The 72,089-nt window shown below is 46.4% G+C and overlaps 3 long non-coding RNA genes across 3 annotated transcripts; all 3 read left to right on the top strand.

The window, feature by feature from the left end:
- Window positions 1–18,395: 18,395 nt before the first annotated feature.
- Window positions 18,396–19,252, top strand: LOC120980555. Its single transcript, XR_005774547.1, has 3 exons — window positions 18,396–18,491; window positions 19,003–19,065; window positions 19,195–19,252. It is a non-coding gene; the product is annotated as an uncharacterized LOC120980555 (long non-coding RNA).
- A 321-nt stretch (window positions 19,253–19,573) lies between these two features.
- Window positions 19,574–20,116, top strand: LOC120980554. The gene is made up of 3 exons (XR_005774546.1): window positions 19,574–19,749; window positions 19,836–19,879; window positions 20,036–20,116. It is a non-coding gene; the product is annotated as an uncharacterized LOC120980554 (long non-coding RNA).
- A 33,467-nt stretch (window positions 20,117–53,583) lies between these two features.
- LOC120980556 lies at window positions 53,584–54,035 on the top strand. Its single transcript, XR_005774548.1, has 3 exons — window positions 53,584–53,680; window positions 53,804–53,895; window positions 54,021–54,035. It is a non-coding gene; the product is annotated as an uncharacterized LOC120980556 (long non-coding RNA).
- The last annotated feature ends 18,054 nt before the right edge of the window (window positions 54,036–72,089 follow it).

Here is a 72,089-nt window from a genome sequence, read left to right on the forward strand (position 1 = left end):
CTCCTCCCACAGCCAGCAGCGCGATGTGGGGTAAGCAGGGGGAGCTCCTGAGCTCTGAAGATCAGTGAAGCAGGGAGCAGAGAGGTTTCCGTGCTTCACTATGGAAACGGAACTGCCTGGCCAGCTGTGAGTGAGTGCGCGCTCCCCCCCCCATATTATACATGTAATGGAGGCATGGAGCACTCTGATGGGGCCCGAAATTGCCACTGTACTTCATGCTGGGCCCCATCAGAGCTCTCCATTACATGTGAGTACAGTGGGGCCCCTGCCAGCGGCCTAGGGGGGTGTACACAGGCAGCCGGGCCCCCTGGAGTGCGACCCCTGTAAGTACGCCAGTGAGTGACCAAAAGAAAACACTGAGACGAGGATATTCTGCCACAGATTCTGGATCACCAGCCCTATGACCAGAGAACCGGCCGGACGACTGAGCCAAAAACCCTGGGCCACCAGCTTTTGGCCAGGGAGCCAGCTTTCTGAATGAGAGAGAGAAAAAGAGAGGGAGGGACAGCTAGCTCAAGCCTCAGACTGAAGAAGTCAGTTCCGTGCTTTGCCTGTGTTGACTTGTACTTGAGTTCCTCTAGTAAAGAAGCAAACTGGTTTACTGCAAACATTGACTCTCTGGAGTTATTTCCCATTGGGGTGCACCATGCCTTACCAGCAGCAACATATGGTGACACCTCGGCAGTGTTTGGAGGACCCAGCGTAGCATTGGGCCCACCCCAAAACCCGGCTATGACATACTGCCTAGAAAAGAAAAAAAACACAAGTTGTTTCTATGGCTTTTTACAGTAAAAAAAACACCAGAACAAATCTATATGTAGAGAGGCCGGGTCTCATGGATTTCAGATAGCTTTTGCTACATATTTGCCACGGATATCATCCTATATGGATGAAATCTGCGGAGAACCTTATGTTCTCTTCTGGGTGGAAATCTGTTTTGCAGCGTGTGGATTTGATTAAATCTCATCCACTTTGTTTTTATTGTACGTTCACATCCACACCTGCCAGTAATTGGAGCAGGCAGTTCTGTCTAAAAAAAAATGCAACAAAGCGAGCAACAAAAACTAGACTAGACTAGACTAGAAGACTAGAAACAGATTGGATTGGAAATCTGCAGCATGTCAGTTAATGCTGCAGTTTTTCCCAGCGAATTTCAGCCTTTGCAATGGAGAGGGAAAAGTCCTCTGGCTTTTCCATGGCAAAAGCGCCCACCGTACACTGGTGGGCGCTTTTGCCATGAAAAAGCCTGAGGACTTTTCCCTCTCCATTGCAAAGGATGAAATTCGCTGGGAAAAACTGCAGCATTAACTGACATGCTGCAGATTTCCAATCCAATCTCTTTCTAGTCTTCACCAATCAACTGAAAGAGGGGACCCTGTGTCCCCTTCATTGTTTACCCAGGAACAGCACCAATTTGTTTCTGGTTCCGTAACATACTGTAGCTCACAGAGCTCAATCTCTTTCAAGTGCATGGGACTGATCTGCAGTACCATACACAGCCGCAACCATATGTATGGTGCTGTCCCTGGGTAAATAAAGCCACCCGGTGGTCCAGCTGGAGGGCCCTGCACTTTTGAATAGGAGTCGGATAGGCCATCAATATCGCAGTTTGCGTAAACGACATAAGACTAATGGATGGCTGCGAGGCATTCTAAAGGATACAATGTGTCATTGCCCCTGACAAGAAGCGTGACTACACTTGAATTGTCTTCTGTTGCATTGTTAAGGTGACTGTATTAAGGAAAGTTTTTACTTTGGTGATAGATTGTTTCCAATGGGATTAAAATGATAGAGAGAATAGGTAAATAGCAAAAAAGCATGGAACTTTATAGCTGCTGATAAATGCAGGCCTGTCAGCCTGGCTGATGATGCCACAGGTCCCTCTGTCATGTGACCTTTAGAATATGATGATGTCACAGGGCCCTTTGTGACATCATGCAACAGTTAGGTTTAGAACTCTGCAACCTGAATGGCAGCCATATTTCTTCATCGTTTGACTGGTGAAGGCGACTTTTGCTAGTGCTTGGCAAATCTTTAATTTTTTTCCAAATATAAGATCAGAAAAGAAGGCCTGTTAGCCAAGCCGTTCCAAGTGTCACCCCGGAACGTGCTGAAGGCAGACAGGACCTTCCTCAGCCCAGCATAACATCTAGGGGCTGAATATGGAGACTTCCAGGAATCTTCCAAAGAAAAGGAAGAGGAAGAGAAAGAGAAGAGTTCAGCCGCCAAATAAGAGGAGGAGAATAGTAACACCTGAGAGGGCAAATGATGGCGGCAAAGAAAAAATGATCAAGGCTTCAAAAAGACTTGGAAGCCCTATACAGGAGAGTATCCAGAGAAAGAGGAAGAGGGGAGAAGAGATGGGGGGAAAAGCTGATGACAGACCCAGCACGTCCTACAATACTGACGTGGAACAGCTGTCAGGTGAGTGCAGATCTAAGTTTCCTAGAGCCAATACCCCTTAATGTACGAATTCATGGGATTCTCAACTTTTGCAGAACCCTATTTATGACCAAGATTATGAATTCCTTTCTTTGCTACCCCCTAATGTAGTTACATTGTATTGTAATGGCAAAAATATAGAAATATTAAATCTTACGGTATCTCTCCTGTCTCCATCAGGGACAATCCCAGCAGACACCCCCATCCTTGTGACTGGACTGGAAAGCTTCACCTTCCATAAAATCCTTGGAGAGGGTGGTTATGGTAAAGTGAGTATTAGGAATTCTTGGGACTTCTTCCTCATGTGTGTCATGTGTGTCGCAGTAATATCACTCTAGAGATGTCAACGCTTCATGTCTTCTCATCAGGTCTCATGGCAGGACAGGCCTTTCTTCCAGTTCTAATGCTCTGTCTCCTACAGGTCATGCTGGCCACACATCCCGCCTGCCAACAACAACTGGCAGTGAAGCTGGTGAAGAAGAGGGTCCTGCTTCAGGACTTTAAAGACAATGTCCTGATTGAGCGACAGGTCCTGGAGGTGACTGGGAAGAGTCCATTGTTTACCCATGCTTATGCCACCTTCCAGACCAAGGTAAGAGTCTGATCCATTATCGAGGCTTGATCAGTGGGTTAGCTCTACCCGACCCCAACTGAGGAGGCTGCAGGACCTTTACTATAATATTTTAGAAACCTGGATCATATTTTCTGTCTTTTATCATAGGACTATGCCTTCTACATCATGGAGTTTCTTAGCGGAGGAGACCTAAGTGGTCTCATGAGAGCCAACACCCCATTCACCATTCCAGTCACTAGGTAAGACAGAACATGGATATATTAGATAAAGCTGACGATTGCTGTCAGGAACATGCAGCTTTGTGTCATTATTAGTCTGGTAGTTTAATGGGTGAAATGTTAATATTTTTTCTTTTTGCCATCAGATTTATGGCAGCTGAGATCATCTGTGGGCTGCAGTTTCTCCACACCAGAGGCATCATACACAGGGACATAAAACCAGCCAATATCTTAATAAACAGCGCCGGTCACTTGAAGATCGCCGATTTTGGTCTTGCCGTGATGAACATCTTTGGGGATAAGAAGATCTCAGAATATGCCGGAACTCTTAGATACATGGCTCCTGAGGTGAGGAATCATCGACTGCACATGCTATTGAGCTGTTTCTTTCTACAGGGCTGGACAGCTCCATGACTTCTGCTGGCCTGGACGATGTTCTAACTCTTATTGTCTGCTGGATGTTTTCACAGATTCTTCTACGGAAGCCCTACAACACGGCAGTGGACTGGTTCTCAGCTGGTGTGATGATATATGAGATGGCTACTGGCAAATATCCATTCTATGCCGGTATACTTCCTGGAACTATCGAAAAGTCACTGATCAATGATGTTCCCACCTACCCAAAAGGACTCAATCCCCAAGCCAGAGACCTTATAGTGGGGGTGAGTAGAAAGACACATAGCAGTAATACAGCGGCTAAATATTATGAAAATGAGGACATTGAAAATCAGGGATAGCATTGCAACGTTTGATGGAATGAACGTCTTTATTCTACATTTTTCCAGCTCGTAAACAAGTCACCAGAGAGTCGCCAGGTAGTGGTAGATAACATCAGGAAACATCCGTTTTTCATGGAAATCCACTGGACAGATATAGAGGGAGCAGGAGCTCGTCCACCATTCCAACTAGGACCAGTAAGTAAATGATCCAGAGAAGATGTGGCTAGTAGTACAGTTCCATTGTGTTCCTTCTTTATCAACACCGCTTTTGGTATCTTCTCATAGCCACCAGTGATGACATTGACAAAAATCGATGACATCCTGTCCTCCACCGAAGCCAATAAGTCACCAATGGCTGAAAGAGATCAAACACTGTTCTGTGGATTCACATTTGCCAATGAGAACTGGCAGGTCGTAAAGCCAATTAAAGAACCTTTCATACGACCACGCAGGTGAGTCATTGTAGCTGAGAGGGGAATACAGATGGGGATTATTGGAGATTTCCTGTGAATCTGTGCAGTGTGGATTTCATTCACTGGCTTATAGTCTGCTCATGGGTGGACAGAGCAAACTTGAAGGTGGTTACCATTTTGCAAGGCTATTTCATTTCATTTCCAACCTGTTTTAATTTTTTCTTCGTAGAACGTTTGGCAGATTTGTGAGAGAGACCATCCGCAGGATCTGGAGGAAGATGAAAAACTGGAAGTAAAGAGCTCCACTCTGTATACAGATGTCCCCAATAGATCAGTGGCTGAAAAACATCATGTTCCAGCAGAGCCTCTTGCTGACATCATAAACAGCAGAAAAACCAACCAACACTTGCTGTCCTTGTATGAGCCTCAGATTCCAAACTCTGACCTCTATCTGCTCTCCTGACTACTCATCGGTACTGTGCCATACCAGTCCTTGTTCCTCAGCTTCATTTCCAGCTGCCACTAGAAGTAACCTGAGGGCTGTGACCTGCAGTCTAGCATGCAGCCAAGAAGCTATAGAGTCAATGAAGATTCTTCCAAGAGTCAATGACTTGACCGCCAGCGCTTCTAGTCGACAAGTTGCCTCTTGTGCCCAAGGGAAGGGTGGTCCTTAGGCCATGGTTCCCTAGAGGTTTCCTCCACAGGGGGTTTTTCCTTTCCTGCGTGCCAATGGATCATAACATCGACAAGAAAATGGCGACTTGTTAGACTTTGCCCTCAGTGGAGATCACACCATCCACTAGTGGTACAGAGGGACAGAAAAGGACATCTACCACCAATAAACAGTACCATTCACCATCATGTGGTTGTAGATTATTTATGTTTTATCCAACAAGTCCCACATGCATATTAGGGCAAGAGCCATCTATGTACTATGGATTGCTATTTATCCTGTAGTTGGGGGAAATATGAAGGCACTTTCATTGGATGTTGTCTTTTTTAGGTGGTACTCCCCAGTTGCATGCGTTGAACTGTATTCTGTTACTGATGTTCAGTGTAGAAGCTACATGGAAAAAATCTGCTACAAATCTGTCTTGTTTGCCAAGAGTCCAAAACAGGCTGTAAGGCCCAGACTCCCTGCCCACATATTCAAGCCATTTCTTGATATCCATGTCAAGACATGGCATGATGAACTGTGTACTTATAGTAAAATGAATTGGAAAACCATCTGAGAAATAAAACCCCTAGAGAGGAGGTTATAGAATCCATTCCCATATTAAAATCAGCCATGGGGTTTTTTAGCAAATGTTTATGCTCAGTCCGTCCGTTTTATAGCCCATGATAAAGCATTGAAATCAGAGCATTAAATAAAAAGCGTAAAAACTTTCAGAAACCGGCAGACAAAAAGAAACGTTTAGGTTAGATAGGCTTCGCCACCTAACCTCTGCCTGATCCCTGTTCTGTCTGCCCTGGTCTGTAAACAGTCAAAGTACAGTGTACAGGTAGTCATATAAAAGATTACACTTTCACTGGTTACTAGAGACTAGAAAACCTAGAAAGCCGGAAGAGGCCTGCATCGCTACCAGCATGGAGGTAAGTATTAGTGTGTTTTTTTTATTTTATGCGGCGCGCTATGGGGGCATCAACTGCGGGAATTACTGGCACATGATGGGGGACATTATGGGGGCATTACTGGCACATCATGGGGGACACTATGGGGGCATCTACTGGCACATCATGGGGGACACTATGGGAGCATTATTGGCACATCATGGGGGACACTATAAGGGCATCTACTGGGGACAATACTGGCACATCATGGGGGACACTATGGGGGTATCTACTGGGGGCATGGCTGGCACAAGGTAGCAAAATGGAAAGATTAACTCTAGCAGTGCTGAAAGGAATTTTTCTGAGTACTAGACCCAATATACAAAGGGAGAGCAGAGCGACGCCCGCACCTGCTCGGGAGAGCAGAGCGACGCCCGCACCTGCTCGGGAGAGCAGAACAGCGGTGGACTCAGACCACCAGCCTAACAGGTTTCTTGACTGAAAAATTAAAATGCAAACAGTTCAGGACAGGTCATACTTGCAATAGACCAGCTGATGTTACACAGAAATCTAGTATCCTCAGATGATACAGTTTTCACAGCTGCACAGGTAAACACACGCCAAAAGGTGTCTCATTAAAATTGTTGAAGCAAACTTTCCTACTCTGCACTTTGCTAGTTGACTTGTACTTTAGCATTCCAGTGTGTGGTGTAATACGTTACCATAAGCAATATCTCCCAACCTTCTGCTACATTATTTGAACAGGCTGCTAATCCATTCTTCCACCTTGCAATATGGAAATCTACACAGGTGGTCCAAACTTTGTGGCATGTGCTATGGCACTGAAGGCTTCTCCTGAACACGGGTGCCTTAGAGTCCATAAAGTCATTTTTAAGACTGATCACCTCTACAGCTCTTTCGCTATACCTCTCTTGCATCGGGTTCGCTTTCTGGAGATGTTATGGCTGTATCCTGATTAGTACAAGGTTCTGGAAGAGCTGGCCTGTCAGCTTCACATATGCTTCCTTCTCCTAGACCTTGGCTGGAGTAGGCTACAACAGACTAACTGGAATAGATCGACTCTAGAATGTTTTGCCCTCTCTTATATACAGGCTGACACCAGCCAAATCTAGTGGTGGCTAAAGACACGGCCTGTGATTACCATACACTGCGTGCAGAATTATTAGGCAAATTAGTATTTTGACCACATCATCCTCTTTATGCATGTTGTCTTACTCCAAGCTGTATAGGCTTGAAAGCCTACTACCAATTAAGCATATTAGGTGATGTGCATCCCTGTAATGAGAAGGGTTGTGGTCTAATGACATCAACACCCTATATTAGGTGTGCATAATTATTAGGCAACTTCCTTTCCTTTGGCAAAATGGGTCAAAAGAAGGACTTGACAGGCTCAGAAAAGTCAAAAATAGTGAGATATCTTGCAGAGGGATGCAGCACTCTCAAAATTGCAAAGCTTCTGAAGCGTGATCATCGAACAATCAAGCGTTTCATTCAAAATAGTCAACAGGGTCGCAAGAAGCGTGTGGAAAAACCAAGGCGCAAAATAACTGCCCATGAACTGAGAAAAGTCAAGCGTGCAGCTGCCAAGATGCCACTTGCCACCAGTTTGGCCATATTTCAGAGCTGCAACATCACTGGAGGGCCCAAAAGCACAAGGTGTGCAATACTCAGAGACATGGCCAAGGTAAGAAAGGCTGAAAGACGACCACCACTGAACAAGACACACAAGCTGAAACGTCAAGACTGGGCCAAGAAATATCTCAAGACTAAGGTTTTATGGACTGATGAAATGAGAGTGAGTCTTGATGGGCCAGATGGATGGGCCCGTGGCTGGATTGGTAAAGGGCAGAGAGCTCCAGTCCGACTCAGACGCCAGCAAGGTGGAGGTGGAGTACTGGTTTGGGCTGGTATCATCAAAGATGAGCTTGTGGGGCCTTTTCGGGTTGAGGATGGAGTCAAGCTCAACTCCCAGTCCTACTGCCAGTTTCTGGAAGACACCTTCTTCAAGCAGTGGTACAGGAAGAAGTCTGCATCCTTCAAGAAAAACATGATTTTCATGCAGGACAATGCTCCATCACACGCGTCCAAGTACTCCACAGCGTGGCTGGCAAGAAAGGGTATAAAAGAAGAAAATCTAATGACATGGCCTCCTTGTTCACCTGATCTGAACCCCATTGAGAACCTGTGGTCCATCATCAAATGTGAGATTTACAAGGAGGGAAAACAGTACACCTCTCTGAACAGTGTCTGGGAGGCTGTGGTTGCTGCTGCACGCAATGTTGATGGTGAACAGATCAAAACACTGACAGAATCCATGGATGGCAGGCTTTTGAGTGTCCTTGCAAAGAAAGGTGGCTATATTGGTCACTGATTTGTTTTTGTTTTGTTTTTGAATGTCAGAAATGTATATTTGTGAATGTTGAGATGTTATATTGGTTTCACTGGTAAAAATAAATAATTGAAATGGGTATATATTTGTTTTTTGTTAAGTTGCCTAATAATTATGCACAGTAATAGTCACCTGCACACACAGATATCCCCCTAAAATAGCTAAAACTAAAAACAAACTAAAAACTACTTCCAAAAATATTCAGCTTTGATATTAATGAGTTTTTTGGGTTCATTGAGAACATGGTTGTTGTTCAATAATAAAATGAATCCTCAAAAATACAACTTGCCTAATAATTCTGCACTCCCTGTATATTTACTTCAGGCCTACAATGATTCAGGGCGTGTGTAATCCCCCCTATACATACAGGGGTTTGAATCAGGCATTTGAAATACAGCCATTTTGTGCAAAGATATATTTAGTTCAGGCCTACACTGGTTCAGACCGTGTGAGATACCCCACTACATACAGGGGTTTGAATCAGGCATTTGAAATACAGCTATTTGAAATACAGCCATTTTGTGCAAAGATATATTTACTTCAGGCCTACAGTGGTTCAGGCCCTGTGAGATACCGCCTCTACATACAGGGGTTTGAATCAGGCATTTGAAATACAGCCATTTGAAATACAGCCATTTGAAATACAGCCATTTTGACCAAAGATATATTTACTTCAGGCCTACAGTGGTTCAGACGAAGTTAGATACTCCCTCTACATACAGGGGTTTGATTCAGAGATTTGAAATACAGCCATTTGAAATACAGCCATTTTGTGCAAAGAAATATTTACTTCAGGCCTATAGTGGTTCAGACCGTGTGAGAAACCCCCTCTACATACAGGGGTTTGAATCAGGCATTTGAAATACAGCCATTTAAAATACAGCCATTTTGGGCAAATAAATATTTACTTACGGCCTACAGTGGTTCAGACCGTGTTAGATAACAACCTACATACAGGGGTTTGAATCGGGCATTAGAAATACAGCCATTTTGTGCAAAGATATATTTACTTCAGGCTTACACTGGTTCAGACCGTGTGAGATACCCCCCTACATACAGGGGTTTGAATCTGGCACTTGAAATACAGCCATTTGAAATACAGCCGTTTTGTGCAAAGATATATTTACTTCAGGCCTACAATGATTCAGGGCGTGTGTGATCCCCCCTATACATACAGGGGTTTGAATCAGGCATTTGAAATACAGCCATTTTGTGCAAAGATATATTTAGTTCAGGCCTACACTGGTTCAGACCGTGTGAGATACCCCACTACATACAGGGGTTTGAATCAGGCATTTGAAATACAGCTATTTGAAATACAGCCATTTTGTGCAAAGATATATTTACTTCAGGCCTACACTGATTCAGGGCATGTGAGATCCCCTCTATACATACAGGGGTTTGGTTCAGCCATTTGAAATACAGCCATTTTGTGCAAAGATATATTTACTTCAGGCCTACAGTGGTTCAGGCCCTGTGAGTTACCCACTCTACATACAGGGGTTTGAATCAGGCATTTGAAAAATACAGTCTTTTGAAATACAGCCATATTGTGCAAAGATATATTTACTTCAGGCCTACACTGGTTCAGACCGTGTGAGATAACCCCCTACATACAGGGGTTTGAATCAGGCATTTGAAATACAGCCATTTAAAATACAGCCATTGTGGGCAAAAAAATATTTACTTCAGGCCTACAGTGGTTCAGGCCCTGTGAGATACCGCCTCTACATACAGGGGTTTGAATCAGGCATTTTAAATACAGCCAAATGAAATACAGCCATTTTGTGCAAAGATATATTTACTTCAGGCCTACACTGGTTCAGGCCGTGTGAGATACACCATCTAAATACAGGGGTTTGATTCAGGCATTTAAAATACAGCCATTTTGGGCAAAAATATATTTTATTGAGGATTAGTCTGGTTCAGGCCGTGTGAGATACACCCTTTACATACTGTCGTTCTATTCTACTATTAATTAAACACCCATTTAGGGCAAGATCCTAAATTCTCAAAATATGAGGGGAGCGTCAAATAAGGGACGTGGCCCAGGTCGTGGTGCTGCTGGTGGAGCTCCTGTTGCAGGGAGAGGATGTGATCGATCTGTGCCAGCTACACGCACAAGTGAAACCCCTTCCTCAGATGTAAGTAGGCGACAAAACCTGCAGCGGTATTTGGTCGGGCCTAATGCTGCTCTACGAATGGTGAGGCCTGAACAAGTACAGGCGATAGTAGATTGGGTTGCTGACAGTGGATCCAGTTCCTTCACATTGTCTCCCACCCAGTCTCCTGCTGAAAGACCACAGTTGGCACCTGAAGCTGATGTCCAACAGTCTTTCACCTCACCCCCTTGCAAATCAGCCAAGCAGTCTGAACCCCAAGTCATGCAGCAGTCTCTTCTGCTTTTTAATGACTCTGTTAGCAGGGTTTCCAGGGCCATCCACCTAGCCCTGCCCCAGAAGTGGAAGAGATTGAGTGCACCAATGCCCAACCACTTATCTTTCAAGATGAGTACATGGGAGGACCATCGCAGCACGAAACACAGGTGCCAACTGCTGGGGTTTTCGGAAGTGTGCAGACCAACAAGGAGGGCAGGGGTGAAGACTGGGTAGAAGATGATGTGGAGGACGATGAGGTCCTCGACCCCACATGGAATCAAGGTCATGCGAGTGACCTATGTAGTTCGGAGGAAGAGGCGGTGGTCGCACAGAGCCACCAGCACAGCAGAAAAAGGAGCAGGGTACAAAAGTGGAGCGGCCGTCCTTTAGACAGTACGCCTACTACTGCCCACCGCAGCAAGGGACCGAGCACACCAAAGCCAGCTCCAAGGAATTCCCTGGCGTGGCAGTTCTTCATACAATGTGCTGACGACAAGAAACGAGTGGTTTCCATGCTGTGAGCCTGAAGCGAGGCATAAACGTTCTCAACCTGAGCACAACCTGCATGACCAGGAATTTAAGTGCTGTATATAGGAGTTCATGTTATGTTTCCATACATACTGATGTGTTGATGTCTATATTGGTGTTGAGCAAAATTTTTTATAGATTGCTCAACATCCGCAGGGAGACTGCAGTAGAAATAGCATATACCTTTATGTTGGGGGTGGGGGAGATCCAAGCCAGTTGGCGGCTAAAGCCTGCTCCACATCCAACAATGGGAAAGCTCCTGATGTCTAGGTCTGCATTATGGCAGTTGCTGTTGAAGTAACGAAAAGAAGCACCTGCAGCAGGAGCAGTGACATCTCCAGGACCAAAGAGGAGGAGGCACCTCTTCCAGACCTGTGACTGGAGGGATATATCAACAGGTATTGGCAGCAAGAGGGACGAGCAACAACAACTTTCCCAGGCTAAATAATAGTGGGCTGCATATGGACACTTATCCCAGTGTGAATGCAAATGGAAGAGAACGGGGAGCACAAATTCTCTAAGATGTTCTCTGATTATACCCACAACTAAGTCACGAGCCACAGAGCTCAGGTCGAAGTAATGCCCTGTGTGCTGCCAACTGCCGCCGTCCTGCCTACTTGTTACAGCAGTGGGTGTGGAACCACTGTGTCAACCGTACAGATTTGACTTGGGGCTAATCCTAAGGGCGTTATCCTGGCATTCCCCTGGTTTTCACCCCCTATACATGTATCTAAACTTCTCTGCAGGGGAATCACCAGGCCGCTACCTCCTAGAGTAGTCTCTGTTTGGATAACTGCTGACCCACGGGGGTCAAGAGGCACTGAGGCAATGCACAGAGGGATCAGGCAAGACTGTATATAGACACAGGCCAAGGTCAAGGCAGGCACAGGGTGTGTAATCCGATAAAACAGACTGAGGTCAGGACGGGCAGCTCAGGGTCAATATGGAGATCAGAAAGAGAAGGGTAAAATACAGAAAACAGACAGAGGTTGGTAACAGGCAAGAAACCAAACTATGGCACCATTGCAGTGAATTTGCAACTAGACAACCGATTGTTTGGGCACCGGAGAAGTTGCCTTAGGCAACCCAAGATGACCAGCCATTGGCTGGTGTGAATTAAGCTGCATTCACTGGCTCTTCCAAGAACTGGAAGGAGCACATGCCCTACTGCCAAAGAAGCGAGACTTTGCTGGCAAGAGGCAGGCTGCAGAGTGTAGGGAGGAACAGCCATTTGGCTCCAGCCACCGGGCCCACCAAGAGGGGGCAGAGTAAACATGACGGGTCTGCTCGGAGGGCACTGGATGTTTATTTAATACCACTGTTCCTAGACACATGAGGAAGTGAATGGTAACTTTCCTAGCAGCTTCTAATGAGAAAGACAATGCTAATGATGTTAAAAGTCAGACCCGTTGGTAAGAATTTTTAGATATTTCCATGAAAGTGTTAAGGCTGTATTACACAGCCCTCCTGGCAATGGCCTGCTCACTAGCGGTGGAGGCCACTGCTATTACATCACTATACCATCGCTCTACCCCATGCTGTGTAGTGGTTTGCAGGAGGCAAAAGATTTGAATTGCCCGATGAATGAGCGTTTGCTTGTTCATCGGACAATCGGCGTCAGTATTACACTGCATGATGATCGCTAATGAGTGGTCATACGAACACTCGTTAGTAGAGGTGGGACGAATCCAATTTTTTTCGAATCCGAATCCGAAAAGGTTCTCGAATATATCGAATCTTTCGAATCTTGAATCCTACGAATCCTGTACATAATTGTGTGAACGGTGTAAGAAACAAAGTCAGACGGCGTCAGTTTGTCTGAACCTCCACCTCCCAGTCACGGTCGCACACTATATGACCGCGATGACCCCTGCTATGACCCCTGCTCCTATCACTACAGAACATACAGGGTAATACAGCCCCATACCTCTTACATTCAGTGACGTCTCTTTGATGTAGATGTTCTCTTTCCTCATCTTCTCCTTTCAGACCTTCAGACCAGACCACCATTTTTCAGCGATTTTTCGTCTCTGCAGCTTGACAAAAAAAAAATCTTAGTTTACTACTTTTCCATCATCCTCCCATCTTCTGGACAAAACATCCTACCACCCCCAATACTGTGCCGCTGTGCTCCCCAATACTATACTGCAGAAACAGATAATACCCCTGATAATACTAGTACCACACAGAGCCCCCCATATAAAATACCCCTTCTTTGTGGCCTCAGTAGATGCCCCCATAGTGCCCCCCAATAATGTGCCAATAAGAAGTGGCCCCACAGTGCCACCCAATAATGTGCCAGTAAGTGTCCCCATAGATGCCCCCCTAATCATGTGCCAGTATCAAGTGCGGAGTGCCTCTCTACTCCCCCCATGTGCCGGTATCATAGTGCCCTCTCCCCCATAATGTGCCAGTATCATAGTGCCACCTCCCCCCATAATGTGCCCGTATCATAGTGCCATCTCCCCCCATAATGTGCCAGTATCATAGTGCCTCCCCCCAATGTGGCAGTAGTATCATAGTGCCTCTCACCTCTCCCCCTGGCATCCACAGATCCCCCATCCTATAACAGTGCCATCCACAGACCCCCCCATCCTATAACAGTGCCATCCACAGACCCCCCCCAACCCATAACAGTGCCATCCACAGACCCCCCCACCCCATAACACTGCCATCCACAGACCCCCCCCAACCCATAACAGTGCCATCCACAGACCCCCTACCAGATAATAGTGCCATCCACAGACCCCCCCCATCCTATAACAGTGCCATCCACAGACCCCCCCATCCTATAACAGTGCCATCCACAGACCCCCCCCAACCCATAACAGTGCCATCCACAGACCCCCCCACCCCATAACACTGCCATCCACAGACCCCCCCCCAACCCATAACAGTGCCATCCACAGACCCCCTACCAGATAATAGTGCCATCCACAGACCCCCCCATCCTATAACAGTGCCATCCACAGACCCCCCCTTCCTATAACAGTGCCTTCCACAGACCCCCCCCACCCCATAACAGTGCCATCCACAGACCCCCCCCATCCTATAACAGTGCCATCCACAGACCCCCCCACCCCATAACAGTGCCATCCACAGACCCCCCACCCCATAACAGTGCCATCCACAGACCCCCCCACCCCATAACAGTGCCATCCACAGACCCCCCCCCACCCCGTAACAGTGCCATCCACAGACTTCCCCACCCCATAACAGTGCCATCCACAGACTGCCCCACCCCATAACAGTGCCATCCACAGACCGCCCCACCCCATAACAGTGCCATCCACAGACCCCCCCACCCCATAACAGTGCCATCCACAGACCCCCCACCCCATAACAGTGCCATCCACAGACCCCCCCCCACCCCATAACAGTGCCATCCACAGACCCCCCCATTGCCGCTCCAGTAGTTTTAAAATGTGTAATTCTGATTAATAATCATGCTGCCCCCTCTGTAGTATAACATTCAATGAATCTTACTCACAGGGCTACTGCTATCGTAATGCAGGCAGGCCGGCCGGCAGACGAGCGGCAGAGTGACTGACGTCACCTGCCTGCGCCGCCTGCTTTATGATGAAGCAGGCGGCGCAAGCAGGTGACGTCAGTCAGTGACGCTGCGGCTTGTCTGCCCGTCCGGCCTGCATTACGATAGCATTAGCCCTGTGAGTAAGATTCATTGAATGTTATACTACAGACAGAGGGGGCAGCATGATTATTAATCAGAATTACACATTTTATAACTGTACTGGAGCGGAGGGGCCGGAGCACAGTGAACGCACCGGCCCCCAGCTCCGCCTCCCAGTCCCTCCCACCGGGATTCGTATCATGTAAATTACGTCGGGATTCGAGTCCACGAATCCCACGAATCCAGCAAGATTCGAGGGATTCGTGGATTCGACGAATCCCCCGTCCCATCTCTACTCGTTAGCAATCATCTGCCGAAACATTAGCAGGTGTAATACAGGCTTTACTGTTTAGCAGCGTTGGTCTCATCTACTAGTGACGTGCCTCTCTTGCTTGGGCACAGACTGGTACCTACTGTACCTACCTACTGTAGAAGCTGTGCCTACCACAGCATTATTGGCCCCAACTACCACCAACGTGGCTACTTGCTTACCCCGCCTACCACATATGACCACTTGTAGATGTGTTTCCCGGGCCACTTTATAATCCAATCTGCTCCTATATATTCAGAGATAAGCGGCGATGAATAGACACTGCTTGGGGTCTACGAACATCAGTGCATTCTGACATCTGCATGTGCCGAGTAGACATAATTTACAGACATGTCAAAACCCAGGAACATTTATCACCTAAATATTTCCATTCACATTATCAGAAGAACTCCACTATTTATAATGAGATAGATAGATAAGGCTATGTTCACATCAGAGATACTGCTGTATGGTTTTGAAATCTGGCATGGGATCTCAAAACCACAGCAAAACCCTTCCATTGTAATAATACAACCGGCTGCATTCGTTCAGAACGGATCCAATTCCATTATAATTGAAAATGAAGAAACCGAATCCGGCACCATGGACATTGTTTTTGGGGCCAGATCCCACTTGTTCATTTCAGTTTCCCTTGCCACACACAATGACGCTGCTTGCATGGGAACCCAACAAACCAGAACGGAATGCATTCTGGTGCACTTCATTCCGGGTTGTTCGGTTTTAAGAGCCTGTTCCACATCTCAAAACTGGACAGCGCAACGCAGATGTGAAAGTAGCCTAAACCAGCAGCACCGTCACAGTAAGAGGTGGTGCAATCCCTCTGGAATCTCAGGAGAAAGACGAGCAATTAGATAAAACAAGCTCGACAAATGCCTCATTGTGCTGAAACGTGGCATGGGTGAATAAAGCGGGTCCACCACACTTATCACTTATCTGGAGTGCTGCCTCTATAGTCAAATACTATGATATTATAAAATATATATAATAAAAATATTAAAGTATTTTTCATCAGACCTCAGACTGGAGCCCCAATCTTCATCACACCTCCCATCAGACTAAGCTTGGGCGATATATCAGTATGTATGGTATACCGCAGAAATGGTGATATGGCGACATAGATATGTATATAGATGTATATTGACAGCTTTGGCTGCTTCCAAAACATGCCCGGCGCGTACTGATGGGTCCAGGATACAGTGTGGGATATAAGGGCGCATTTACACCAGCAGATTATCTGCCCAATATCTGTCTAATCCAATAGCAGGTGTGTATAACTAAAGATCTGTGTGTGTAATTGGCCATCTGACGAATGACTGGTTAGAAAATCTGTCAGATAATCTGCTGGTGTTACCTTCTTGAAGTAGAACCAAAACCATGCTGCTCTACGCTGTGCTGCTAACCTACTCCCTGCGCTACATGGTTCCCACCACAGTCATGCTGGGCACTGCGCCAACCTACCTGCTGTCATGGGGCTGCTGGAAGGTACTGTGCTGCCTGAAAACTTATACCATCGGGGGATGCGATCAGCAGTTCTACAACATCTACCAGAGCATGGTGCTCTTCTTCTTCCAGCACTACACTGGGGTGCAGGTCAGGACTCGCTGCAGGAGGTCAAATGTGTGGACTCGGGGTGGTGGTGGAGACTGAGGTGCCAGGTGATCGGGGCATGTGTTTAGAAGCTGGACATCACCTGCATGTGCTCTGATGCCCACTGTAATATTACCAGGGAGTGTTACAGAGGACACTGATACACTGCACATTACCAGGAAGTGTTATAGTACCCACTGTGATATACTGTACATTACCAGGAAGTGTTATAGAGGCCACTGTGATATATTGTACATCGACAGTGTGTTCTCTAGCGCCCACCGTAAAATTACCATGGGTGCAACAAGGAGACAATCCTGTAGCCTCCATACTGTATAATGTCTCCTTGTTGCCCCCACACACTAATGTCTCCTTGTAGCCCCCATACTATGGGATAAATGGGTATTTATTACAATATATATATATATACACGCCAATAAATGAATTTGCAGAACTCCCAAATAAGTCCAATAAAAAAAGTTGATTTATTCTTCCCTGTACAGCGACGTTTCTGTCCTATCACAGGACTTTTCTCGGACAGGACAGAAATGTCGCTGTCTGTACGTGGAAGAATAAATCCTCTTTTTTGATTGGACTTTTTGGGAGCGCTGCGACTTCTTCACTGGTGTACATCTGAGGGCTGTGGATCCAGGCCCTGGTCGCTGGCACTCTGTATACTATTTTTCCTGGAAGTGCTGCTTTGTGCATTACATATAATGAATTTCCACACAACTGATCTTATAACAACATGCCAGTACAGTGTGTGATGAACTATGGGCACCACTGCCACCCCTCATACACCAGTCACATCACCTGCCCCCATCCACTAATAACATGGCACTAGAAAATGCCGCCATGTAGTTCTCTCTCATTCCTCTGGACACTGGACTGCCACTCAAGATGCCCACCTCACAGCAAACATGGCAGAGCATGTCCATGGTCCACTGCCAGCAGATGCCACCTGAGGATTCCATCGTGACCTCTGACCCCCTGCACACGACCAACTGCCGTTCAGATTCAACTGTCGACGGCAGCGAGCAGAGTCGGTCTACAGATTGGAAGATTTTTGGAGATTTTCGACAATGGCGTCCACTGGACAGACAGAAGACAGCGAGGAGGAGAAGAGGGAAGAAAAGAGGAAGAGGGAAGAGGAGAGCATCGCTGGATCCAGCGCCTCAAGGAAGAGGAGAGCAACCGAGGAGAGCGGATCGGAGGATGAGGGGCTGACATCAGACAGCAGCCAAGACAGTGACACGTCCAGCCCCTATGCCAGGCTTACCATCAGCCGCTTCACCATCCACCAGGTGTTGGGCAGGGGCAGCTTTGGCAAAGTAAGTTTTAGTTTTTTATAAATTCATTTTTAATATAATATTTCCATTTTATCCCCATCTATTGCTTTCTGTTATCAGCTATTTCATGATGGGTAAATGAGTATTCTCCATTTCTTTTCCTCAGGTGGTCCTGGCATCAGTCCCTGGCCGAAATATCAACACGGCCGTCAAAATGATCGACAAAAAGTGGGACAATGCGGACACCATCACGAGAGAGCGGAGGATACTCCTGGCCACCAGAGCCTGCCCGTTCCTATGCCACCTGTATGCCGCACATCAGACTCAGGAGCGGGCATATTTCATCACGGAGTATCTCTCCGGTGGCAGCCTGGAGGCTTTGATCAATATGTGCGGCTACCTGAATACTGACAGCGTAAGGTAAGAGAATGGGGAATAAAAACTGAGGTCAGAGGTACAGTTAGGAGAGGGATGGAGGGCGTGTCCCAAGGTGCAAGGTGGCGGTGTAATTCTTGGTAACTTCTTGTTCAGGGTATTTACATGCAGATCTATGGCACCAAACTAAATGTAGTGGTAGTAGTATCTATTACTCTGTAGTGGTCGGTCAGGTGGATAAACAAAGCAGTGAATGGAAAGAATACAGGCTGCCATAAAACAGCACTTCTTCTCTGCTAGTGACCTCCCAGGATCCTTCATAACATGATATTAGGGAAATTCTAGGGAAGGATTTGATTATATTAGACCAGGGATCAGAAACCTTCGGCACTCCAGCTGTTGTGAAACTACAACTCCCAGCATGCTCCTTTCACTTCTATGGGAGTTCAGAAAACAGCCAAGCAAGTTTACATGATGGGAGACGTAGTTTCACAACACCTGGAGTGCCAGAGGTTGCTTATCCCTACATTAGACTATTCTCTGTTCTCCCCATCAGATTCTACACAGCAGAGCTGGTATGTGGCCTCCAGTTCCTCCATGGACACAACATCGTCCACCGGTGAGCAGAACTTTCCCCCTTCTCTCTGTTCCCTTTACAGGCTGGAGATCATGCATCCAGCTTTACTAGAGTCCTACATTTCTATTTGCACGGTCAAATTTGTAATTTTCTTGTATTATTTCACTACAGAGATCTGAAGCCGCTTAACATCATGTTGGATGCAGATGGCCACATCCGTATAATTGACCTCGGACTAGCCCAAGATGGTGTCACCGCCTCCAATAAGATCCGTGGAGTGACGGGAAGCCTTTATTACATGGCCCCCGAGATACTTCTTAGGAAAAGTTACAGCACAGCAGTTGACTGGTGGAGTCTGGGGATTGTGGTGTCCAGGATGGCATCAGGACACCACCCATTTCACTATGGCCCCTTCCGGAAGACGGCTCGCACAGCCATTACCACCCATGAGCCAAACATTCCATCTTGGCTTCATGCTGATGTGCAAAATCTTGTTGCAAAACTGCTGTGCAAAAAACCTAAGAAGCGTCTCGGTGTGCGTGGCAACATACGGATGCATCCACTGTTTTCCACCATCGGCTGGAAGGAACTGGAGGAGAGGAGGGCACAGCCGCCATTTACACCATTTCAGCGGGTTCTGGAGAAGCAACATCTGTGTTGGCCGAAGGATAAGAAAGCCCATCACCCCGTGGCCGAATTTAGCTACATGTCACCTAGCTGGGCCCGGTAAGATTCTCATCCTCTGAGGATAACTCATTAGTTGTGGTCATCATTGCCCTTCTGTGTATGACTATGTCTCTGCTTCTTCTTAGGTGGATGAGAAGATCTGGGCTGTGAGGGAGTCCACGACCATCTGGTGAGAGATCACTATATAAACAGAACACTTAACATTAAATCACAACATTATATTTGATGTTACATGGCTAAATGCTTTATTATATGACCATTCCTTAAGATAACAGAATCTACAGTAAATAGATTTATTTGAGTGTCCTCCTGTAATGTCTTCCAGGATGAAATCCTGCCAACTTCCCAGAACTTTGTGCCTCCTCCTGACCAATGCCTCTATGCTGTTCTGTCACCTCGGCTGCCACATCTCTCTCCATACCATCCTGATGCCTCATCACTGTCATGGCTGCCCCAGGCCCCTGACCTGACATCCTCCGATCCCGGGCTGGCATCTGACATCACTCCAGCCTGAAGATGCTCTAAGACCCCAGGAGCGGCCTGTGCTTAGTTTCCATCTGGTGAGTTCAGGGACAATAGCCGCATGTTGTAGTCCTGGGGCTGCTAAGCGGCTATTACCCCTGAACTCCCCGCAGCACAGGCCGGGTAAGTAATACATACACCGCACATCACTAACACTACATGATAGGTATAGGAACACTACAGGACAGGTATAGGAACACTACAGGACAGGTATAGGAACACTACAGCACAGGTATAGGAACACTACAGCACAGGTATAGGAACACTACAGGACAGGTATAGGAACACTACAGGACAGGTATAGGAACACTACAGGACAGGTATAGGAACACTGCAGGACAGGTATAGACACCCACACATAGCAGACAGAGATATCGGCTTTGATCCTGGGATTTATTCTGATCGCCATATTTGGGGTCAGGAAGGAATTTTCCCCCTAGTATTCCTCACAGGGGTTTTCGCCTTCCTCGGGATCTACACGGCCTTAAATAGGTTTAGTATGAACATTAGTCCACACATTAGTATAGTAATAGAAATGTAGAAAACATAAATGTAGAAAAAATAGTTTAAAAACATTTAATATTTAATAAACCTAAACATAAAATTAGCAGAAGTCTCTAAATTGAATATAATACACTTCTTACATTTATCCCCATATCCCGCAGGTCAGGAATCAGCCTTTGATCCTGGGATTTAGGGCTCATTCATAAGACCATATGAATGGGTCCGCATCCATTCCTCAATTTTGCGGAATGGGTGCGGACCATTCAATAGGGCCACAAAAGATGAGGACAGCACACGGTATGCTGTCTACATCCGTTGTTCTGTCCCGTGTCCCCACAACAAATACAGTGCATGTCCTATTTTTGTCCACCATCGCTGACAAGAATGGGCATTTTCTATATAGCGCCGGCCCTGTGCGTTCTGCAGAACACACACGGCCGGTATAAGTGTTTTGCGGATCTGCAATTTGCTGTTGTGTGAATGGACCCTTATTCTGATCGCCATATTTGGGGTCAGGAATAAAGATTTCCCCCTGTTAGGTGGATTGTCCATTCCTCAGGGGAGGTTTCACCTTCCTCTGGATCAACATGGCCCATAAATAGGATTTAATAAGACAAATAAACAATTGGCACATACCCAGTAAGAGTCGTAGAGGCTTCTGTCATCAGACACATGCTTAGTAACCTGGCTGACGTTAGACACGTGCTGATGTCAGCAGAAGATAACAGTGTTACTCTCTTATTTCTAGGTGCTTCCCTTTTAGAGAAAAAATAACTTTTACGCAAATGAGCCCCTAGGAGCAATGGGGGCGTTGTCGTTACTCCTAGAGGCTCCATTCTCCTGCCGCGCCTGCTCATTTTGACAGGGTCAGGGAGTGTTCACGTCATCCTGCCCTGCCCAGACTTCAGTAAAATCTCATGCCTGCGCCGTTCATTTCGGTGCATACATGGTAAAGGATGGCTGCTCGCCAGCTGCGGACTTCCCTACTGCGCCTGCGCCGCATACGTCACAGTATACCTAGAAAACGTCCACTAAGGAAGTCCGCAGCTGGAACGCATCATTCCTTTACTACACGTGTACCGCACGGCGCAGGCGTGAGGTTTTCACCTGAAGTCAGGGCCACGCAGGATGATGTGAACAATGCCTGGCCCCATCAATTAAAATGAGCAGGGCACGGCCTGGGGGAGGGAGAACGGAGCCTCTAGGAGTAATGGCAACGCCCCCATTGCTCCTAGAGGCTCATTTGCATAAAATAAAAGTAGTTTTTTTCTCTAAAACAGAGGCACCTAGAGATAAGAGAGTAACACTTATCTTCAGCTGAGATCAGCACGTGTCTAACGTCAGCCAGGTTACTAAGCATGTGTCTGATGACAGAAGCCCTTCAACGCTGTTTTAATACATTTCCCAATACTAAAATGAACCCCCATTTACCTAAATAAAATTGGCTTCTTACCCCCTATACCATTGTACTTGTCTTTATTCCTATTAGATATCCATGTAGTAAATGCTTTTAAATTTCTTATTTTGGCTTGTAAAAAATGAAATGATCTCATGTTTCTGTACAATTATTATTATTTATTTTTTTAAACACCACACAATAAAAAACTCGGAGGAGATTCATAGAGAGTGGAGTTTGTGATGGCTCTTAAAAAGGATCAGGGCTCTTAAAAATGTTGGTGCATCTTGGCCGGTGTGTTTGCTGGAATCTGAAAGCGACACCAGCTAGGACCCGGCATATGTTTCGGGTATTTTTTGCGCCAGAAAAGTGCCGTATGTGTTGGGATGTATCGGATCGCTAAGCCTCAACCCTCCTTCCCATGCCCCCACCCACCTTTAGCAAAAGAGGTGAACATGGCAGAAAAGGGCAAAGGGTTGCACAATTCGCCTCCGGAGGCTTAATAAATGTCACCCAATGTGTGAACGTATATTCATCTGTGGTGGATAACATCGACATCCGCACCGCAGGTGAATTTACACTGCAGATTTTCTTCTGTAACACATGGATGAGACTGGCTAAAATCTCATCCACTTTGCTAGTACTGTTTCTTCACCACAGGTCAATTACATTTGCTTAACTACTTACCTACCGCCGCATGATTGTAGGCTCCTCTCTGTAACCAGACGTATAAAAGTGTTGGATTACATCGCGATCTGCCGGCAGCCTGTTCCGCTGCGGTGTCAGCAAGATGTGCCGTGACTAGTGGGAGCAGTCAGGCAGTAATAGATGCTTGAAGCTCCTTGCTACAAGCGTCTATCACTTTGTAAAATCTGTAAGATCACCACCTACCGGCTGTAAAATTAACAAAAAAATTGTCAGTCTGCAGGCCGGGAATTAACCTTTTCCTGCCTTGACTGAGGCAGGAAGGGTTTAATACACTTTAAAAAAAAAAAAAAGTAAATAAAAAGTAAATAGATAATGAATAAAAAAATGGAATAAAGAGAAATACCGAAAAAATATATATATATTTATAGCAATAGTTACTAGTATTAGCAATAGTACAGCAGACTACGTACACACCCATAAAAACATCACATCCCTTTTTCGTTCATAAAAATATACGGTATATATTTACTTATTCGTTTTAGCTGCAGATATTCTGCATAAAATTTCACAGTAAACACGCACAGTATTTATAGCAAGCCTAACTGTACCCTTAAAGGGGTTGGCCCATCTTGTACTTTGGGGGTATATCGCTAGGATATGCCCCCAATGACTGATTGACCAGAGGTGGGACTTGCACCTATCCTGAAAACAGAGCCCGCAAAGTTACGGAGGGCACACCACGTGTGCGTGGCCGGCCTCCATTCATTTATGTAGGAGTGCCGAAGATAGCCAAGCAGTGTGCTGCGAGCGGCTATGCTAATTTCGGCACACACATAGAAATGAATAGAGGGCGGCCACACATGCATGATGCACCCTCAGTGACTTTGCGGGCTTCATTCTAAGGATAGGTGCAGGACCCACAGGTGGGACCCGTGCTTATCAGACATTGGAGGCATATTGTCACGGCTGAGGATGGGGAAAACCCTCAGCCGTGCGATGCCAGAAGATGTAAGTGGCTGCTCGGCCAGGACGACAGAATTAGTGAGCAGGTCACCTCCTATCGCGTCCCTAATCTGACCCTGACTCCTAACCATATGAGCCAACCCTGATGGTGGGAGGGCTCATACACCGGAACCTAATAATCCCTGCTAGCCCTCAGGATTGCCCTGGAACAAGGAGCAGGGTAAGACGACCTGTTCCTCCTAGGCACGGAGGAACAGGAGTCTCACTGGCCAAGCTGCAAGGAAAAGGGGTACCAAAAACAGACCTATGGATATGGCAAGTGAACTGCACTAGTTCCACCTACCTGCCACAGCCTTGCTGACTGGATCCCTGTGCTGACACGCTGATGTCCACACCATACTTAAATGGACACAGCCAACACACATACACACACACAGGAACCCAGATCCATAGCTGCATTAAATAACAAAAGGAATACAACATCAACTTAACGTATAAACATCTATGACCACAAGGGTGGCCCTCACTGGCAGATGGTATAAAGTAGGAGGACGACTCCAGCAGACCATGGCTGAAGTACCCCTCTGACTACTGCTCTCAGCAGAGGCTAAATAGCCCATGTAGCCACACCACACAGACACACCCAGTGTTCACACACACAGAAGGGAGTTAACCCTTCCTACACCAGGCAAGGGAAAACAGCCACATACAGGGGAAGTGTACAAACACTTATCACACTGCAGCTGTTACCGCAGGCAACGACATGCGTGGCAACCGTGTCCTGGGAGTCAGCCAGAAGGCCGAGACACTGCCACCACATGTACACAATACAACACGTTGCCTCGGGCAGCCACAAGTGAAGGGAAAATGGCACAGTGCACACACCCAAACCTCGTGCACACCAAACATATAAAAAGGCACACCTACAAAGACAGGTTGCCAGGTGCAACCGCATGAACTTTACAGCAAGCTGCCTAGCACCAGCTCAGGCTGCAATACTGCCACATACATTATGTTGCCAGCGGCAACCACAGGTGAGGCAACATACTACAGCCTTCACCTGTGATTAACAACAAGACAAGACCGCAGGCAACTGCTTGCGGTTCCAGGAGTCACGGCCATGACCATGGTCGTGACACATATCCTAGTAATATGCTACCAAGATGGGCCAACCCCTTTAATCCAGATCATGTCAATCTATGCTGCAGATTCCCACCAGGGATTTTACTCCGCAATTCATAATTCTCATTTAGCAAATAACACTATGGAGAATATGCCCCTTGTGGCCTTAGGAAATTCACTGAAAGCAAGATACTAAGGTATTATGTTTCAATATCAAATGTGCTCACGGTACTGAGAAAAGTTGAAAGGAAGTAAAACTTCAAACTTTTATTAGATATACATTAAAAGAGGAAAGACCTCTATATCACCAAATAAAACTTAGAAAACGTACTTAATTACGTGTACATGGGCCTTCATGAATAAATGAATGGTGACTGAAATGCTGGTCCTCACCGCACTGATTAAATGCACTATGATAGTCCAGCAATCACCAATCTATAGCAGCGTATAATGACGCTGCACTAGAGGTCCATACAATTCACATGGACCTCCCACTTATACGACGTATGAAATTCACAGCACTGTATCATGAGGTCCCATAGCAACCAGCTGCTTTCTCTATATTGTATCATAAATGTATCAGAAAACAGCAGTGGTTGACAAGTAATCAGGCTAATTAAAGGATAGGAGCACAATCACAACACCACAGACCTAAAGAGGGCTGCCACTGAGGGTGTGAGTGTCTCTACTCCTTACTTTATTTACCCCTGGTGAAGGTTCACATAGGGTGGGTATTGCCTGGTAGTAGGTCGGCTAGTTGCCCTAGTGTACATAACAGTATGTCTATAATAGCGTCCCTGCCCTATCTACCGCTCAACACGTTTCGCCTATCGTTCATCAGGAGCATTGGGTGCAAGCAGGACAAACACATAAATCGCCATCCGCCTTGTGTCTCAAGGTGACGGCATTGGCCATAGGTACGGCCGCCGCAAACAGCTGTTTAAATGGGGGTTGTCCCTCCCCAACCAGGGGTGTGACCAGCCGCTGTGAGCGAACAGGAAGGCGGTGGGCGTGTCTGAAAGACGAGAAGTGTCCCCGCCCACCATGTCCGCCCTCTGCAGCGGAGTGCCGATGTGAATGACTTCATTTGTTGACACACAGGGACTAATCGGCGGTACATAATGGTATGAAGGCAGCATAAGCACATATAGGTAGGGATGAGGGGCACAGAATTAAGGGGGGGGGGATGGGTGAAGGAGAAAGTGACGGCCCCTCTCTTACAAACGGTCAATTTCCCATATTTTCTATATTTAGAGGGAGATCGAGGGGCAGGGGAGGCAGAGGTAGAAGATCTCGACAACGTGTTGTTTTTTTAGGGACAGCGCCCACAACGTATGCACTCAGGCACAGAAAAAATCAATAGGCATGTCTCAAAATGAAAGCTTTAGAGACCTGACACCAAGGGATCGAATGAAATGACATTCTCAAATGATCTTCAGATCATCAATCTATCAGATAGATCCCTCAGTTCCCTAGAGATGCAGGTTTTAAATAAAGGCCTGTCATTTGTTCCAACCTGCATATTCAGTCTTTTTAAGTGGATCAAGTACCTAACGCTTTTTATAACGAAGTTGAAATGGAAGAAATTCTTTATAACACACGATAAACAACAGTGTGCAGATCTAGGCATTGATTGTGACGAGTTGCAGGATGTACGTCTATTGGTGGATCTAATGGAAGAGGGGGAGAGAGGTTTGGGTGAGGGTCCCTTCACTCCCCTAAAACTCCCATCCACAAGAAATCCACCTATTGGGGACAGCACAACAATGGACATGTTCCTCAAAATAACCACTCACCAATTGCGTTCGTTAGAAGGTCAGAGAAATGGTCGGCCTAATCTATCTAAGAGAGAGATGGAGGCCGTAAGATCCCTTGAATGCGACCACTGCTGAATAAACGCACATTCCTTTAAAGTGGAGCTGGATTTTTCTCAACTTCTTTCTGCATTTGCTGCCCGCACCTGACACGGGCCATCCGTGCTCACAACTAAAGGAAGGGCAGGTGAGAGCTGCTACATTTCTCTTTTCCTATTAATCACAAGTCAGGACTGCGTGCACTCCCTGCCTCAGCTTTATCAAGCGGTTTTTATAAGGGTGCTCTTGTCATGGCACATGTTTCGCTGCGTCCCTTAGAGGACGATGAAAATAGACTACAGCGAATGAATGCTATATATGATGCACCCAATAAATCCATCCAGGAGAACTTACAACTTACTATGTCAATGTCTTCACTTGAAAATCTTATGTCTAGAGAGCTCCGTACATGGTGGGATCTTACTTCCTTGAAAAAATATACAGATAAAGGAATGATCCCTAGAGGGCTCAGACTAAAGAAAAAACCTACCACCATATATTCGGATACCTTTTTGCAGGAATGGGAAATCATTTTGTCAGAGTGCTCTCTGAAATTAATGGACTTAATCATTACCAATGAAAGTCAGGCTCTTGTGGATTACAGGGCAAACATCAAAAAAACACAAGAAACCCTATGCACACAGATTAATAACCCTGAATTTATTAACCTGGATAACAAACTAAAGGATGATCTTCAAAAAATGGAGGACGATCTCATTAAATTTAAGCAAAGGAAATTTAACCGTGATCTGCTAGACTATCAGTCCAACCAGGTGTATACATGGACAGACTCCAAACAGAACACACCTCGTTCAATCCTTAAAAAGTTGCGCAATAAAAATAAACAGAAAAGAAACAATCAACAAAGGGTCTCATTCAGCTCAACAGATTTGGATTCTGCTGATTCCGAACAGGATTTCATCTCGCCATTGACGCAGGCCGCACAAAGTCAAAAGACTGTTTCACATAAAGCGGCTTCAAAAAACGGAGAGCAGGCCGAAAACATGGCAAACCGCCGATATCCGACAAGATACAAAAAGGACAGGATGAACTGGAAGTAATCAATCTATCTGCTTCCATATTGTCAGCTGATGATATCAGCATACTCAAAAGAGGTTTAACTTTTTCTCCTACATGTCAATTTGACCTATACAGGACGCTCTTGGATGTCAACAGGCTGGCCCGCGCCCTCACTCTCCGCCGGCATTTTCAGGTGGGTGGTAATGATGTTAGTGCTGCGGAGGCTGGGGACGCCGATCACCCTGTTGCCACCAATAGTGATCCCACCGTCTGTGTTGATGCGATTACTTTAGAAAATAGACATATGAGTTTCCATGAAATGATGCATATTTGTGAATTACAAGAGTCTAATACAGTTCTGGAGGATCTGGATTTACATAACAGGTCTATGCATTTTCATACTAAAAATCAGGATTTTTATCCGATTCAGTCCAGATCTCCAGCACTGGATAGAAACCAGGATTTGGTGGAACGTGATCTAGTTTTGCTGCATGATCAGATCAACCATGACAGTGGGGGTTGCAGTAATATTTCCAAAAAAGAAAAAAAGGCACTCCAGGATCTTAAAACAAGAGCTGATGTTGTAATTAAACAATCTGATAAGGGGGGCGGGGTTGTCGTGCTGGACAGTGGTCTATACAGGACCCTGATAGAATCCATGCTCAGTGACACATCAGTTTATGTCACTCTCAGCGACAACCCCCTCCCCTCTTTTCAGAAGGAACTTAGGGCCATCTTGGATTTAGGGATCCAATCAGGCTTCCTAACCAAAAAAGAATCTGAGTATATTTACCATGTCCCCAGTCATCCCAGTGTTCCATGCACTTCCCAAAACACATAAAAATGTTTTTCCACCTCCCCTTAGGTCAATTGTAGCAGGCATTGGCTCCTTTTCGGAGAGAATGTCACAATGGGTTGATTCCATACGTCAGCCACTCATACCACTCATACCGGGTTATCTCAGGGACACCACGTCTGTTCTACAAACAATCAATAACATTGAATGGTCCTCAAATTATGTTTGGATCACAGCAGACGTGGTGTCCCTGTATACTAATATTCCCCATGAATTGGCCATTAAATCCCTAACCTGGTTCCTACAGATATATGGCAACATTACTGCAGGCTTGCAGGAATATGTCCTGATGGTGGTGGACTTCCTCCTCAGGCGCAATTTCTTCATGTTCAACAATACATTTTATCTCCAGACATCGGGGGTGTCGATGGGGGCTAAATTCTCTCCCTCCATCGCCAATATTTTTATGGCATGGTGGGAGAGGTGTTTTCTCTTCATCGACACCCACCCTTTTTGGCACCACATCAGGTGGTATGGCCGTTACATCGATGACCTGATCCTGATTTGGACGGGCGATGTGGCGGCCATACCATCCTTTTGTGGTTACATCAATTCCTGTGTGGATACCATCTCCTTCAGTGTCCTTCATGACACGCTGGAGGTGGCCTTTTTAGATTTGCGCCTGAGGGGGGACCCCGCCACCAGTCAGGTATCCACCTGCACATATAGGAAACCTATGGCAGGTGATACCACATTACATGCGACATCATGTCATCCAAAACATGTAACTGCCAATATACCCCGGGGGGGAAATCATCCGTGCAAAAAGGAATTGCACTGAAGAAATTAGCTTTATGGAGGAAGCTCGACACATTTGCCATAGACTGGGTAAAAGAGGCTATAACATTAAACATGTAAAAGATGCTATAGCTCAGGTCTCAACCATTGAAAGGGGATCTCTCCTTTATCCTAAACAGCAAAATCCTTTGCATAGGGAGGTTCCACTACTGGATATAGGCACCAATAGTGAAAACAAAAATAGAAACACAAACAACATTATCAAGGACAAGGACAGAAGGAATCTGTTTGTAACACAATATAGTACAGAGTACCAACACATATGTCATATTATAAAAAAACATTTTCCTGTCCTGTCTTATGACAGAGAATGGACTGACATAGTTGCAGATGGGGTTAAATGCGCAGCCAGACGGGCGCCCACAATTGCAAACTATGTCAGCCCTAGCCTATACCAAGAAGACAAAAAGTCGCAACCTGTGTGGCTTAGGACCAAGGGGAGTTATAGGTGTGGACACCACAGATGCATTTGCTGCACACATATGATGAAATCCAAAACCTTTTCCTCAACTGCAAACAACAGAGTTTTCCCAATGAAAGCGTATCTTAACTGCAATACAACCCACGCTGTATACTTGATCACCTGCACAAAGTGCAAACTGCAATACGTGGGCTGTACTATCAATGCAATAAAATCCAGGATACGCAAACGCATCTCTGATGTGCCCCACCATGGCAGTCGCAATGTGTCTGCAGCTAGTCTGCATTTTGCTGTCTGCCATGGTGGGGACACATCAGATATGATAGTACAAGGCATAGAAAAAGTTTTCCTGCCTAAACGTGGAGGAGACCATAGAAGAAAATTATTAAACAGGGAATCCTTTTGGATTTCTTCACTGAACACACGCCAACCTGAGGGGCTTAATAAACGCCTAGATCTGATTTTGCAGCAATAATCCACATACTAACAAATTTGGCATGTGAATTTCTTCCTTTTTTGAGAATGCTACAGTAAATTTCTGATGATCTGATTTCCATCACATTCCACCATAGTTTGCTAAAATATTGCTACATATCCGGCTCATACCCCATGTATCCTCTTTATATGTATACCCTTGTATGACATAGTTTTTTTCATGGTTATTACACTTTTATTTTCTCTATGCATACATATGGTTATATTTTTGTTTTTTCTTTCACTTAATTTTTATGAGAAGAGTTAACTGAAGGTGTAGCACCCTTTCCTGGGGGCGGTTACAGGCCTGTGGAGACAATCAGTGAACACAGGTGCACCCTCCCCTTTAAAAGGTCTCACTTTTAATGTCTTTCTGTGTCATGAAGAAGGGCTGGAAATGTCTCTGGTAGCCCGAAACATGTAGACAAGACTGCTAAATTTTGCATTTCATGGATGAGTTTTTAACCGCAAGCTGAATAAATGCACATTCCTTTAAAGTGGAGCTGGATTTTTCTCAGCTTCTTTCTGAACCTGCTCCTTCAGTCTTTTTAAGTGGGTCAAGTACCTAACGCTTTTTATAACGAAGTTGAAATGGAAGAAATTCTTTATAACACACGATAAATAACAGTGTGCAGATCTAGGCATTGATTCTGACGAGTTGCAGGATGTACGTCTATTGGTGGATCTAATGTAAGAGGGGGAGAGAGGTTTGGGTGAGGGTCCCTTCACTCCCCTAAAACTCCCATCCACAAGAAATCCACCTATTGGGGACAGCACACCAATGGACATGTTCCTCAAAATAACCACTCACCAATTACGTTCGTTGGAAGCTCAGAGAATTGGTCGGCCTAATCTATCTAAGAGAGAGATGGAGGCCGTAAGATCCCTTGAATGCGACCACTCCATTGTTATAAAACCGGCAGACAAGGGGGGTAATATTGGTATAATGGGATGTGAACAATACAGAGCAATGTGCCTCAATATTCTTAAAGATAGCCATTGCTACAGAATCTTGGATTCCAACCCTACTGACATTTTTCAAAAGGAACTGAGAAACATCCTAGTCAGAGCCCGAGAGGATAAGCTCATCAGTGAGGCTGAATTCTCGTATCTACTTCCTAAACATCCTGCGGTCCCTTGTTTTTACAGTCTCCCCAAAATACATAAAGGTCTAACCCCCCTTAAGGGAAGACAATTGTCTCAGGGGTAGGGAGCCTCACACAGGGTATCAGCACATATGTGGATGAAATCTTGAGACCCTTTGTGTGGGCGCTCCCATCATATATCAGAGACACTATGGATGTGATTAAAAAGCTTGAAGGGATTCAAATTGATGACCATACTATGCTAGCCAGCCTAGATGTTGAGGCTCTCTAGAGCTCCATACCCCAGGAAAAGGGGTGTGGGGCTGTGGCGGCCTTTTTACAGCAACGTGGCATACATATGTGGCGACATAATGAATTTGTTTTGGAATTGCTGCAATTCACTTTGGAACATAATATATTCCTGTTTGACTTTAGAGTTTACTACCAGCTCATGGGGGTGGCCATGGGAAGCCCATGTGCCCCAACCTTTGCCAACCTTTACCTTTGCAGACAATGCCAATAAGTGGGCAGAACACATTAGTCTTTGGCTACGGAAAGTCCAGTGGAATTTAAGAGCTTTGTGGAGGATCTAAATAACAACGAGCTAGGTCTACATTTCACATAAGAAATCCATAAAAATAAAATTACATTCCTGGACGTGACGATCTGTTGGGCGATTGCCATTCATGCACGGGTCATTATATATATATATACCTTAACATCCCCCTTTAACCCACATGCATTCTTCCGAATTCATTCTTTTCTTCATTCATGCGATAGATCCACCATATATACAGCTATACAGTAAGATGTGCATTATTGTGAAATATTTCAAGTTACATCTAGCATGATCTATGGGGTTATTCATTTTTATTTATTTTTTCTTAGTTCTGTGCCCCTCATCCCTACCTATATGTGCTTATGCTGCCTTCATACCGTTATTTACCGCCGATTAGTCCCTGTGTATCAACGAATGAAGTCATTCACATTGGCACTCCGCTGCAGAGGGCGGATATGGTGGGCGAGGACGCTTCTCGTCTTTCAGACACGCCCACCGCCTTCCTGTTCGCTCACAGCGGCTGGCCACACCCCTGGTTGGGGAGGGGCAATCCCCATTTAAACAGCTGTTTGCGGCGGCCGTACCTACGGCCACCCTAGCGCCGATGCCGTCGCCTTGAGACACGAGGCAGACAGCGTTTTATGTGTTTGTTTGTCCTGCTTGCACCCAATGCTCCTGATGAGCCATAGGCGAAACGCGTTGAGCTGTAGATAGGGCAGGGACGCTATTACAACCATACTGTTATGTACACTAGGCCAACTAGCCGACCTAATACCAGGCAAAACCCACTGGTGTGAACCTTTACCAGGGGTAAATAGAGTAAGGAGTAGAGACACTCACACCCTCAGTGGCAGCCCTCTTTAGGTCTGTGGTGTTGTGATTGTGCTCCTATCCTTTAATTAGCCTGATTACTTGTCAACCACTGCTGTTTTCTGATACATTTATGATACAATATAGAGAAAGCAGCTGGTTGCTATGGGACCTCATGATACAGCGCTGTGAATTTCATACGTTGTATAAGTGGGAGCAGGGGCGTCGCTAGGTTAAAACATTCGGGGCCTGGGCCCCGGATTTTTTCTTCCCATGCCCCGAATGTCCTGCCTGCCTGCTAGATACAACTGTATTGCCGTACACAGAACGGCAATACAATTGAATCTAATACACTGGGAAGAGATGAAGGTCCTGTGGTGACATCACAGGTCATGTGATCAGCAGAACAGGCTGTGATAGGATGACCTGGATGATGTCACCATCATGTGACCAGTGCAGGATTGGACCGGAGTGAAGAGGAGAAGGAGCCTAATGGTGATGTCTGTACATGAGGAGAGGTAAGTGAAGGGAGATACAGAGCAATGCTGGGAGTTGTAGCTATTTAACTGGGATGTATGTTAGGGCTGAAGGGAGGGATGTTATTGACATGGAACTGTGTGCTTGAGGTGGCTGGGGAAGGGAGTAATGTTATTTACATGGGACTGTATGTTGAAAGTGGATGGTGGTGGAAATGATGTTTATGTACATGGGACTTAATGTTTAGGCTACGTTCACACTTGCGTTTGGGGATCCGCTTGTGAGATCCGTTTCAAGGCTCTCACAAGCAGCCCCAAATGCATTAGTTTAACCCCAATGCATTCTGAATGGATGCGGATCCATTCAGAATGCATTCGTTCGGCTCCGTACGGCCCCCCGTTCCGTTTTGGAGGCGGACCCCAAAATGCTGCAAGCAGCGTTTTTGTGTCCGCATGGCCTTGCCGAGCCAAACGGATCCGTCCTGACTTACAATGTAAGTCAATGGGGACGGATCCCTTTGCATTGACACAAAATGGTGCAATTGTAAACGGATCCGTCCCCCATTGACTTTCAATGTAAGTCAGGACGGATCCGTATTGGGACTTAGAAATTCTAATCTAATACAAAAGAATCGGTCCTGAACAGATGCATTTGTTTGTATTATCAGTGCGGATCCGTCCTGTACAAGTACAGGACAGATCCGCACGAACGCAAGTGTGAAAGTAGCCTTAGGGGGTGATGTTTACATGGGATTGTGCGTTGGAGGCGGCTGGGGAGGAGGTGATGTTATTTACATGGGACTGTATGGTGGAGGGAGGATTTTAACTGCAGGGGGCACTGCAGATCCAGGGGACATTATAGGTGGTCTTATTACTACTGGGGGCTCTATAGGAGGGTCTTATAGATCCGCCTTATTTCTACTAAGCGCACTATGGGGGCCTTATTACTACTGAGGGGTCTGTAGGGAGCTTTATTACCACTGGGGGAACAATAGGGTCCTTATTTCTACTAGGGAATCTGTGAGGGTATTATTAATATGGGAGGGCTCTTGTAATAATGGGGGCATTGTTGAGGAGCATTATCACGGTTGGGGCAGTGTTACTAATGAGGGCATTCTAGAAGGGAATTACTATTGGTGGGACTATGAGGAGCACTATTACTATGGGGGGCAGTAATGTTTCTTCAGGATAATATTTGGGGGTATTGGGGGGGGGGGGCACAGCAAGCAGCAGGATAACACTGTGGGGACTCCAGTTGGGGGATAATGATAGAATGTGAGGAAGCTAAGATGTCTGTGTGTCACACTCTGCAGAGACGAGGCGGCTGAGAGAAGTTGTCCAGACCGAGTGGAGAAGATGATGACAGAGATCTACAGAGAAGATGATGACAGAGAGGAGACATCACCTGGAGGCCCTGGATCTGACAGGTAAGCAGTGTCGGACTGGGGTACCTAGGGCCCACCAGTAAAATATATTTTGGGGGCCCACCATACAGATACATTCGAATATCATAAATAGTTTAACAAGTTTTATATATAAACACCGGCTGGTTGAGGTGCTGTACATTGAATATATGTATGTAGTGCAGTAAGTCTACTGTGTTATGTGCCACTTGTACAGGGGGAGGGAGACTAGGGGCCCACCTTGCTCAGAGGCCCACCAGGGGATTCACCTATACCCCTGTGGGCCAGTCCGAGTCTGACTATGATCAGTGACTGCAGCTTAGCTGCATTGTGTATAGGAGGTCCTGTACATTGAATATATGTATGTAGTGCAGTAAGTCTACTGTGTTATATGCCACTTGTGGAGGGGTTTCAGACTAGGGGCCCACCTGGCTCAGGGGCCCACTGGGGGATTCCCCTGTACCCCTGTGGGCCAGTTCGAGCCTGCAGGTAAGTGCTGCTGTATAGCAAGTACAGCAAAGTGCGGGAAGGGGGGGGGGGCAACATATTTATTGGGGCTTTTGCCCCGAATCTTTTGAGACTCTCTTCGGTGGGTAACCCCGATCTAGAAGTCGGTTACTAAGCTCTCTAGCTTGCTTGTGGAACCCAGCATCGGTGTCATTAATCCTCTTCAGACGGACAAATTGTCTGTATGGGACGGACTTTCTCAACGACGGCGGGTGGAAGCTGGTCTGGTGAAGCAGCGAGTTAGTTGCGGTGGGCTTGCGAAAGCCCATGGTGTGTAATACACCATCCTTAACTGAAACACGCACATCCAGGAAGTCAAGCGACTCACCCCCGTAATTGAGGGTGAATCGCATGTTCATCCTGTTGTGCGCGTTAAGGTAGTCCACAAAATTGCGGCATGACTCCTCGCAGCCTGACCAGACCAGAAAAATATCATCCACATAGCGTAAAAATAAATATGTGTACCACAGAAAGGGGTTACCCACCGAAAATATATACGTCTCTTCGAATACCGCCAGGTACAGGTTCGCAAATGTGCACGACACGGGCGTGCCGATTGCGGTACCTAGTACCTGGCGGTACCACTGACCATTGAACTGAAACACATTGCTGTTGAGGACAAGATCCAATGCCTAAAGAATGAAGCTATTGAACATAACATCTTTATTGCTCCTATTGAGCACTGAGTTAACGGCCCGGAGCCCTAAATCGTGGAGGATCCTGGTGTAAAGACTCTCGACGTCCAAGGACACCAGGCAAAACTCCCTCCGCCACTCAAAGAATTGGAGTGCTCGGAGGAAGTCCCGGTGTCCTTAAGGTACGTCGGAGTGCCCACAATTAATGGCCTAAGGAGCCAGTCTACATAGGCAGATAGAGGTTCTGTCACTGACCCGACATGTATCTATGCCCTCTTATACCCTGCATTTTGCCCCTTATCATACCCTGCACAGCACCCCAGTCATACCCTGTACTTTGCCCCTTTATTATACACTGTATTCTGCACCCTAATCATATTCTGTACTGTGCCACCTTAAACCCTAAACTGTGTCTCCTTATACCCTGTTATCCAGTCATTGTATGGCGGTGTTAGGCATTCATCGAATGGCAGTGTTATCCAGTCACAGTATGGTGGTATCATTCAGTCATGGTATGGAGATTTTGTCCAGTCATGGTATGGGGCTATGAGAATACAATGTTTGTTATCTAATCATGGTATGAGCTATTATCCAGGAGTCTTATTTAGCCCTGAGCAAATGAGCCTTGGAGAACCCAGTCACACCACCGATTTCCAGGACCTGGCTGTGCGCTATGTAACAATGAGTGGCGCTAACACTGGAGAGTGTCGCGCTCATCCACAGGAAGCCAGGAGCCCGGACCTCGCCCTGAACTTTAGGCGCACAAGACTTGAGGCTTTATTTGATCCCGTGCAGATAAAAACCAACATACAGCAATGCAAAAAATCAACCGGTTTCGGATCTCTATAGATACGGATCCTTAGTCATGATGTGCATCAATGGGAGGTGAAGTCGAGACTAAATAGTAGACCACCAGAAACAGGTGATCGCAATCAGGTACAGGACACACCTCCTGATGACATCCTCCACAGATAAAGTACATAACAATTACAACATGCCAAAAGACATAGAAAAATAAGATAAAATCTACAGATTACAATAATAAAAAGAAGTTAAAATAATAGTAATGTAGAATAGTATCATGACGCCGATTCATAGATAGCGTTTTATATATATTATTAGTTCTTTTTATTAACCTATTTTTTTGGGGGGTTTATAAGGTTTCTTGCTACTGGAAAAAGCCTTACATCATTACACTACCAATATCGTATTGGAATTTCGACACTGTGTGGAATAGTAAAGGATACTTGTCGTGCATTGTGGGCAATATTGCATGAAGACTTTATCCCGCATCCAACAACTGAACGTTGGCTTCAAATAGCGGACAAGTTTATGGAAACCTGCCAATTCCCTAATTGTGTAGGAGCCGTGGATGGCAAACATATACGGATTGTCAAGCCTTCAGGAAGTGGATCAGAATTTTAGAATTATAAAAAATATTTCTCAATAATCTTAATGGCGATTGCGGATGCGGAATATCATTTTGTTGCAGTAGACATTGGAGCGTATGGACGGACAAATGACTCCATCGCTTTCAAAACCTTCTCTATGGGACGCCTCCTGTATTCCAAGCAATTTGGATTACCACCTCCAAGACCGTTGCCAGGTACAGATGGACCTCCCATGCCATTTGTTGTAGTAGGGGACGAGCCGTTCCAAATGTGTGAAAACCTCATAAAGCCATACTCCAGCCGTGACTTGAACTCAACAAAACGGATTTATAACTATAGACTCACAAGAGCTAGACGACTGGTGGAGTGCGCCTTTGGGATTATAGTTGCAAAATGGCGTATTCTCAACAAAGCCATTAACCTCAAAGTAGAAACCATAAACTATGTTGTTTTATTAGTTTACCAACACAGGTCCAGTCATTATGGATAAAGACGTACTGTGTTCATCCATAGTGCTACCAGGCTCTGGCCTACGTCTATTTGTGATTGCGGTGCGATTCCCGCATTATTTTGCCTGCTGTAGCCCTGCCATTGCCGGTCATACAGCTATGACATGGCTGCAGCTAGGCGTCCACCGAATTTTTGGCTAGGTCTAGACGACGACATTTGTCGCGTGACATTGTGTTACAACGTCGCGCAACAATTTTTATAATGATAGTCTATGCTGTCGCACTACTACATGCTGAGATTGCAACTCAACAGTGTCAAAAAATCCATTCAAGATGGATTTTTAACCCCTTAAGGACTCAGCCCTATTTCACCTTAAGGACTTGGCCATTTTTTTAATATCTGACCAGTGTCACTTTGTGTGAATAACTTTAAAACGCCTTTACTTACCCAGGCCGTTCTGAGATAGTTTTTTCGTCACATATTGTACTTCATGACACTGCTAAAATTGGGTCAAAAAAGTTAATTTTTTTGCATAAAAAAAATACAAAATTTACCAGAAATTTGGAAAAATTAGCAAATTTAAAAGTTTCAGTTTCTCTACTTCTGTAATACATAGTAATACCCCCAAAACTTGTGATGACTTTACATTCCCCATATGTCTACTTCGTGTTTGTATCATTTTGGGAATGCCATTTTATTTTTTGGGGATGTTACATAGCTTAGAAGTTTAGAAATAAATTTTGACATTTTTCAGAAATTTTCCAAATCTCACTTTTTATGGACCAGTCCAGGTCTGAAGTCACTTTGTGAGGCTTACGTAATAGAAACCACCCAAAAATGACCCCATTTTAGAAATAACACCCCTCAAGGTATTCAAAACTGATTTTACAAACTTTGTTCCACAAGAGTTAATGGCAGATGGAGAAACAATTTTGGAATTTCTATTTTTTGGAAAATTTTCCATTTTAATCCATTTTTTCCAGTAATAAAGTAAGGGTTAACTGCCAATCAAAACTCAATATGGCTTGCCCTGATTCTTTAGTTTGCAGAAACACCCCATATGTGGTCCTAAATTACTGTTTGGCCAAACGGGAGGACATAGAAGGAGGGGAACGCCATATGGGTTTTGGAAGGCAGATTTTGCAGGACTGGTTTTGTTTATACCATGTCCCATTTCAAGCCCCCCGTTGCACCCCTAGAATAGAAATTCCAAAAAAGTGACTCCATCTAAGAAAGTACACCCCTCAAGGTATTCAAAACTTTGTTTACAAACTTTGTTAACCCTTTAGGTGTTCCACAAGAGTTAATGGCAGATGTAGAAACAATTTTGGAATTTCTATTTTTTGGAAAATTTTCCATTTTAACCCTTACTTTATTAATGGAAAATTGGGTTAGCAGCCAAACAAAACTCAATATGGGTTGCCCTGATTCTGTAGTTTGCAGAAACACCCCATATGTGGACTTAAACTACTATTTGGCTAAACGGCAGGACATAGAAGAAGGGGAACGCCATATGGTTTTTGGAAGGCAGATTTTGCTGTACTGGTTTATTTACACCATGTACCCTTTCAAGCCCCCTGCTGCACCCCTAGAGTAGAAACTCCATAAAAGTGACCCCATCTAGCAAACTACGGGATAAGGTGGTTGTTGTTTTGGGACTATTTTAGGGTAAATATGATTTTTGGTTGCTCTATATTACACTTTTTTGAGGCAAGGTAACAAACAATTTTAATTCTAAAATTGTTTCTACATTCGCCATTAAGTTTTGTGGAACACCTAAAGGGTTAACAAAGTTTGTAAAGTAACTTTTGAATACCTTGAGGGGTGTAGTTTCTTAGATGGGGTCACTTTTTTGGAGTTTCTAGTCTAGGCTACATCAGGGGGGCTTCTAATGGGACATGGTGTAAATAAACCAGTCCATCAAAATCTGCCTTCCAGAAACCATATGGCGTTCACTTCGTTCTATGCTCTGCCGTGTGGCTATATAGCCATTTACGACCACATATGGGGTGTTTCTGCAAACTACAGAATCTGGGCAATAAATATTAGTTTTGTTTGGCTGTTAACCCTTGTTTTATTACCGGCATCGTTTTTATTTTATATTTTTAACGCTGTTCATCCGAGGGGTTTGGTGAAATGTTATTTTTATAGGGCAGATTCTTACGGACGCGGCGATACCTAATATGTCTACATTTTAAAATTAATTTAGATTTTACACTATATTATTATTTTAGGAACAAAAAGAAATTATTTTAGCATCTCCATAGCCTGGGAGCTACAGTTTTTTTTTTTTTTTGTTGGGCGACTATCTAATGTAGGGGCTCATTTTTTGCGGGATGAGATGGCGGTTTTATTGGCATTAATTGGGGGTGCATATGACATTTTGATTGCTCGCGATTACACTTTTTGTGGTGTTAGGTGACAAAAATGGCTTTTTTTTTTACAGTTTTTTTTTTTTTTTAACGCTGTTCATCCGGGGGGGTTGGGATAAATGTTATTTTTATAGGGCAGATTCTTACGGATGCGGAGATACCTAATATGTCTTTTTTTTATTTATTTAGATTTTACACTATATTATCATTTGAGGAACAAAAATAGATATTTTAGTATCTCCATAGCCTGGTAGCTACAGTTTTTTATTTTATTTGGGCGAATATCTAATGTAGGGGCTCATTTTTTGCAGGATGAGATGGCGGTTTGATTGGCACTATTTGGGGGTGCATATGATTTTTAAATGGCTTGTTATTACACTTTTTGGGATCCAAGGTAACAATAAAAATGGGTTTTTGACATAGTTTTTATTTGTTTTTTAGACTGCATTAATCGAGGGGGCTAGTTTATGGGGTATTTTTATAGAGACGATTTTTACGGATGCGACGATGCCCAATATGTATGGCTCTCAGACTTTAGAGACACTAAGCAGGCATCCTAAAACTGTGGCCCTCCAGATGTTGTAAAACTACAATTCCCACCATGCCCTGCTGATGGCTGTAGGTTGTCTGGGCATGCTGTGAGATATAGTTTTACAACATCTGGAGGGCCGCAGTTTGAGGATGCCTGCACTAAAACTAAAAATTTTTTTGGGGAAAAAAATTGTTTCCGTGTCTCCAAAGTCTGAGAGCCATAGTTTTTTATGTTCTCTAGGGGACTGTTGGGGATTATAAAAATATAGTACTCCATGGAAGTGTGATACTCCCTGAAGCAATCGATAACGCAGATGCCCGGATGATCGGGGCAAGTGTCACATTGAGTGGTGGTGTCCTTCCGTATCCCCCTCTTGTGACACACTCTGCATCTTTTTTGGGTTTGTCCCTTCTTTCCAGTATGGGGGACCACACCTGGAAAATGTTGGCCAGGGACGATCCAGGCACCTCCAATTCCCGAGGTACTCCGGCCTGCTCTTTCCCGGTCCGAAAAGATCAGGTATTTGAGGACTGCCTCATAGAATTGGAGGAATGTCCCTGTGCTGCCAGCGCTTCGGGATAGTACAAAAGAGTTGTACAAGGCAACCTGTACCAAGTAGACCGCAACTTTTTTGTACCATGCCCGGGTTTTCCGCGTGGCATTATATGGCTTAAGGACTTGATCAGAGAGATCAACTCCTCCCATATACTGATTGTAGTCGATGATACAATCGGGCTTGAGGACTGTTGCCGCAGTACCTCGCACAGGGACAGGGGTGGTGCTGTTACCGTGGATTGTGGACAGTACAAGGACATCCCTCTTGTCCTTATACCTTACCAGCAACAGGTTTCCACTGGTAAGGGCACGGGTCTCACCCCTGGGGATAGGTATCTGGAGGGGGTGGGCAGGGAGGCCGTGTTGATTTTTCCACACGGTCCCACAAGCGAACGTGGATCTGGCGGCAAGGGACCTGAACAAGGGAATGCTGGTATAAAAGTTGTCCACGTACAAGTGGTAACCCTTATCCAGCAGTGGGTACATAAGGTCCCACACGAGTTTCCCGCTAACACCCAGAGTGGGGGGACATTCTGGGGGTTGAATACGGGAATCTCGCCCCTCGTACACACAAAATTTGTAAGTGTACCCTGAGGTACTCTCACAAATTTTGTATAGCTTCACGCCATACCTCGCCCCGCTTTGTGGGAATGTATTGGCGGAAACTGAGTCTCCCCTTTAACGCAACGAGAGACTCATCAACCGCGACCTCCCTTCCAGGTACGTAGGCCTGCTCAAATTTGGCCCCGAAGTGATCGATGACCGGCCGTATCTTATACAGACGGTCATGGGCAGGATCACCTCGGGGGGGACATGCTGCATTATCGGAATAATGCAGACCTTTCCGGATGGCCTCAAACCGGGGACGTGTCATGACCATACTGTAGAGTGGGGTCTGCTAGAGGACGTCCCCACTCCAGTATTGCCTGACACTGGGTTTTTGCACTAGACCCATATGGAGCACGAGGCCCCAAAATGTCCTCATCTCGGCTGCACTGACTGGCGTTCAGCCACCGGGTCTAGCCAAAAATTAGCCCTGGTGCTGAGCAAAGAACTGTTGGGCGTACAGATTCGTCTGCTCCACCATCAGATTCACAAATGGGCTACGGAAAAAAAAAAAAAAGTCAATTTCAGTAAACCCCACTGTGGGTATCTGGATTCCTGGATTGCCAGCAAAATCCAGAATCTCGGGCTCAAAGTCCACTGGGGGACACCAGCTAAGTACATCGGCAGGGGGCTCCGGTGGGCTTATTTGGTGGGCCGGGAAACCAGTATGAACCCCAGGGCGGCTCGTACTAGGGTGGGCCACAGGATCCCTAGAATGTGGGGCCCCTGGCTCCGCCTGGCGGCGTCTCCGCCGCCGTGGGGGCTCATCGTCATCAGATGATGATGAGGAGGATGCGGATGACAAAAGGAACGTGGGGTCATCCTCATCCTCACTGGGGCTGTCGGAGTCGGAGGCAATCTGGGCGTATGCCTCCTCGGCCGAGATCATCCGGCGGGCCATGGGTATGTGTGTGCGTGTGTATGTGCGTGTGTGTAAACCTTCATTCTATGTGCGTGTGTGTGGGGGCACGGGTGTTCGCATACTAAAAAGTCCAAGCAAAAAAATGGGCAAGTGTTAGAAAAAACCGCTGATCAGCGGTGGGGCGGGCGATGCGCTAAACAGTGGCCGGACGCTAAGAGTGCCGGCCAGTCAGCGCACGCAGAAAAAAAGTGGCAAGTGGCAGGGGGGTCTGGGGTCTGAAAGCTGGAACAAAGAAAGTTTAGATAAAAGTTCTTTTTTTTTTTTTCCTAACTAACTTTTCCCTTCTGTCCCTGCCTAACGGTGCCTCTCCCTCACTGACCCTAACCTACCTGGAGGGTGATGGGTGCAGGAGGGTGATGGATGGCGATTAGGGGGACTCAGGAGCTGGTGCTGGACGGTGCTGCAGGGTGCTCGTGCAGAACAGGAAGAGGAGGGGAGAGAGGAGCGCAGGAAGTTTGAATCTCGCGCCTCTCTCCCCTGCACCAATCAGCACCCTGGACAGCGGCATTCAGCACCAGGGCCAGCACCGCCTCTCCAAATCTTCGGACTGTGATTGGTGGTGTATAATCACGCCACCGATCGCAGTCTTTTTCTGGTTCATCGGGTCACCGGAGACCCGAATGGACCGGAAACGCAGCAAACCGCAGGTCTGAATTGACCTGCGGTTTTCTGCAATCGCCGATACGGGGGGGGGGCGGTAAAATGACCCCCCCCCCTGCGTTGTTACAGGAAGCCGGCTGTTCCGATTAACCCCCGCGGCGCCGTAATCGCGATTTAAAGCCATGACGTATCGGTACGTCATGGGTCCTTAAGGACTCGGGAAACATGCCGTACCGTTACGTCATGGTGGCCATCTTTGTTTACGCAGCGGCGGCCGTCTCGCCACCAGTTGAGGAACTCACAGCCTCCGGGGACACTCCAAAAGCGCTGGGGCCAGCTCTCTTCACAAGCTGGGAGACCCGGATTTCTGGTGGGTGAGCCTCATACACTGGTTCTTCTGGTATCGCCATCTGGTCCCACTTTGGCTTTGGGGACTGCGCCATCTTCCTTGGCTCCTCTGTCACAATCAGTGCAGGACATGAGGGTTGAGCCCAGAGGGAGGAGTCTGCACTCCCTTGGCTCGCATTGCAAAGTTCTTGGTGGGCAGGCTTTAGATTTCCCACTTCTAGGGGGGCGTAGTCATAATTTTCGCGCTCTTGAAAGCCATGAAGACACTGCGCCATGAGGGGTAAATGGCTGATTAACCCTTGCAGTGCTGACGCGCACAATACAGCGTTTTCTGGTCCCGCAATGAAAGTAATAAAGTCCATTTTCAGGGTTTTTGTACAATCTGTAGATCTTGCAGTACTTGGAAACATGCAATTTGATCCAGTTAAGCACACAAGTAGATCCGGTTCTGTTGGCACACAGTTCAGTTCTTTTGGCACACAGCTCGATCCTGTTGGCACACAGCTCAATCCTGTTCCAGTGATGTCAAAAAATGCAATGAGCCGGACCGTGGTACGGTTAGGCGGACACCAAATTATGCAGTGGGTCCGGATATGTGTATAGAAGTCTATAGTTTTTGTTCGTGACGCCAATTGCAGCGTGCGCAGGGTACAGTCTCAGGGCCCTTTAAGGTGTTGCAACTCACGTACCAGGTTAGGAATGCCAGAGTGGGGTAATGTCTCTATGTAGTAGTAGGTATAGTGTCAACGGTGTCTCCTACCTGAGTACGACTGGACTCCTGGATCCTGGCTCACTTGCAATAAATGAGTGTGTTGCTAGTAAGAGTAATTGAGGGATTTTGGTAGTAATAAATGAGATCCAGACTTGTAATAAAGTTCAACTTGTCTTTACTGGAGGCAGCATTGATCCATATGAGATACAGCAATAGTCTTTGGTCCCAGCAGGTATTGGCAATGTATGGCAGGGATCAATATCTCTTCTGCTTCTATCATGTGCCTGGAGAATATGGCAGGAATCTATATCTTCTGCTCTGTCTATCTTCTGCTGTGTATGGGACTGACTAGCTGAGGAGGAATTTGGCTTCTCCTGGTTCTGTAGGTGCTGCTTGCTTGTCAACCAGTTGAGGCTGTAGGCTCAGACTGAGGATCAAGATCTTTGGTCTCAGCCGAGACTCGATCCTGGTTTGGGATCCCTATTTCTGGGAGCTCCTACCAGCACAGCCTTCCCCTAGCCGGGGTGGCTGGCACACACACTCCAACTTCCTTTCCTCCCCATGAGGCAGGATGTGGGAACATTCCACACCTCCTCAAAGAGGGGGGAGCTAAACTGGAATGTACTATTCCAGTCTAGATATGCTAAACTGTTACTAAAGCCCTGGTAACACATTGCTGCCACCTGCTGGTGAACATGAAAATTACAGCAAATACATGTAACAGGCTTAGAAAATGCACATTTGTGAGAATGTGATGTTAAATTACACAGGATCACAATGCAGATACACTTAGCGGGGTGAAAGAGTTTCGTGACATAACTCTGGGATGTTACAGAAGTCGGTCCGCGACTTCCCAGAGGTCCTCAGGGAGAAGGAGGCGAAGGAGGTTTCGTTGGGTAGGATTAGAGGCCCGTTTCGTAGTTTGCCTTTCCCCAATCTGATGGTTTCTCCACTTGGTGTGGTCCCCAAGAAAGAGGCGGGTAATTTCAGGTTAATACATCATCTTTCCTACCCCAAGGGTTCGTCAGTTAACGACGCCATCAGTCCTGAGGATTCTTCAGTGTCGTATGTCTCCTTTGACCGGGCGGTTGCGTTGGTCAGGGAGGCCGGTAGAGGGGCCCTTCTGGCAAAATCGGACATAGAGTCGGCTTTTCGTCTTCTCCCGGTTCATCCTGACTGTTTCCATCTGTTAGGTTGTTGCATGGATTGTCAATTTTATTACGACACATGCCTTCCCATGGGATGTTCCATTTAGTGTAATTATTTTTAGATGTTTGGGTCCTTCCTAGAGTGGGTGGTTCGTTATGATACGGGTTCTATGTCTGTTTTGCATTATTTAGATGATTTTATTTTTGTTTCCCCTGGGTCGGGTGGCGGTTGCTTGTCCCTATTGAATAATTTTTTGATGAGGGGCGGTCACACGACTGTCCTTTTTAGGTATTGAAATCGACACTATAGATATGTTTTTTAGGTTGCCGCGTGAGAAATTGCAGAAGCTTCTCGGCTTGATTGATGTTTTTTTGGCAGTCCGGAAGGTGACACTCCTCCAGCTTCAGGCTTTGTTAGGCCTTCTGTGTTTTGCATGCAGAGTTATGCCCATGGGGTGAGTTTTTGCACGGCATATGTCATTGGCCACTCGTGGTGTTAAAGCCCCGGGGCATCGCATTCGGCTTTCCAAATCCCTAAAGGAAGATCTGAGGGTTTGGAGGTCCTTTTTACATTCTTACAACGGGCATACATGCTATATGTCTAAAGAGGTTCCCAATTCTGAGTTATCCCTGTTTTCCGATGCTGCAGGATCTTGTGGTTTCGGTGCCATTTTTGGGAACGAGTGGTGTGCCGCCAAATGGCCTGGTTCGTGGTTTTCCTCTGGTTTGTGCAAGAACCTCACGTTGCTCGAGTTGTTCCCGATTATTGTGGATGTGGAATTGTGGGGAAGCAGGTTATCTAACAGACACGTTTCCTTTTGGACTGATAATTTATCGGTAGTTTATGGGGTTAACAGTCTTTCTTCTTCCTCTCTCCCGGTCTTATCTTTACTACGGTATTTGGTCCTCAGGTGCCTTGAGTTCAATATCTATTTCAGGGCTGGACATGTTCCGGGAGTGGATAATAAAGTTGCTGATGCTCTTTCTAGTTGTCGTTGGCAGGATTTTCAGTCCTTTCATCCGGAGGCGGATCTAGAGGGCAAGGAATGCCTGCAGCACCTATAGTACTTGGTGGACAGCAGATGATGTCATTGATTAGATCCTCGGTTTCCCCTGCAACCTGGAGGGCTCATGGTAAGGCGTGGGGGGACTGGGAGAGTATGGTAGGGGGACGAGATGTGGTTTCCAGGGATGATCTGGGCCTGGAAGTAACAATTGAATAGTTGTTGCGATTACGCTCCAGCGGAGTTTCAGCCTCGGTGGTGCAGCGATGGCTCGCGGTGGTTGCCTTCCATTTTCGGTTGCGCGACTGGCCGGACGTTACCAATCGGTTTATTATTCGGCAGGCGTTGCGGGGTTGGAAAAAGGAGCTCGTTTACAGGGAATGCAGGCGTCCCATATCATTCAATCTTTTAGGCAGGTTCATCACTAAGCTCCCTGAGGTTTGCGTGTCCCCATTTGAGGTTGCTCTGTTTGCCGGTAGCTTTAGCATAGCCTTGTTCGCAAAAAAATGTCATTGATCTGCGTATCAGCGAGTTAGTAGCCCCTTCTAGGTGCAAACCGGGTGGTCTTTCTTGTACTGATGTTGTTCTGGGTAATAACTCATTGAGGATTCGGGTGAGTCGTTCCAAGACGGACCAGTGTGGCTTGCCCAGTTCAACTGGTGTCTAACTATATGTCTCTGCGTAAGTCTGGCCATAGTTTCTTTGCGCATGCGGATGGCTCCTCTCTGACCAAGTTCCAGTTTATTGCGGTTTTTAGGGCCTGTTTAGAGCTGGCGGGTATGAATCCATAGGAATTTGGCACTCGCTCATTCCGCATTGAAGCAGCGACGGAAGCCGCTAGGGCAGGTTTTCCAGAGTCTGAGGTGATGTTAATCGGCAGATGGAAGTCTGCCTGCTTTGTGCGGTATATTAGGCCGGACCTGTTATAATAAAAAAGAAAAAAAGAAAAAAAAAGCTGATTGGTCACCTGGTTCTCCCTTATTTAGTCGATTCTGTTTGTTCTTCTGGATTTCTGCACATGTGGCATGTTATTCTAACGGTTGTTTCTTCGCAGGTGCAGTGAGACCGACTGTATGAATGGTCGGTCATTCTTACATATTTTGGACTGCGCAGAGAGCTGAATGCCGACCTGGTGGAAGATCCCTTGGCTTCCGCGAAGAGGGGCATTCGTGGCCTTAGATGGTCTCAGCTCCTTTCGCAGGTGGTTGAGATCGGTATGCAAGCAGGCGGTCCAGTGATTTTGGTATTCCACACAGGTGGCAACGATATTGGGTCCATGCCGTTGATGGAGCTCTTAACATTGATGCGGTCCGATCTAGAGCGATTTCCATCCGTCTTCCGGGAGGTGGTGTTAGTGTGGTCCGAGATCGTTCTAAGGGTGGTATGGCAAGGAGGTAGGGACGGTGAGGCGATTAAGAAGTGTAGGCGCACGGTGAACGCGCAGATATCCTGATTCGTTAGGTCCCGTGGTGGGGTGGTTGTTCGGCATCGACAGTTGGAGGGTGATAACCGTACATTAATGAGGCCGGACGGTGTTCACCTGACGGATATTGGCCTGGACATTTTTCTTTCTGGTCTCCAAGATGGGGTGGAGCAGGCCCTGTTCTTGTTGGGTGGTGGTCGGAGCCCCGTTTGAGGGCGGGTATCCTCCTTGGCGGCAGGTAAAGAAGAGTTAAATTTTTGAGTGAGAAAATTGGCGTAACTGCCCGCTGGGAGGCCAGCGTCCGGCAGATAGCACGGGTTTGGTTTATATTATGCCGTTAATAAATAGCTGTGGCCGACTACCATCCAACAATGACAATAAAGTTTATAAAGAGAGATTTGTGCCAGTGTCGTTTATGGTTGGTTAACATGGAGGGGGCCGGAAGTGTTGAGGGGAGCTTACCCCTCCCCCCCTTTTTCCCTAATGTGATTACCGACAGTCTACATTTTCGGGTGAAATTCACCAATTTTGGTGTGTATAGTACCACTGCTATACCTAATAGACCGGTAAAATAAAATAAAAAAATTGTCAGTTACATTTTCTGATGAAATTAATCAATTTTTGGGTGTATATTACCACTGCTATACCTACCGGTTAAACAAAAAACAAAAAACAAAAAACAAAAAAAAATAAAAAATTTAATTTACATTTTCGGGAGAAACTAACCAATTTTTGGGTTAAACAAAAAAAAAATTGTCAGTTATATATTCTGGTGAAATTCAACAATTTTTGGGTGTGATGTACCACTCCTATACCTAGTAGACTGAAAAAAAAATATTATTTGTCAGTTACATTTTCTGGTGAAATCTTTGGCTGTATAGTACCACTGCTATAGCTAGTAGACAGGTTTAAAAAAAATAAAATTGTCAGTTACATTTTTTGGTGAAATTCACACATTTTTGGGTGTAATATACCCCTCCTCTACCTAGTTGACAGCTTAATAAATTTCAATAATTTTTCTGTTACATTCTTGGGTTGACATTATACAATTTTAGACATGAATAAACACCTGCTTATGCATAGGTGACAGGGAATAAAATTTAATATATTATTCAGTAATTAATGTGCGCCACATCCTTTCATTCAATGCTTAAACTTTGAAAAGATTTCACACTTTTACACTTAATTTCTCCCATATTTTAACTCTATAATTTTAAATTTGAAAAAATGAATCCTCCCTTGGATGAGGTCTCTCTTTCTCACGCTCCCTCTCTGGCCTGGAACCCTGATTCCCCGCCACCCGTGATAACCCTGGTAGGCGCATAAAAGAACATCGAAAGTTGATAGAGCAGATATCAAATTGGTTCGTGAACATCACGGGGACGTGCGACATGGTGGGGCAGTAAGTGTGCACACGCCTACACGAAGAAGTGTAGGCTACCTCCTCCTCCTCCACTTCCACCTACACCGCCACATCCACCGCCTCCTCAACCTCCTACTCCATATGTACCTGGTCGTCCTAGAGCAAGATTATTATTTTTAATTATTTTTAATTTTTAATTATTTTATTTTATTTTAAGTCATTTCCCTATCCACATTTGTTTGCAGAGCACTTGCCATGCTCTTAACCACAGTTTGATGCCATTTGCAGCCCTCTAGCCCTTCCCATGACATTTTTACAGCCATTTTAGTGCTCAAAAGTTCGGGTCCCCATTGACATTGACAATGGGGTTCGGGTTCAGGTCAAGTTTGCGTCCCAAACTCAAACTTTTTTCTGAAGTTCGGTAGAAACCCGTCGAACCCGAATATCCAGATTATGTGTCCCCTCACAGTAGAAATGCCAGATTATGTGACCCTCACAGTAGTAATGCCAGATTATGTGCCCCTCACAGTAATTATGGCAGATTATGTGCCCCTTCACAGTATTGATCCCCAGTTATGTGCCCCCTCCAAAGTAGATATGCCCAGATATGTGTCCCCTCAATTATGTGTCTCCTCATGGTAGTAATGCCAGATTATGTGCCCCTCACAGTAGTTATGGCAGATTATGTGCCCCTCACAGTAGTTATGGCAGATTATGTGCCCCTTCACAGTATTTATGCCCAGTTATGTGCCCCCTCAGAGTGGCTATACCAGATTATGTGCCCCTCACATTAGATATGCCCACATATGTGCCCCTCACAGTAGTTATGCCATATTACGTGCCCCCTCACAGTAGTTATGCCTTCATATGTGCCCCCTCATAGTTATGCCTTCAGAGGTTTCCGTGCTTCACTATAGAAACGGAACTGCCTGGCCAGCTGTGAGTGAGTGCGCACTCCCCCCCCCCCCCCCCCATATTATACATGTAATGGAGGCATGGAGCACTCTGATGGGACCCAAAATTGCCACTGTACTTCATGCTGGGCCACATCAGAGCTCTCCATTACATGTGAGTACAGTGGGGCCCCTGCCAGCGGCCTGGTGGGGGTGTACACAGGCGGCCGGGCCCCCTGGAGTGCGACCCCTGTAAGTACGCCAGTGAGTGACCAAAAGAAAACACTGAGACGGGGATATTCTGCCACAGATCCTGTATCACCAGCCCTATGACCAGAGAATCGGCTGGACGACTGAGCCAAAAACCCTGGGCCACCAGCTTTTTGCCAGGGAGCCAGCTTTCTGAATGAGAAAGAGAGAGAGAGAAAGAGAGGGAGGGAGGGAGGGACAGCTAGCTCAAGACTCAGAAGAAGTCAGTTCTGTGCTTTGCCTGTGTTGACTTGTACTTGAGTTCCTCTAGTAAAGAAGCAAACTGGTTTACTGCAAACATTGACTCTCTGGAGTTATTTCCCATTGGGGTGCACCATGCCTTACCAGCAGCAACATATGGTGACACCTCGGCAGTGTTTGGAGGACCCAGCGTAGCATTTGGCCTACCCCAAAACCCGGCTACGACATACTGCCTAGAAAAGAAAAAAAAAAAAACACAAGTTGTTTCTATGGCTTTTTACAGTAAAAAAACACCAGAACAAATCTATATGTAGAGAGGCCGGGTCTCATGGATTTCAGATAGTTTTTGCTACATATTTGCCACGGATATCATCCTATATGGATGAAATCTGCAGAGAACCTTATGTTCTCTTCTGGGTGGAAATCTGTTTTGCAGCGTGTGGATTTGATTAAATCTCATCCACTTTGTTTTTATTGTACGTTCACATTGACACCTGCCAGAAATTGGAGCAGGCAGTTCTGTATAAAAAATGCAACAAAACGAGCAACAAAAACCATGTGTACGGTGGGCGCTTTTGCCATGGAAAAGCCAGAGGACTTTTCCCTCTCCATTGCAAAGGGTGAAATTCGCTGGGAAAAACTGCAGCATTAACTGACATGCTGCAGATTTCCAATCCGATCTGTTTCTAGTCTTCACCATTTAACTGAAAGAGGGGACCCTGTGTCCCCTTCATTGTTTACCCAGGAACAGCACCAGCAATTTGTTTCTGGTTGCGTAACATACTGTAGCTCACAGAGCTCAATCTCTTTCAAGTGCATGGGACTGATCTGCAGTTCCATACACAGCCACAACCATATGTATGGTGCTGTTCCTGGGTAAATAAAGCCACCCGGTGGTCCAGCTGGAGGGCCCTGCACTTTTGAATAGGAGTCGGATAGGCCATCAATATCGCAGTTTGCGTAAGGCCTCTTTCACACTTGCGTTGTCCGGATCCGGCGTGTACTCCACTTGCCGGAATTACACTCCGGATCCGGAAAAACGCAAGTGTACTGAAAGCATTTGAAGACGGAACCGTCTTCCAAATGCGTTCAGTGTTACTATGGCACCCAGGACGCTATTAAAGTCCTGGTTGCCATAGTAGTAGTGGGGAGCGGGGGAGCGGTATACTTACAGTCCGTGCGGCTCCCCGGGCGCTCCAGAATGACGTCAGAGCGCCCCATGCGCATGGATGACGTGATCCATGTGATCACATGATCCATGAGCTTGGGGCGCCCTGACGTCACTCTGGAGCGCCCGGGGAGCCGCACGGACGGTAAGTACACTGCTCCCCGCTCCCCACTACACTTTACCATGGCTGCCAGGACTTTAGCGTCCCGGCAGCCATGGTAACCACTCTGAAAAAGCTAAATGTCGGATGCGGCAATGCGCCGAAACGACGTTTAGCTTAAGGCCGGATCCGGATCAATGCCTTTCAATGGGCATTAATTCCGGATCCGGCCTTGCGGCAAGTGTTCCGGATTTTTGGCCGGAGCAAAAAGCGCAGCATGCTGCGGTATTTTCTCCGGCCAAAAAACGTTCCGTTCCGGAACTGAAGACATCCTGATGCATCCTGAACGGATTTCTCTCCATTCAGAATGCATTAGGATAATCCTGATCAGGATTCTTCCGGCATAGAGCCCCGACGACGGAACTCTATGCCGGAACACAACAACGCAGGTGTGAAAGAGCCCTTAACGACATAAGACTAATGGATGGCTGCGAGGCATTCTAAAGGATACAATGTGTCATTGCCCCTGACAAGAAGCGTGACTACACTTGAATTGTCTTGTGTTGCATTGTTAAGGTGACTGTATTAAGGAAAGTTTTTACTTTGGTGATATATTGTTTCCAATGGGATTAAAATGATAGAGAGAATAGGTAAATAGCAGAAAAGCATGGAACTTTATAGCTGCTGATAAATGCAGGCCTGGCTGATGATGCCACAGGTCCCTCTGTCATGTCATGTGACCTTTAGAATATGATGATGTCACAGGGCCCTTTGTGACATCATGCAACAGTTAGGTTTAGAACTCTGCAACCTGAATGGCAGCCATATTTCTTCATCGTTTGACTGGTGAAGGCGACTTTTGCTAGTGCTTGGCAAATTTTTAATTTTTCTTTCAAATATAAGATCAGAAAAGAAGGCCTGTTAGCCAAGCCGTTCCAAGTGTCACCCCGGAACGTGCTGAAGGCAGACAGGACCTTTCTCAGCCCAGCATAACATCTAGGGGCTGAATATGGAGACTTCCAGGAATCTTCCAAAGAAAAGGAAGAGGAAGAGAAAGAGGAGAGTTCAGCCGCCAAATAAGAGGAGGAGAATAGTAACACCTGAGAGGGCAAATGATGGCGGCAAAGAAAAAATGATCAAGGCTTCAAAAAGACCTGGAAGCCCTATACAGGAGAGTATCCAGAGAAAGAGGAAGAGGGGAGAAGAGATGGGGGGAAAAGCTGATGACAGACCCAGCACGTCCTACAATACTGACGTGGAACAGCTGTCAGGTGAGTGCAGATCTAAGTTTCCTAGAGCCAATTCCCCTTAATGTACGAATTCATGGGATTCTCAACTTTTGGAGAACCCTATTTATGACCAAGATTATGAATTCCTTTCTTTGCTACCCCCTAATGTAGTTACATTGTATTGTAATGGCAAAAATATAGAAATATTAAATCTTACGGTATCTCTCCTGTCTCCATCAGGGACAATCCCAGCAGACACCCCCATCCTTGTGACTGGACTGGAAAGCTTCACCTTCCATAAAATCCTTGGAGAGGGTGGTTATGGTAAAGTGAGTATTAGGAATTCTTGGGACTTCTTCCTCATGTGTGTCATGTGTGTCGCAGTAATATCACTCTAGGAATGTCAACGCTTCATGTCTTCTCATCAGGTCTCATGGCAGGACAGGCCTTTCTTCCAGTTCTAATGCTCTGTCTCCTACAGGTCATGCTGGCCACACATCCCGCTTGCCAACAACAACTGGCAGTGAAGCTGGTGAAGAAGAGGGTCCTGCTTCAGGACTTTAAAGACAATGTCCTGATTGAGCGACAGGTCCTGGAGGTGACTGGGAAGAGTCCATTGCTTACCCATGCTTATGCCACCTTCCAGACCAAGGTAAGAGTCTGATCCATTATCGAGGCTTGATCAGTGGGTTAGCTCTACCCGACCCCAACTGAGGAGGCTGCAGGACCTTTACTATAATATTTTAGAAACCATATTTTCTGTCTTTTATCATAGGACTATGCCTTCTTCATCATGGAGTTTCTTAGCGGAGGAGACCTAAGTGGTCTCATGAGAGCCAACGCCCCATTCACCGTTCCAGTCACTAGGTAAGACAGAACATGGATATATTAGATAAAGCTGACGATTGCTGTCAGGAACATGCAGCTTTGTGTCATTATTAGTCTGGTAGTTTAATGGGTGAAATGTTAATATTTTTTCTTTTTGCCATCAGATTTATGGCAGCTGAGATCATCTGTGTATTTGTCCAGCTAAATCAATAACAATCAATAGAGAAGGATCACAAAGTCAATATAATATCCAGCAGTATTGATCCCTTTAAAACATAACTTTTACTTTTCAAATTATAAAATATGACCACCGTAGTGGTTCACCAGTGAACAGTGATAAGACGAACAACAATAATCACAAATATAGATTTTCCTTGGAGCCATTTAAAGATACACCTATAGAGTGGTGAGTGAACACAAGGCAGCTGAGGGGAGCAGTGGGTCAAACTATACTTTCCCTATGCTCACCCTGGCTAGAACCTCAGCCCAGGGACGTCCCCTGATGGTGGAGACTCCCTGTCCTCGTTCCTGGGCTGACTGCCCTGCGTTTACCCTCCTCTCCAAAAATAACAAAATGTGCTCCCCAGGAAACTGACGGGTGTAATGATGCGTCCCTGGTACTGAATATCGTCAGGGACACCAAATAGATAAAGACCAGTTCAATATGCCGGTGAATGAGATAACCACCCACATACACAAGGGACCGAGCACAGGGGCATCAAACGATGCGTTCCCAGGCCGGTTCCACAAAAGCCCCTACGCGTTTCCCCTATTGCTAGGTTCATCAGGGGGCATTCATGGTCAAAGATACAACCATCAATCAAGTAATAAAACAAAGATACTTAAGATATTGTTGAGGCAACAGGACCAGAGACGCAGATGATATTAAGCATAGGACCAAGGGACCCATTTGATATGTCCCACTTAATGTCCTGTGCAGTCAGGAGGCTAGAGGGCCCATCAGATAAGGGCCAGTACTTCACCCAGGAAGATTTAAGCTGCGTCCTGGTGGCGTCCTGTTCCTCCACCAGGACGCAAAGGAGGAACAGGACGCCACCAGGACGCAGCTTAAATCTTCCTGGGTGAAGTACTGGCCCTTATCTGATGGGCCCTCTAGCCTCCTGACTGCACAGGACATTAAGTGGGACATATCAAATGGGTCCCTTGGTCCTATGCTTAATATCATCTGCGTCTCTGGTCCTGTTGCCTCAACAATATCTTAAGTATCTTTGTTTTATTACTTGATTGATGGTTGTATCTTTGACCATGAATGCCCCCTGATGAACCTAGCAATAGGGGAAACGCGTAGGGGCTTTTGTGGAACCGGCCTGGGAACGCATCGTTTGATGCCCCTGTGCTCGGTCCCTTGTGTATGTGGGTGGTTATCTCATTCACCGGCATATTGAACTGGTCTTTATCTATTTGGTGTCCCTGACGATATTCAGTACCAGGGACGCATCATTACACCCGTCAGTTTCCTGGGGAGCACATTTTGTTATTTTTGGAGAGGAGGGTAAACGCAGGGCAGTCAGCCCAGGAACGAGGACAGGGAGTCTCCACCATCAGGGGACGTCCCTGGGCTGAGGTTCTAGCCAGGGTGAGCATAGGGAAAGTATAGTTTGACCCACTGCTCCCCTCAGCTGCCTTGTGTTCACTCACCACTCTATAGGTGTATCTTTGACTGGCTCCAAGGAAAATCTATATTTGTGATTATTGTTGTTCGTCTTATCACTGTTCACTGGTGAACCACTACGGTGGTCATATTTTATAATTTGAAAAGTAAAAGTTATGTTTTAATGAGATCATCTGTGGGCTGCAGTTTCTCCACACCAGAGGCATCATACACAGGGACATAAAACCAGCCAATATCTTAATGGACAGCGCCGGTCACTTGAAGATCGCGGATTTTGGTCTTGCCGTGATGAACATCTTTGGAGATAAGAAGATCTCAGAATATGCCGGAACTCTTAGATACATGGCTCCTGAGGTGAGGAATTATCGACTGCACATGCTACTGAGCTGTTTCTTTCTACAGGGCTGGACAGCTCCATGACTTCTGCTGGCCTGGACGATGTTCTAACTCTTATTGTCTGCTGGATGTTTTCACAGATTCTTCTACGGAAGCCCTACAACACGGCAGTGGACTGGTTCTCAGCTGGTGTGATGATATATGAGATGGCTACTGGCAAATATCCATTCTATGCCGGTATACTTCCTGGAACTATCGAAAAGTCACTGATCAATGATGTTCCCACCTACCCAAAAGGACTCAATCCCCAAGCCAGAGACCTTATAGTGGGGGTGAGTAGAAAGACACATAGCAGTAATACAGCGGCTAAATATTATGAAAATGAGGACATTGAAAAGCAGGGATAGCATTGCAACGTGTGATGGAATGAACGTCTTTATTCTACATTTTTCCAGCTCTTAAACAAGTCACCAGAGAGTCGCCAGGTAGTGGTAGATAACATCAGGAAACATCCGTTTTTCATGGAAATCAACTGGACAGATATAGAGGGAGCAGGAGCTCGTCCACCATTCCAACTAGGACCAGTAAGTAAATGATCCAGAGAAGATGTGGCTAGTAGTACAGTTCCATTGTGTTCCTTCTTTATCAACACCGCTTTTGGTATCTTCTCATAGCCACCAGTGATGACATTGACAAAAATCGATGACATCCTGTCCTCCACCGAAGCCAATAAGTCACCAATGGCTGAAAGAGATCAAACACTGTTCTGTGGATTCACATTTGCCAATGAGAACTGGCAGGTCGTAAAGCCAATTAAAGAACCTTTCATACGACCACGCAGGTGAGTCATTGTAGCTGAGAGGGGAATACAGATGGGGATTATTGGAGATTTCCTGTGAATCTGTGCAGTGTGGATTCCATTCACTGGCTTATAGTCTGCTCATGGGTGGACAGAGCAAACTTGAAGGTGGTTACCATTTTGCAAGGCTATTTCATTTCATTTCCAACCTGTTTTAATTTTTTCTTGGTAGAACATTTGGCAGATTTGTGAGAGAGACCATCCGCAGGATCTGGAGGAAGATGAAAAACTGGAAGTAAAGAGCTCCACTCTGTATACAGATGTCCCCAGTAGATCAGTGGCTGAAAAACATCATGTTCCAGCAGAGCCTCTTGCTGACATCATAAACAGCAGAAAAACCAACCAACACTTGCTGTCCTTGTATGAGCCTCAGATTCCAAACTCTGACCTCTATTTGCTCTCCTGACTACTCATCGGTACTGTGCCACACCAGTCCTTGTTCCTCAGCTTCATTTCCAGCTGCCACTAGAAGTAACCCGAGGGCTGTGACCTGCAGTCTAGCATGCAGCCAAGAAGCTATGGAGTCAATGAAGATTCTTCCAAGAGTCAATGACTTGACCGCCAGCGCTTCTAGTCGACAAGTTGCCTCTTGTGCCCAAGGGAAGGGTGGTCCTTAGGCCATGGTTCCCTAGAGGTTTCCTCCACAGGGGGTTTTTCCTTTCCTGCGTGCCAATGGATCATAACATCGACAAGAAAATGGCGACTTGTTAGACTTTGCCCTCAGTGGAGATCACACCATCCACTAGTGGTACAGAGGGACAGAAAAGGACATCTACCACCAATAAACAGTACCATTCACCATCATGTGGTTGTAGATTATTTATGTTTTATCCAACAAGTCCCACATGCATATTAGGGCAAGAGCCATCTATGTACTATGGATTGCTATTTATCCTGTAGTTGGGGGAAATCTGAAGGCACTTTCATTGGATGTTGTCTTTTTTAGGTGGTACTCCCCAGTTGCATGCATTGAACTGTTTTCTGTTACTGATGTTCAGTGTAGAAGCTACATGGAAAAAATCTGCTACAAATCTGTCTTGTTTGCCAAGAGTCTAAAACAGGCTGTAAGGCCCAGACTCCCTGCCCACATATTCAAGCCATTTCTTGATATCCATGTCAAGACATGGCATGATGAACTGTGTACTTATAGTAAAATGAATTGGAAAACCATCTGAGAAATAAAACCCCTAGAGAGGAGGTTATAGAATCCATTCCCATATTAAAATCAGCCATGTTTTTTTTTTTAGCAGATGTTTATGCTCAGTCCATCCTTTTCATAGCCCATGATAAAGCATTGAAATCAGAGCATTAAATAAAAAGCGTAAAAACTTTCAGAAACCGGCAGACAAAAAGAAACGTTTAGGTTAGATAGGCTTCGCCACCTAACCTCTGCCTGATCCCTGTTCTGTCTGCCCTGGTCTGTAAACAGTCAAAGTGCAGTGTACAGGTAGTCATATAAAAGATTACACTTTCACTGGTTACTAGAGACTAGAAAACCTCAAAGCTCAGGCAAGAGGGTGGATCCAAAGCCCAGCTAAATTGGGAGTCTGATCAGCTCCTTAGTCATCAGCTGGATACGGAGCAAAAGGGAAGGATTAACTCTAGCAGTGCTGAAAGGAAGTTCCCAGAGTGCTAGACCCAGGCATGGGATTCAGCCGGTTCGCTCCGGTTCTCCAGATCCGGTTGTTAAAATTACAGCCGGATCGGAGAACCGTGTTGCTGGCTGAATCCCGATCCGGAGCTTGCCAGCGGCAGCAGCAGGTCAGGGGGAGATGCAGCAGAGAAAGGGAAAGGCGTCTCCCTTTCCTGCTCCTTTGATAGGCTGCAGGCACTAGGCTTGCAGCCAATCAGAGGCTGGCGCAGGCGGAGTGATGACATCATCGCGTCTGCCTGAGCCGAGATTTGTACAACGCGGGACACAGGCCGGAAGAGGCCTGCATCGCTACCAGCATGGAGGTAAGTATTAGTGGTTTTTTTTCTTTTATGTGGCGCACTATGAGGGCTTTAACTGCGGGAATTACTGGCACATGATGGGGGACACTATGGGGGCATCTACTGGCACATCATGGGGGACACTATGGGAGCATTATTGGCACATCATGGGGGACACTATGGGGGTATCTACTGGGGGCATGGCTGGCACAAGGTAGCAAAAGGGAAAGATTAACTCTAGCAGTGCTGAAAGGAATTTTTCTGAGTACTAGACCCAATATACAAAGGGAGAGCAGAGCGACGCCCGCACCTGCTCGGGACAGCAGGACAGCGGTGGACTCAGACCACCAGCCTAACAGGTTTCTTGACTGAAGAATTAAAAGGCAAACAGTTCAGGACAGGTTATACTTGCAATGGATCGGCTGTTACACAGAAATCCAGTATCCTCAGATGTTACAGTTTTCACAGCTGCACAGGTAATCACAGGCCAAAAGGTGTCTCATTAAAATTGTTGAAGCAAACTTTCCTACTCTGCACTTTGCTAGTTTACTTGTACTTTAGCATTCCAGTGTGTGGTGTAATACGTTACCATAAGCAATATCTCCCAACCTTCTGCTACATTATTTGAACAGGCTGCTAATCCATTCTTCCACCTTGCAATATGGAAATCTACACAGGTGGTCCAAACTTTGTGGCATGTGCTATGGCACTGAAGGCTTCTCCTGAACACGGGTGCCTTAGAGTCCATAAAGTCATTTTTAAGACTGATCACCTCTACAGCTCTTTCGCTACACCTCTCTTGCATCGGGTTCGCTTTCTGGAGATGTTCTGGCTGTATCCTGATTAGTACAAGGTCCTGGAAGAGCTGACCTGTCAGATTCACATATGCTTCCTTCTCCTAGACCTTGGCTGGAGTAGGCTACAACAGACTAACTGGAAGATTGACTCTAGAATGTTTTGCCCTCTCTTATATACAGGCTGACACCAGCCAAATCTAGTGGTGGCTAAAGACACGGCCTGTGATTATCATGTGCTTTTAGAAAATATACAGTAAATGCATACATGACAAACATATTTTTGGCACTTTGCAGTATAATGCGACTCATGGAGCAGGATGCTGCAGTAGTGGCCTGATGGATCCACTGCAGTGAAGTCAAGATCCCTGTACAAGGGTTAAAGAGTGAATATGAGGGGGGCCACCAACTTCTCCCTAAAGACCCAAGGAGAGGCCCCGAGCCAAATTTGTTTAAGTTACGCAGCACTTCCACATCTGCTTCGTAACAATTTGCTTCTCCCAAGCTCCTGGAAATGGACTATGGACAGTGGACATTTATGGAAACTTGCCCTTATTGCTACTATGGAAAGCCATCAACTCCCTACTTTATTGCACTTTGGAGGGTTAACTTGCACTGCAATGTATGCTATTGTGTGTACTTATACTGTTTTATATTGTTGAACTGCATTTACATGTGTTTATATGTTTTTGCAATACGGTATATCCTGCTCATTTGCACTGTTATTACACTCTAGCTGCACTGCACTGTGGAAGGGTTTAAGTGTACAGTGCAGCCAGCTAATACTGAGAGGCTTTTTGACTGTTACCTATGCAAAGTTTTGGAGGGGGGGGGGGGGGGGGGAACAGGCACACTGACTTTCTGCTTGTCTGGTTTAGCTCAGTTGTGTATGTCTAAAGACTTGTTTATATCTGGAAAACTGCTTATGCATTTGCATAGCCTTGAATTAAAGCTCTACACTGCGTGCAGAATTATTAGGCAAATGAGTATTTTGACCACATCATCCTCTTTATGCATGTTGTCTTACTCCAAGCTGTATAGGCTCGAAAGCCTACTACCAATTTAGCATATTAGGTGATGTGCATCTCTGTAATGAGAAGGGGTGTGGTCTAATGACATCAACACCCTATATTAGGTGTGCATAATTATTAGGCAACTTCCTTTCCTTTGGCAAAATGGGTCAAAAGAAGGACTTGACAGGCTCAGAAAAGTCAAAAATAGTGAGATATCTTGCAGAGGGATGCAGCACTCTTAAAATTGCAAAGCTTCTGAAGCGTGATCATCGAACAATCAAGCGTTTCATTCAAAATAGTCAACAGGGTCGCAAGAAGCGTGTGGAAAAACCAAGGCGCAAAATAACTGCCCATGAACTGAGAAAAGTCAAGCGTGCAGCTGCCAAGATGCCCCTTGCCACCAGTTTGGCCATATTTCAGAGCTGCAACATCACTGGAGTGCCCAAAAGCACAAGGTGTGCAATACTCAGAGACATGGCCAAGGTAAGAAAGGCTGAAAAGAATGATTTTTCTAAGCAGGGCCGGTACAAGGCAGGGGCCGAAGGAGCGGGTGCCCTGGGCGCTACCATTTGCGGACAGGAGGGGGGCGCAGGTGAAGTGCCAGCCACGGCCCCCCCTACATCATGCTGTGCCCCCCCATGTGCCCCCCCAACTAAAATGACCCCCCCCCCCCAAGTGAGCAGCCGCCGCCGGGCACAGGGAGATGAGCGCTTCCATTGCGCTCATCTCCATTGTAAACTGTCTGTGCCAGCGGAGGTGCAGGGGAGGGAGAGGCGTGTCCCTTCCCTTTCCTCTGATAGGCTGCAGGCAGGCACCGAAGTGGAGGAGAGGCCCCGCCCCCTAATTACTCCTGTTTACCTTTCTAAAGCTAAAGGACCTTTGATGATGTCATCACAGGTCCCAGGTTAGAACAGTGCATCTGCCAGGACCTGTGATGACATCATCTTCAACATCACAGGTCCTGCAGAATCTAGCAAAGGAACTGCACCAAAAATGGTGTAGTTCCTAGGTTTCAAAGGTACATCTGCCAGGACCTGTGATGACATCATCACAGGTCCTTCAACCCCTAACAGCAAGTATTAAAAGTTCACAAGCAGCTCTGTATTGATCCATACAGACTGGAATGGAGAGGTAAGAGGAGGTCCTCCACTTTTCATCATTTACCCCCCTCCATGCCCTGTTTTTACTCATTGCTCACTCATGTATAATACTTCAGACAGTTACCACTACCTCATGTACCTCACAGTGACTATAATGCATAACTGACCACATATTTCTATAAACACTGCATCCACAGTATTATACCTTCTATGTGTCACATCAATACACTGCTCTGTATATATATATATATATATATATATATATACACACACATACATGCACACACACTGCATATATTACACAGTATTATACATGCAATATGTACAGATATATAGTATATACCGCAGTGCACTGATATGTGAGGTATGAGGTATAATAGATGCTGTGTGTACAGATATCAGTACACTTCTGTATATACTATATATGTGAGGTACGAGGTATAATAGATGCAGTGTGTACAGATATATAGTATATACAGCAGTGTACTGATATGTGAGGTACGAGGTGTCAATACACTTCTGTATTTACTATATACCTGTAGAGATGGCCCGAACTATCCGACGGCGAACAGTTCCCGGCGAACATAGCTTGTTCGCGTTCGCCTCTGCCGGGCGAACACATGCGATGTTCGGTCCGCCCCCTATACATCATCATTGAGCAAACTTTGACCCTGTACCTCACAGTCAGCAGACACATTCCAGCCAATCAGCAGCATACCCTCCCTCCCAGACCCTCCCACCTCCTGCACAGCATCCATTTTAGATTCATTCTGAAGCTGCAGTCTTAGTGAGAGGAGGGAGACTGTAACTGCTGCTGATTTAATTGGGAAATCGATAGCTAGGCTAGTGAATTCAGTGTCCACTCCAGTCCTGAAAGACTCATCTGATCTCTGCTGTAAGGACAGCGTCCTGACAGCACCCCAAAAAGCCCTTTTTAGGGCTGCAACATTAGTCTGCTTTTTTTTTTTCCTTTATATACATATTGCAGTTGCCTGGCCTGCCTGTGTGTGAGGAGCTGCAGGCCCACAGACTGTAGTGTGCCCACTGCCAGTGCTCACCCCTGTCATTCCGTGTGGCACAGGACTTTGCTTAAAAAAAGGCACTTAATTTTTACACTTTAATCTAAGGTTAGTTGCCTGCCAGTGTGTGTCAGGCTGACTTCCACTGACTGTAGTGTGCCCACTGCCAGTGCCCACCACTCATACCGGCTGGCACAGGACTTTGCATAAAAAAGGCATTTAATTTTTACACTTTAGTGTAATTTCAGCTGCTTGCCTGCTGCTAGTGTGTGTCAGGCCGACTTCAACTGACTGTAGTGTGCCCACTGCCAGTGCCCACCCCTGTCATCCCGTGTGGCACAGGACTTTGCTTAAAAAAAAGGCACTTCATTTTTACACTTTAATCTAAGGTTAGTTGCCTGCCAGTGTGTGTCAGGCCGACTTCAACTGACTGTAGTGTGCCCACTGCCAGTGCCCACCCCTGTCATCCCGAGTGGCACAGGACTTTGCTTAAAAAATAGGCACTTAATTTTTACACTTTAATCTAAGGTTAGTTGCCTGCCAGTGTGTGTCAGGCTGACTTCCACTGACTGTAGTGTGCCCACTGCCAGTGCCCACCACTCATACCGGCTGGCACAGGACTTTGCTTAAAAAAGGCATTTAATTTTTACACTTTAATGTAATTTCAGCTGCTTGCCTGCTGCTAGTGTGTGTCAGGCCGACTTCAACTGACTGTAGTGTGCCCACTGCCAGTGCCCACCCCTGTCATACCGAGTGGCACAGGACTTTGCTTAAAAAATAGGCACTTAATTTTTACACTTTAATCTAAGGTTAGTTGCCTGCCAGTGTGTGTCAGGCTGACTTCCACTGACTGTAGTGTGCCCACTGCCAGTGCCCACCACTCATACCGGCTGGCACAGGACTTTGCTTAAAAAAGGCATTTAATTTTTACACTTTAATGTAATTTCAGCTGCTTGCCTGCTGCTAGTGTGTGTCAGGCCGACTTCAACTGACTGTAGTGTGCCCACTGCCAGTGCCCACCCCTGTCATACCGAGTGGCACAGGACTTTGCTTAAAAAATAGGCACTTAATTTTTACACTTTAATCTAAGGTTAGTTGCCTGCCAGTGTGTGTCAGGCTGACTTCCACTGACTGTAGTGTGCCCACTGGCAGTGCCCACCACTCATACCGGCTGGCACAGGACTTTGCATAAAAAAGGCATTTAATTTTTACACTTTAGTGTAATTTCAGCTGCTTGCCTGCTGCTAGTGTGTGTCAGGCCGACTTCAACTGACTGTAGTGTGCCCACTGCCAGTGCCCACCCCTGTCATACCGAGTGGCACAGGACTTTGCTTAAAAAATAGGCACTTAATTTTTACACTTTAATCTAAGGTTAGTTGCCTGCCAGTGTGTGTCAGGCTGACTTCCACTGACTGTAGTGTGCCCACTGCCAGTGCCCACCACTCATACCGGCTGGCACAGGACTTTGCTTAAAAAAGGCATTTAATTTTTACACTTTAATGTAATTTCAGCTGCTTGCCTGCTGCTAGTGTGTGTCAGGCCGACTTCAACTGACTGTAGTGTGCCCACTGCCAGTGCCCACCCCTGTCATACCGAGTGGCACAGGACTTTGCTTAAAAAATAGGCACTTAATTTTTACACTTTAATCTAAGGTTAGTTGCCTGCCAGTGTGTGTCAGGCTGACTTCCACTGACTGTAGTGTGCCCACTGCCAGTGCCCACCACTCATACCGGCTGGCACAGGACTTTGCATAAAAAAGGCATTTAATTTTTACACTTTAGTGTAATTTCAGCTGCTTGCCTGCTGCTAGTGTGTGTCAGGCCGACTTCAACTGACTGTAGTGTGCCCACTGCCAGTGCCAACCACTGATACCGGGTGGCACAGTAGCTTGCCGATAAATAAGGCATTTAATTTTTAGACAGTAGTCTAAATTCAGTTGCTTGCCTGCTGCCAGTGTGTGTCAGGCCCGCTTCCACTGACTGTAGTGTGCCCACTGCCAGTGCCAACCACTCATACCGGGTGGCACAGTAGCTTGCCGATAAATAAGGCATTTAATTTTTACACTTTAGTGTAATTTCAGTTGCTTGCCTGCTGCCAGTGTGTGTCAGGCCCGCTTCTACTGACTGTAGTGTGCCCACTGCCAGTGCCAACCACTCATACCGGGTGGCACAGTAGCTTGCCGATAAATAAGGCATTTAATTTTTACACTTTAGTGTAATTTCAGTTGCTTGCCTGCTGCCAGTGTGTGTCAGGCCCGCTTCCACTGACTGTAGTGTGCCCACTGCCAGTGCTCACCCCTGTCATTCCGTGTGGCACAGGACTTTGCTTAAAAAAAGGCACTTAATTTTTACACTTTAATCTAAGGTTAGTTGCCTGCCAGTGTGTGTCAGGCTGACTTCCACTGACTGTAGTGTGCCCACTGCCAGTGCCCACCACTCATACCGGCTGGCACAGGACTTTGCATAAAAAAGGCATTTAATTTTTACACTTTAGTGTAATTTCAGCTGCTTGCCTGCTGCTAGTGTGTGTCAGGCCGACTTCAACTGACTGTAGTGTGCCCACTGCCAGTGCCCACCCCTGTCATCCCGTGTGGCACAGGACTTTGCTTAAAAAAAAGGCACTTCATTTTTACACTTTAATCTAAGGTTAGTTGCCTGCCAGTGTGTGTCAGGCCGACTTCAACTGACTGTAGTGTGCCCACTGCCAGTGCCCACCCCTGTCATCCCGAGTGGCACAGGACTTTGCTTAAAAAATAGGCACTTAATTTTTACACTTTAATCTAAGGTTAGTTGCCTGCCAGTGTGTGTCAGGCTGACTTCCACTGACTGTAGTGTGCCCACTGCCAGTGCCCACCACTCATACCGGCTGGCACAGGACTTTGCTTAAAAAAGGCATTTAATTTTTACACTTTAATGTAATTTCAGCTGCTTGCCTGCTGCTAGTGTGTGTCAGGCCGACTTCAACTGACTGTAGTGTGCCCACTGCCAGTGCCCACCCCTGTCATACCGAGTGGCACAGGACTTTGCTTAAAAAATAGGCACTTAATTTTTACACTTTAATCTAAGGTTAGTTGCCTGCCAGTGTGTGTCAGGCTGACTTCCACTGACTGTAGTGTGCCCACTGCCAGTGCCCACCACTCATACCGGCTGGCACAGGACTTTGCTTAAAAAAGGCATTTAATTTTTACACTTTAATGTAATTTCAGCTGCTTGCCTGCTGCTAGTGTGTGTCAGGCCGACTTCAACTGACTGTAGTGTGCCCACTGCCAGTGCCCACCCCTGTCATACCGAGTGGCACAGGACTTTGCTTAAAAAATAGGCACTTAATTTTTACACTTTAATCTAAGGTTAGTTGCCTGCCAGTGTGTGTCAGGCTGACTTCCACTGACTGTAGTGTGCCCACTGCCAGTGCCCACCACTCATACCGGCTGGCACAGGACTTTGCATAAAAAAGGCATTTAATTTTTACACTTTAGTGTAATTTCAGCTGCTTGCCTGCTGCTAGTGTGTGTCAGGCCGACTTCAACTGACTGTAGTGTGCCCACTGCCAGTGCCCACCCCTGTCATACCGAGTGGCACAGGACTTTGCTTAAAAAATAGGCACTTAATTTTTACACTTTAATCTAAGGTTAGTTGCCTGCCAGTGTGTGTCAGGCTGACTTCCACTGACTGTAGTGTGCCCACTGCCAGTGCCCACCACTCATACCGGCTGGCACAGGACTTTGCTTAAAAAAGGCATTTAATTTTTACACTTTAATGTAATTTCAGCTGCTTGCCTGCTGCTAGTGTGTGTCAGGCCGACTTCAACTGACTGTAGTGTGCCCACTGCCAGTGCCCACCCCTGTCATACCGAGTGGCACAGGACTTTGCTTAAAAAATAGGCACTTAATTTTTACACTTTAATCTAAGGTTAGTTGCCTGCCAGTGTGTGTCAGGCTGACTTCCACTGACTGTAGTGTGCCCACTGCCAGTGCCCACCACTCATACCGGCTGGCACAGGACTTTGCATAAAAAAGGCATTTAATTTTTACACTTTAGTGTAATTTCAGCTGCTTGCCTGCTGCTAGTGTGTGTCAGGCCGACTTCAACTGACTGTAGTGTGCCCACTGCCAGTGCCAACCACTGATACCGGGTGGCACAGTAGCTTGCCGATAAATAAGGCATTTAATTTTTAGACAGTAGTCTAAATTCAGTTGCTTGCCTGCTGCCAGTGTGTGTCAGGCCCGCTTCCACTGACTGTAGTGTGCCCACTGCCAGTGCCAACCACTCATACCGGGTGGCACAGTAGCTTGCCGATAAATAAGGCATTTAATTTTTACACTTTAGTGTAATTTCAGTTGCTTGCCTGCTGCCAGTGTGTGTCAGGCCCGCTTCTACTGACTGTAGTGTGCCCACTGCCAGTGCCAACCACTCATACCGGGTGGCACAGTAGCTTGCCGATAAATAAGGCATTTAATTTTTACACTTTAGTGTAATTTCAGTTGCTTGCCTGCTGCCAGTGTGTGTCAGGCCCGCTTCCACTGACTGTAGTGTGCCCACTGCCAGTGCCAACCACTGATACCGGGTGGCACAGTAGCTTGCCGATAAATAAGGCATTTAATTTTTAGACAGTAGTCTAAATTCAGTTGCTTGCCTGCTGCCAGTCAGTGTGTCAGGCCCTCTTCCACTGACTGTAGTGTGCCCACTGCCAGTGCCAACCACTCATACCGGGTGGCACAGTAGCTTGCCGATAAATAAGGCATTTAATTTTTACACTTTAGTGTAATTTCAGTTGCTTGCCTGCTGCCAGTGTGTGTCAGGCCCGCTTCTACTGACTGTAGTGTGCCCACTGCCAGTGCCAACCACTGATACCGGGTGGCACAGTAGCTTGCCGATAAATAAGGCATTTAATTTTTACACTTTAGTGTAATTTCAGTTGCTTGCCTGCTGCCAGTGTGTGTCAGGCCCGCTTCCACTGACTGTAGTGTGCCCACTGCCAGTGCCAACCACTGATACCGGGTGGCACAGTAGCTTGCCGATAAATAAGGCATTTAATTTTTAGACAGTAGTCTAAATTCAGTTGCTTGCCTGCTGCCAGTCAGTGTGTCAGGCCCTCTTCCACTGACTGTAGTGTGCCCACTGCCAGTGCCAACCACTCATACCGGGTGGCACAGTAGCTTGCCGATAAATAAGGCATTTAATTTTTACACTTTAGTGTAATTTCAGTTGCTTGCCTGCTGCCAGTGTGTGTCAGGCCCGCTTCTACTGACTGTAGTGTGCCCACTGCCAGTGCCAACCACTCATACCGGGTGGCACAGTAGCTTGCCGATAAATAAGGCATTTAATTTTTACACTTTAGTGTAATTTCAGTTGCTTGCCTGCTGCCAGTGTGTGTCAGGCCCGCTTCTACTGACTGTAGTGTGCCCACTGCCAGTGCCAACCACTGATACCGGGTGGCACAGTAGCTTGCCGATAAATAAGGCATTTAATTTTTAGACAGTAGTCTAAATTCAGTTGCTTGCCTGCTGCCAGTGTGTGTCAGGCCCGCTTCCACTGACTGTAGTGTGCCCACTGCCAGTGCCAACCACTGATACCGGGTGGCACAGTAGCTTGTCGATAAATAAGGCATTTAATTTTTACACTTTAGTGTAATTTCAGTTGCTTGCCTGCTGCCAGTGTGTGTCAGGCCCGCTTCCACTGACTGTAGTGTGCCCACTGCCAGTGCCAACCACTGATACCGGGTGGCACAGTAGCTTGCCGATAAATAAGGCATTTAATTTTTAGACAGTAGTCTAAATTCAGTTGCTTGCCTGCTGCCAGTGTGTGTCAGGCCCACTTCCACAGACTGTAGTGTGCCCACTGCCAGTGCCAACCACTCATACCGGGTGGCACAGTACCTAGCACGCGTAGTACCACTTATCTAAAAAAAAAATGACAGGCAGAGGCAGGCCACCCCGCAGGGGCCGTCGTGGTCGTGGTGCTGTGATTTCCACTGTCCCTGGAATAATGCCCAGTTTTCAGAGGCCACGTACCCTGAACCCGAAAAATTCAGAGGACGTAGTTGACTGGCTTAGACAGGACACCCAATCTTCAACAGCTTCCGCTAAGAACCTTGACGCACCATCCTCCTCCAACTCAGCTTCGGTCACCTGCTCTCAAGTTACCACGCACCCGCCCGTCGCCACTACCACCACAGCCACCACAGCCGCTTCACTTGATCCGTCAGAGGAGTTATTTACACATCAGTTGGATGCAATTAGTGATGCGCAACCATTATTGCCAGATGATGTAGATTACGGGGATATGTCTCAGTCAGGCAGGATTACACACATGGACGTACAGTGTGATGATGATGATGTTGTACCCGCTGCTGCTTCCTTTGCTGAGGTGTCAGATACAAGTGAAGCGGTTGATGATGACGATGTGTCCACGGATGCCACGTGGGTGCCTGCTCGAAGAGAAGAAGAGGGGGAAAGTTCTGAAGGGGAGACAGAGAGAATGAGGAGACGAGTTGGAAGCAGGGGGAGGTCGTCGCAAGGAGTTAGTGGCACAGTCAGACAGCATGTATCGGCACCTGGGGTCAGCCAGACAGCACGCCAGTCAACGCATGCTGTTGCCACCACTAGAATGCCGTCATTGCAAAGCTCAGCAGTGTGGCATTTTTTTTGTGTGTCTGCCTCTGATAAAAGCAATGCCATTTGCAACCTGTGCCAAAAGAAACTGAGTCGTGGGAAGTCCAACACCCACCTTGGTACAACTGCTTTGCGAAGGCACATGATCTCACATCACAAACGCCTATGGGATCAACACATGAGTACAAGCAGCACACAAACTCAAAGCCACCATGCTCCTCCTGGTCCTGCATCTTCAGCCACGTCAACCACTGCTGTCCTCCCTGCCCCCTCTCAACCACCCGCCACTCCATCTCTCACCTTCAGCAGTTCCTGCTCATCTGCCCACAGTCAGGTGTCTGTCAAGGACATGTTTGAGCATAAGAAGCCAATGTCACAAAGTCACCCCCTTGCCCGGCGACTGACAGCTGGCTTGACGGAACTCTTAGCCCGCCAGCTTTTACCATACCAGCTGGTAGAGTCTGAGGCCTTCAAAAAATTTGTCGCTATTGGGACACCACAGTGGAAGGTACCCGGACGAAATTTTTTTTCAAAAAAGGCAATCCCAAACCTCTACCATGTCATTGAAAAGGAAGTCATGGCATCTCTGGCATACAGTGTTGGGGCAAGGGTCCATCTGACCACTGATACCTGGTCTGCAAAGCACGGTCAGGGCAGGTATATCACGTATACTGCGCATTGGGTCAACCTGCTGACGGCTGACAAGCATGGAATGCGTGGCTCTGCAGCGGAGTTGGTGACACCACCACGACTTGCAGGCAGACCTACTGCCACCTCCTCTACTCCTACTCCATCCTCTTTAATTTCCTCCTCGGCTGAGTCCTCTTCTGCTGCGGCGTCTGGCTGCACATCAACTGATTCCCCCCAGCTCCCCAGGGGCTATTCCACATCCCGGATACGACAGTGTAACGCTATCTTGGGGTTGACTTGCCTGAAAGCAGAGAGCCACACAGGACCAGCACTCCTGTCCGCCCTGAACGCACAGGTGGATCAGTGGCTGACCCCGCACCAACTGGAGATCGGCAAAGTGGTGTGTGACAATGGAAGCAATCTGTTGGCGGCATTAAATTTGGGCAAGTTGTCACATGTGCCGTGCATGGCACATGTGTTGAATCTCATCGTACAACGTTTTGTGTCTAAGTACCCAGGCTTACAGGACGTCCTCAAGCAGGCCAGGAAGGTGTGTGGCCATTTCAGGCGTTCCTACACGGCCATGGCGCACTTTTCCGATATTCAGCGGCGAAACAACATGCCAGTGAGGCGCTTGATATGCGACAGCCCGACACGTTGGAATTCAACACTCCTAATGTTCGACCGCCTGCTCCAACAAGAAAAAGCCGTCAACGAGTATTTGTATGACCGGGGTGCTAGGACAGCCTCTGCGGAGCTGGGAATCTTTTTGCCACGTTACTGGACACTCATGCGCAATGCCTGTAGGCTTATGCGTCCTTTTGAGGAGGTGACAAACCTAGTCAGTCGCACCGAAGCCACCATCAGCGACCTCATCCCATTTGTTTTCTTCCTGGAGCGTGCCCTGCGAAGAGTTCTGGATCAGGCTGTAGATGAGCGTGAAGAGGAAGAGGAAGAGTTGTGGTCACCATCACCACCAGAAACAGCCTTGTCATCATCGCTTGCCGGACCTGCAGCAACGCTGGAAGAGGAGTATGAGGAAGAGGAGTCAGAGGAGGAATGTGGCGGCTTTGAGGAGGAGGAAGACCAACCACAGCAGGCACCCCAGGGTGCTCGTTGTTGTCACCTATCTGGGACCCATGGTGTTGTACGTGGCTGGGGGGAAGAACAGACCGTCAATGACATCAGTGAGGACGAGGAACGGGAAATGAGAAGCTCTGCATCCAACCTTGTTCAAATGGGGTCTTTCATGCTGTCATGTCTGTTGAGGGACCCACGTATAAAAAGGATAAAGGAGAACGATCTGTACTGGGTGACCACGCTACTAGACCCCCGGTATAAGCAGAAAGTGGCAGAAATGTTACAAAATTACCGAAAGTCGGAAAGGATGCAGCAGTTCAAAACCAAACTAAAAAATATGCTTTACAAAGCTTATAAGGGAGATGTCACAGCACAACGGGAATCTAACAGGGGAAGAGGTGAGTGTAATCCTCCTCCTACCACGGCGGCAAGGACTGGACGATTTACAGATGTGTTGTTGATGGAGGACATGCGGAGCTTTTTCAGTCCTACTCATCGCCACAGCCCTTCGGGATCCAGCCTTAGAGAACGACTCGACCGACAGGTAGCAGACTACCTCGCCTTAACAGCAGATATCGACACTCTGAGGAGCAATGAACCCCTTCACTACTGGGTGTGCAGGCTTGACCTGTGGCCTGAGCTATCCCAGTTTGCGATAGAACTTCTGGCCTGCCCTGCTTCAAGTGTCCTGTCAGAAAGGAGCTTCAGTGCAGCAGGAGGCATTGTCACTGACAAGAGAAGTCGCCTCGGTCAAAAAAGTGTTGATTACCTCACCTTCATAAAGATGAATGAGGCATGGATCCCGAAGGGACTGACAGTGGGGGATACGTTTGACTAACAAAAGGCCTGATTACATGCCTTGGCCTCAAAATGGTCCCCACGCTGCTGTATTTAATGTCTGCATACCGGATGACTTTCGTGAATTCTCCACCACCAACTAGGGTTCAAGCCGTAATGTTTTAGTCACTTTTCTGCCTGGAAAACATAAATTTTTCCGGCCGCTGCTACAATAGCGTCTGCAACAGTGCCATTATTTTTCAGGCATGTGTACATGCCTAATTTTTCTGTCCTATGGTGCAGCACTGTGGCTGCAAAAACAAACCAAAAAAAAAAGGCACATACAAGTGTCAATTCCCCTTCGTGATCGTTACCTTGTTGTGGTGAAGGGGCTTGCGTATCACAATGAAGCAATCATCATCACCTCTATAAAAGTGTGTTGGCAATGTT

Source organism: Bufo bufo, chromosome 10, assembly GCF_905171765.1.
Source record: "Bufo bufo chromosome 10, aBufBuf1.1, whole genome shotgun sequence".
NCBI lineage: Eukaryota > Metazoa > Chordata > Amphibia > Anura > Bufonidae > Bufo > Bufo bufo.